Consider the following 60948-nt stretch of genomic DNA (forward strand, 5'->3'; position numbering starts at 1 on the left):
TCATTGAGTATGGTGCCTGGGATTGAGTGGACGTGTGCACGCATACGCACACACACATACACTTGTCACTAATAATTCTCTGACACTTACCCCCCCCCCGTCTTGTTCCCAGTGCTCTCCCCTCCTACCTAGATTAGTAAAGATTTAGCCACATTGGGTGCTATCAATCAACTCCTTTTCCACAAAAAAAAAAAAAAATCCACTTCTAGTGGGAGCATATCTTATTAACATGTGGATAAAGTACCCCTTATGCTCTTTTGGTTGGAACTCCCTCACCATCCACCCCTTAATCTATTGGGAACGTACCTTATTATTCTTTTTTGGTGGGAACACCCTCACCATTCACCACAATTAAGCGCATATGATTTGCTTTTGCATCCCATCAAATGTAATAAAACTTTCCCTCACACCAACATTGAAATGGTGTTGTGCCCCTCTGTGTCCGCTACATAAACTCCATATCTTACCCTAGTAAGCGTTTTTTATACTATGTATCATAAGTTTTACTCTCCTCTCTCTCCCCCTTCTATGTCGGCATGAAACCATACTCTGTGAGCATCCTACTAAAGATATTAGACTCATGACTCTTACATACTAAGCTATGGAGGGGATTTGTACCTAACTAGTTCAATTGCAATGCGAATATCGAGGGTACTATTCAAAACCTCTCACAAATGCACAGCCCATTTAAATCGGTGAGGTATCCTCCTCTCCCTCACTTAGCCTTATAGAACTGGTTTCTTTCAAAGAAAAAGTGTGTGAGTAAGGATCGATGTGCCATCTTTGTTAATGAATAACTTTGTCACCATTGACATTATAAAAAACCCTCCTGCTTCTCAGGTTTTATGTCAATTTTGATGATAATAAAATTATTTTGTTGTCATGCTTGAATAACTTTCACAGTGCTTTTGATAGTTTTCATTGTGGAATTTGTTGCATAATCGGCACGTAAATTGTCTATACTGCCACTTTATAAATTAAAAAATGTTGAGCAGCATGTAGATCATGGGTTAATGACTGGCTGTGAACTATGCTATTTTGAGGCGGTCCGAGGTGGGCAACAAGAAGAGCAACCTCTAGAAACCCTTCAAGTCTCCCGTGCTGCTCAATGGGGTTGGGGCACAACACAACACAAACCAAAACAACAAACCCACAGCCAAATCCCAACTACACAAGGGGCACCACCTAGTTTAAGAGCGAACTAGGACGCAAAAGAGGAGAATCGTTAGAGCAACCCACAAACAAGCAAGTGGAAAACTGGGGTCCACTAATAAAATCATAGCTCACAACTCGTAGCTCAAAAAAATATGAAAAAATTTGAGGCAAAAGTTCAGCCCACGAGCTACAACTTTTGTTTGTTTCACCTTTTCAAATTCGGAGAGCAAGTGAACTTTAAAAATTCAGCAAAACCGACCGTTTTTTTCCACTGCACACATTAGGGGAATTTTGAGGTCATTTTTGTGCCTTTTAGCGTGTAGAGAGAGAGTGGTCTCAACCAATGGTTGAAGAGCTTCCGTTACGGAACCTCTATTTTTGAAAACTCACAAAAAAAGCAAATATTCTATCTTTACCGCAACTTTGAGCTGGTAAATAGCAATGTAAACAAGTAAAAGTGCAAAGGCATTCAATAGCTGTCGCTTTTAGAAAGACGTACTTCTCATATTATATTGTTTTCATTTTGCACGTCGTCATCATAAAACAACGTTTGGATTCTATCTCATGATCTTTTCCAGATTTGAACCGTTTTTTGCACATTCTGCTTATTCTTCTCTTGAACTCAGGCTAAACTTCTCTGCTCATTTCTTTTTTCACCATGGAATCTTCATCACGATCAAAACGACCAAGAACTTCCATTGAAGCCATTGTCACTTACAACACGACTGATCAAAATGGAGAATGGATTCCAATAACTATACACAAAGGAACGTGGATACTGATGCAACAAAACAAGAGAATAAAGTCTTCCACCAAAAACTCTTTCTTGGCGGGATGGAAGGGTATTGTTAAAGATTTCAGCTTTGGCGACAACAAAAAATCAATCAAAGAGGTGCTGGTGCAGCATGTGTACATGCATAAAGATCTGCATATTGACTCAGAGAGTTCTGCTTTGCCATTACATAGACCAAACTGTAAGTCTCTTAACTTAAATTCTTATTTGTAATGCATGTTGTATAAGGTTATTTGTTGTATAGATTTGTATCCTTCAAACATTATGGAATGGCAGCCAATAGAATGTGTTATAAATATTTTGGATGTGTGTCATGGATCAATTGGTGAAGAAATATACAAGGGAAGAATTAAGGGTTCATTGGCAGAGAATGGAATATTCTTCTTTGACCATTATTATGTTCCACCTAGAAGGACTGGAGAACTTGGAGCCACAACCAAGCTAGACTTGCCTGATTTCAAAAGTGGAGAATGGTCACTCCCTAGCTCAAATACAAGTGAGGGCTACAGGTGCAAACTGTTTTGTGAGATTCAAAAGTGTTTGAAAGCAAACATAGCAAGCAAACAGAGTAGATTTTCTATATTCATGCCCATTACAGTTTTTGTAGACTTCTTCTCTAATGCTGAAGTCAGAAAATCTAGAACAATGTATTCAGTGAAGACTTTAGACTCAGCAAATGTACTTGAATTTGTGGATGAGGGTTGGAACACCAAAACAATGAATGGAATCACTTGTAATGTGCAAGCTGGCTCAATTGCTTGCAAATACATGATAGGGACACAAAACTTCATTATGTCATTTTATTACAGAAGATGGCACTATGTTGGTGGTCAGCTAACTCCACTTGATCAAGACATGGAGGACTTCATTGACAGCCCAATAAAAGACATTGATATATGGGTAAACAATGAGCATCTGTCAATTGTAAAGATAAGAGGCATGTGTAGCTTACATCAATTGAGATTGGACTTGCAAAATGATGAAATTGAACTGCCCACAACATTCTGCTTTCAAATAAATGGTGGAAAGGTAACTGTTATCCCTAAAAGTCTCTTGTTCTCTTATTGGTTCTTTATTTAACTTGGGCTGTTTTTGTAGGTATCAAAAAGGAATGAAAAGAGGCTACAGTGCAAGGACATCTTGGATGGCATTGTACATTTGGTGCCTTGAACATCCTTTAAGGAAATTTTGTAACACATGACCTGCAAGGATCTTATTTTGTATCACATGACCTGCAAGGATCTTGTTTTGTATCACATGACCTGCAAGGATCTTATTGAAATAAAGATCTAAAAGGATCTTTATTTTGTTATTGAAATGCAACTTTTCCAAACATCAATGATTTGATTTTGTAACAGAGTCTTAAAACAAGGTGATCAAAATGTATTTAATTTCAAATATTTGCAATTACATAGACAATTGGATACAAGTGGGCTATAGAATAGACAATTGGATACAAGTGGGCTATAGAATAGACAATTGGATACAAGTGGGAAGCTTGATACAAGTGGGCTACAATTAGATACAAGTGGGAAGCTTGATACAAGTGGGCTACAAAAAGCTTGATACAAGCTTGATACAAAAAGCTTGATACAAAGGGCTATAGAATAGACAATTGAATACAAGTGGGAAGCTTGATACAAGTGGGCTACAAAAAGCTAGAATAGTTTTCTGCCAGGAGTTTTCCTGTCCCTAGGGGTTGGTGCTTTTGCAGTGGGCTCTTTTGTCCTGGGAGATTTTCTTGTGGGCTCTTTGGCAGGAGGGCTTGAGGGCTGCTTCCTCTTTCTCTTATCATCCATCTCTTCACTTGCCTTTTCCTGCTCACCACTCTCTTCTTCCTCTTCACTTCCCTTTTCCTCTTCTAGTTTTGCTTTCCCCTTTGCCTTTTCTAGCTTTGCTTTCCCCTTCTCTTCAGCATCATCATCTTTAAATACCTCTTGCAGTCGTCCATTTGCTTCAATCATATACTTGATAATCTTTGCTCTTGTCAACCATACATGGTTCTCACTATAGCACTCTCTGTTGATCTATACAAGGCAATAGAAAGCAAGTTTTAGGAACAATAAAATGAGAAAAAATACAGCTAGCAAATATGAAATATGCTATACTTCTATATTCTGATTGTCATTGCAGTATATGAAGTCCAAGAGGAGCTTGGCATTTGTCACTACCCTCCATCCACATGAATGGCTTTCAGGCTGGATTGGAACCTGCAACTCATTACATGTATTTATGGGAAAAAAATATTTGAGGATAATCCATTGAAGTGAACAAAGCATAAAGAATTCCAACCTTCACAACTGAAAATTGGATTTCAGTCAGCATCTTTGGCATGGGTGGACAATTCTCCAGTGTCTCTATAAATCTTGTAGCAACACTGTCCAAAATTCTTTATTAAAAGTATGTGCTTGAGGTTCTGCTTTTGGTTTACAAAATGTGTCTGCTACTATACTTACAATTTTGCTTGACCATGTACTCCAGCAAGAGAATTGACAAAGTAGCATTTAGGGTTTTTTAAGAAGATATGGGAAATGTCCCGTGACTCACGCACGCCTATGTACAGTAAAATGGTAGGGATAGCCACAGTGTTTGGGTGATTTTGGTAGGGTGAGGTAACTCACTGTGGCAATTACAAAGAGCTGAAAAACGGCTATCACTATCTTGGTATATTTTAAACACTCAAGCAATTAAATCTATTATGTTTAAATACGTGGCCTTGATGTTCTAACAGTTGGCGATGCGCAACCTCAAATAATTGTAACTTATCCATACTTGTAATGATTGTAACTTAATGATAGCAAATGTGATTATATAAGTGGTTTGAGGATAAAGATAAATAATACTTAATAATTTTGGAGGATGTTGTCTTTTTGAGTGATGATCTAAAGAATAAGGAAACATTTTTTGGATTTATTGACTAGGAACACAAAATAAAAATTGCTTAATCTTGGATGATTGACTAGATTTTAAATGGTTTATAGATGTTACTTCAACGAGATACTTCTTAGCATTCTATTGGTTCATGAATTTTAATATGTGATCTTTGGTTAATACTTCTCCTTTGATATTGATTGAGATATAGAGCACTTATGGTATTTTTTAGCATAATGGTTCAAGTTGATCTTATCATGGAATTTGTGACCCCCAAGACAGTGCTTTGCTTTGCTTTACTTTCTAGAAGTACATAATTCAAAATATATTAAGACCGACTGTTCTCTTAGTGCTCGATCATAACTTCTCTTAGATTTGGATGGTTTCATGATGGGATTCTTGACCCTCTAAGATTATGGAGTTGATGGAAAAAAGATATGAGCATACTTACTTACTTGGTATGCAGCTATATACTGGTCATTAAGATTCTCGATGGGATTCTTGACCCTCTAAGGTTATGAATTTGATGCCAAAAAGATATGAGCATACTTACTTACCTACTATGCATCTATATAATGGTCATTAAGTGGTGCAGGTACTAGCAAAAGATTCTTCTTGATCCCAGGTACATACAATGCATCGACAAATGTCAAGAGATTCCATTTGTAGTAGTAAGCACAATTTTTCCAACTCCATTGATCGGATAAGACGTATTGTTGGCACAATGACTGAATTCCCATGAGGGACATCCTCAAGAGAGGTGAACAAGTCACGATGAGAGGTAATGTGCTTTGTAGCACCGCTGTCAAAGTATCACACATGAGCATCTACAACAACTGACAAACATGCATCATGGACAGAAGGATCATCAGTGCACTCTGCACTAAAATCCCATTCTGTATCAACATCGCTATCTCCTTTCACAGAAGACTCAACAATAATTGCATTTATATTAGAACCAACCTCTTTCTTTTTAGCCTCTTTGACCTTCAACTTAGGACACTGCTTGATCAAGTGATCATTAGCTTTACAATAATGGCAACACATCTTCTTCTTGTCCTTTTCACCAGAATTCCCAGAAAAATTGATGCCATCAGAAGCATTAGGAACATGTGATTTACCACTCGTAGAAGAACCATGAGAAGTGGCTACATTGTTGTTACCACCTTTTCTTTGAGTAGCAAAAAAAGCATGTTCAACCGCACGCTGTCTAGTTTTGTTTTTTTTTGGAAAGTGACTCTTGCAACAACATTGTGCATAATGCATCAAACTTGACAACTTCTGGATTTCGTTGGGTCATAAGTCTCCAAGTACTAGAAAAAGTCTGATAAGAATCTGACAAAGCATCAACAACTGTCTGCACAAGGGAACTGTCAGAAATGACTTAGCCTACAGAAATAAGTTGCTCATTGATATCCTTGACACTAGCTAGGAAAGTTTCCATTTCATCTTCCTGATGCATAATATTTGACTTCAGCTCTTTACGCAACAATGCGATTTTAGCCTCATTGCGACTTGCATAAGGACCAGCCAGAATATCCCAAGCCTGTTTTGCAAATTTTACTGAAAAAATGTGAGGAGTAATAGTGCAGTTCATAGACAATGCAATCAATGTATGAGCCTATGCATCTTTTACATCCCAACGAGCTTGGTCAACTGTAGGAAAAATAGCTCTGGCAGCAGCAACCCTGCCACCAAAACCTGCAACATCCACAACATTGCCTACATCCTCAAAAATCAGGACGTACATCAATGCCCTGCACAATATTCCATAAACCCTTTAACATAAGGACATGTTGCATCATATAAGCCCACATAGGGTAATTGTTCCGATCCAATCTATCCTCAACAGCAAACATCTTGAACACAACTCTGTTGTTGTTAGCCATGGAAAATGCTACACCTGATGTTAAAACTACTCGAAAAAAGTAGAAACAAAGTGGGAACAACACATGCTATAAAGCACAAACCATAGAAGACTATAAGGCACCTATTATGCAAAAAATGGCACTGACAAATTTTTTGCACAAAGTGACAAAATAGCTTGCATAGTACTGCCTATAGTGGAAACGGAGGCCGAAATGAGCCCGAATAAAAAATCTGAGCAGACCAAGGTCTATGAGCTTGCCCAAAGTATTTGTCGACCTGCTGATGCTTGCCAAAGCTCACAAAATCAAAGAAAGTGAGCAGGCATGTGCTGGAGCTGCTGGCGACTAAGCCTGGGAGGACGCAGCCTACTATGATACCCATTGTTGGATTAGGGTTGCAAGAAAATAGACACTTCTTGGAGAAGACAAAGGAAGCTCAAGGCACACAACACAAAGTGTAATACCTTAGTGTGCAATAGAAAGATCTTCGCATCAATGCCAAAGGTATGGCCTCAATAAAGGTATGACCTCAGCATCAATGGCAAAGGTATGGCCTTCACTTCAAGATCAACAAAGGTCTTTGATCAATGGCAAGTACTCAATTAGTGAACTCCATGCTTACAATTTCTCTAGAGGAGTACGAGATGGTGGTCACAGTATTATGTTTCTAAATCATGAAGAAAAATCTAGATTTTGATTATTTTGGCTAGTTTCTCATTGAGCAAGAAGTCGTCTTAGTCTCCAAGGGCAAGGTTTGAGGTTCAAGAAAGGACAAAATGCAAAGGCAAGCTGACTAAGGACAATAGAGATAGTGTTTCCACCAAGAATACCGGCAAGGCACATGTGGTGCCATGATGGCCTTAGCTCCAGGTCTCTAGCTAGGTCGTGGTTTTTGCATATGCTTCAGCCAGAGAGATTCCTATTAGCAATGGAGAGGGGGAAAAGCAGCTCCCAATACTTGATTTGGACCCGTGTGTTGGAGTTCAAGTTATCGGTGTTTAAACCCATGAGTCAAAGTTCAAGGCACATGCATCTAGCAAGGAACCAATGGAATGTATACAAAACACTGTGGATGTGTGTCCAAGTCATTGTTGTTGGGCGGGTTATGGATAGGATGTGCTTTAAAAGTTCATTGTCTTCGAAAGTTTGAATGCTCACAACTCACAAATGGGAATTCTTGGATGTAGTGTGGTCTACCTCTCAATTTTATATTAGGAAATTGGTGCCCTAGATGGCATTCTATTCAAGGAATGTTGGTGATTGAAAATTTGAGTTGTATCCAATAACCAGTTGCTATTGGGGTGTCCATGGTAGCTTCTTCATTGGCTTGGCCTTCCTACATATGTCCACAAGGAGCTACAGACAGGGCGTTAAATACTATCAAGTGAGCAATGTAAATGTGTTCCTAGTGAGTTAAATGTCTTTAGGTATTTATTTTACTTATTTGACATGATTCTAGGTAGAGACATTTGTTGAGGTGGGTTCTTAAGGCCCCCGTGCTAACATATAATCACCCTAAGCACCCATTGTAATCACACATTGATTCATTGACCAGTTGGATGATTTTTCAACACTCTCTCTCTCTCTCTCTCTCTCTCTCTCTCGCTCGCGTGCATTCTTCCATTGCTCTATGCTTCCACATCGTCGATTTTGACATGTACAAACACCCAATTTATTTTAGATCTTGTACAAGAGTTTTATAGAATGAAATTTCATTCAAAGTAAAAGGATTTTTTATCTTGAAAATTCTTGATTCTTTTAACATCACCGACCTTGGAAAGAGAGATCATCACCTACACCCAGAATGAAGGCTACATGGCAAATTCCCATCCATTCATGCTTACGCACAAACCAGCTATGACATTAGTCTTAGTCCATGCTTCGGCTAAACATAATCTAGTATATCATGGCATGCACTACAAGAAAAATAGAAACCATTCCAATATACCATTCAAGTTGAGTGGTGACACACAGCCTTTAGAACATGCCCGTTAATACACATTTCCATCCATAGGTGTAAAAAATGTTAAGTACATTACATCAAGTCCCCAATCAAAGTTGTCATGAAGGTTATGCATCATGTATTTGTATAGCCAAAGGTAATAAATTATTTCAAAGTTACAAAAGTAGATGAAAATATCAACACATGGGGATATAGGGGGGAAAATCCCCTTCTTCCGATGCTTATTCCAAATAGTAGGGAGTTAGTAGTTTTGGTCATGGTCTATTTTTTTGAAGCTTTTTCTATGGGGGATGAACATCCCATCCATGTACAAATGTGTGTTTGTGTGCATGTGTGTGTGTGTGTGTGTGTGTGTGTGTGTGTGTGTGTGTGTGTGTTTTTAGTTATAAACGTAATACATATACAAAAATTAACTTAACGTTCAAAAGACAATTGGCTTTAGATAATTGGACAATAATTTGTACAAAATGACTCCGTCCTAGATTCATTTTTGTACAATATAATAAGAATGGGGCATCATTCCAATGATCCTATACTGCGGAAATCATTTAGGTTGAAGTCAGTAGGGATCTTCAAAGTCAAAAGCAGCTAAGCTAAACCATTATAAGTAAAGATAGCATTTCTCACTTGCATCCATATAAACAAGACAACATATTTGTTAGCCTTGGATATGTATAACAGGTTGTTAAAGAACCTATTAGTTGCTATCCTTGTCCTACTTTAAAAAATTTAACTTAAATACTATACAAAATGGTTTAATTTGTAAATGGATTTAGGGTATATGATAATGTAGAGCATCAAAAGGCCATCACCCCTTTTGATGCAAGTGGCAATCTTAAAGTATGATTCAATCTTAAGTAATTTTCTTTATTTCAAGTGTGAAGTATCAGTTAAGCCATATTCTCCAAGAGTTATCTTCAGGATCTTTGTCAACAACCGCTGAGTATCCCCTTTTTTTCAAGAAAATTAATCTAATTAACCATCATTATGTTTTCAAAGTGATTTGAGAGGCAAAAAATTATCTTGAAGAAATTACAACTTTTACCCATATTCCAAATTGTTATTTTTGAAGCCCAATTAGTGAAGGCATTTAGTAAACCTAAACTATACCTAATTATGTAACAATTTCAAATTAAAGATATTTGACAAGTTATCAGTTTAAAACATCATTCTTGAGGTAGTATCCATAGGATCATTGCTAGTTTTTATCCAAAAGTACCTATCAATTTAAACCAAATAATCCATCCCATGTTTTTGAAAAGTGATTCATTTTGATTTTGCATCAAAGCCATGCACTAGGCCTAGATACATGGTAAAGCTATCCAATCACTCAATCATGGCCAAGAGTCCTTGCATCGAGGACCAAAATTGGCAAATGTGGAAATCATTAAACCACTAAATCAAGTATTAGTTTCAATGAATCCTAAGTCGGGAAAATCTTATCAAAGCTTAAGCCTAAGCGAAACTTGATTCTTATCTATAGATACAAAAATCATTAGTGTGACATCATGAATTTATGCTGCTAGAATTTTTTTTAATTAACTAGGGCCAATAGAGACATAATTTGAAGGAGGGCAGAAAGTGACAAAGCAGGTAAGCAAACAAGCAATCCAATATCCTGTGACCAGCAAGTTTCAATTGTTAGTATGATAAGAGGATGGGAGGGCCAAGATTCAAGGCTAAAGATTCAAGGCTAACCATTACTTAGAGTAAATTAATGCAAGAGGAACCCATTTCTTGAAACAATCAATATTCATCAAATACTAGTAAAGTTAGAGGGTTCTAAACCAAGGAGGGAATAAATGGATACCTATCAAAGAGCAATAGTAATGGATAAATGAAGAAGTAAAAATCAATAAGCTCTTATAACACCAAGATCCAAAAGTTGAAAACCAAGCGCCAATGCAGGTAGGAACCAATATAGATGTAGATGAAACACAACTAGTATTGTCAGGACAAGGGTCCTACGGGGCAAGGCCCAACCTAGGGGGTCAGGGACCTAGGCCAAGGGCCTCGACTGGACAAGGGCGGACTGGGGATCTGCTTAGGGCAAGAGCTAGGAGCTAGGCCTATATAAGGGGCAGTAGGGAGGAGGATCCTATGTTCAATTACCCTATGTCTTATATTGGTATCAGAGTTGGAGGAGGGGAGAGCTATGGAGGAGGAGGAAGCCTTGCACGGATGATCTCTCTCTCTCTCTCTCTCTCTCTCTCTCTCTCTCTCTCTCTCTCTCTCTCTCTCTCTCTCTCTCTCTCTCTCTCTCTCTCTCTCTCTCTCTCTCGGAGTTCCACAGACACAGGTCGTGGGAGCGGTCCCTTGGAGGACGGAGGAATCGGGGTCAAGGACGACCGTGTACAGCGTCTCTTAGAGCGGGACAGGAGGCGGCCTCGAACTGCATGAAACTGGGCCGAGGGTGGCTTGTTGGGTTTGCCCTGGGCTAAGGATGACAGTCCGTCACAGCGGAGTGGCATGAAGCTCACGGCAGCGCTCATCAGCGCTATGAGTTCCTTGCACAGTCGTCTGTAGTGCCACCATCGTTTTTTTCTTGCATGAGTTCATATTATTGAACATGAGTGTGCCCTAAGTTAGGCACCCTCCCCTATTAAGCAACAACTCCCGCATGATGCATGGCATACGAGAAGCCTTCCCTCGTGATGCATGGGATACGAGAAGCCTTCCCGCATGATGCATGGGATACGAGAAGCACATACAAGTAGATACGCAGGAAGCGAAGCACTAGTGGACGCCGATTGTTTTTTAAAGGAGACAAGCAGATACGGAGGAAGGGAAGCCCTAAGCGGATCCCCATTCCGCACTGGTCCCGATTATTTTTGAAAGAAGACAAGCAGATACGGAGGAAGGGAAGCACTAGCGGATGCTGATTTTTTGGAAAGGAGTCCAGCAGATTTCTAGATTCAAGTAGTACCAAGTCTGGTACCAATTGGGTGATGCCAAACGATATGGTCACGGTTTACATACATGCAACGTCGTTTGCAAGATCACCGGCAAGGCACTTGGAGCCGGCAAGTGAATTCAAAGGACATGGTTGACCTCGACTACAGACAAGCAATGATTATCAGGTTTGAGATTTCATGTTATTGCAGTTTTTAGGTGTGCAATTGTATTGCAGAAAGAAGTAATTATGCTAATCTTGGCTATGTTTCCCTGCAAGACTACCTATGGGTCAAGTATGCCCATGGTCATTATGTCCATTTTCTTGCGCATCGGGCAAGGCCCTTGATAGCAAGAGTAGATCATCTATTGCACTAAACAATAGTGTTAAAAATCATTTTTTGTTTTTATTACTGCTTCCAAATCATTCGATTTTTGGAACGGCAAGATTGGTCGGCAGGTGTGCTTAATGAGGTACGCAGTTGATTTTTGTTTATTGCCATCTGCATAGCTAGTTACACAATTCTGGCCGTATCTCTACATAAAGTAATGTATGAGACTGTCATGAGACACTTAGCATACATCTTTTGATCGTCAACCATGAATTGATGTAATAACAGCAGGGCTATCACTTTCTTATGAAGCATTTGACCTAGATGGAGCATGTCTCCAAGCACAGGCACAGCTTCTGACAGTTCACATAAGCACTCAAATTTTGTTGCATACAAGGGCCGATTTTTTTGTATCTCAAGGAGACATACATGGCATCTTACTGGACGTGTTGAAGGAAGCAAGGCTTCAATTTATGATTCTTGTATTGCAATTTTTCCCGTTTGGGGTATGCTATGAGCACACGCCTTTGGGGAATTTCTCCATATTCCTGCAGGATATTCCGGGCCAACTTTCTCTCGCGCAATAGAGATGGTTATGATCTACATTTGAGCGAGTTTTTCTTCCATCTCCAGACAACTCGTTACAGCAGGATGCCAAGGTTATTTCATTACATGACAGAAGGGAGTATATGATACAAGGGACGTATATATACATATGACAGCCTCTACTCGTCCAACAGATATGGCTATGTGCCATTTTTATGCAAATTTCCTTCCACGGAATCTCGGGCCGACGGGTTACAGCAAAGACCAAGTTAGCCAATTTTACGTTCTTCATATTTTTCCATGTTTACATCTTTGATGGGAAACTATTGCTTTTGTGCAAAGCAAAGTGTTTTCACAAAAATAGGGAATACCACCTCACAAAATCCCAACCAATTTAAAGTGTGCAAGGCACTAATGGTTTTGGCTCTCACATTTGAGGCCATCACTCTCGCCAAGGGCTTCACAATCTGTATGCACGGCATGATAACCAAGTGGCATAAATTCCATCACTTCATAGATTACGCTTCCACTATGACACCAAGCACTCTGTCACAGACATACTAAGTTCCGGATAGTTTAAATTTAGGGTTACTATCAACGCACACTACCACTAAATGGAACCTAAATCTACGACATATTTCACAGGAAAAGTGCCATTTTAAGTCATTTTTCTAAAGTCACGACCCCATACATGGTAAGAGGGTCAAGTTGTGGCTTGTGTTTTATGTCCCCTCTCGTTGAGAGCATTATACAGGCCGATTATTGCATGCTTATAGGATAAGCTGCCAGTCAGGCATAAGATGTCTAAGAGCACACATTCTGGGCACACACACACTTGAAATTTACAGACAGTTCCTCAGCCCAGCATAAGCTTTTGATACATATTCTGCCCAGGTGCTCTAACTCACAGCTAGCACGTGGCTAAGATGCTACTCAAATTAGTCTTCATCGGTTCATCGATTGAACACTATTTTGCATAAGGGCTATGAGCCAACAGGCTAAGATCCATTGTCAGGCCAGGGGCAAGGCCCAACTATTGGCATTCTTTGGGTGATTGTTTTCAAGATATACTCATAGCAGTTGATCTCTACAAGAAAGTATAGATGCAACAATTAGTTGCGACAGCATGGTTGTCCATAAGAGCTCGGCAGTTCACTTGTGTGGGTCTCCTATTCTCTCTATAGCACTACGGTGTGTCTATGGACATACTGTTTTGGGGTAAGACCCGGCGGGTGATTGGCACCCCATAGGCATTAAGGATCACAGTTTGATCTGCATTGAGGATCACAGTTGATCTCTCCCAGTTATACTTTCAAGGAAAGAATTCCGCAATCTACAATACGTGGTAGCGGACGGACACACTTTTCAAGTTGATTCCAATCATTCTGATCACGGTTGACTATGTTGGTTACCGTTATTTCCTAGTTAAGCAGTTTCTACAAAGAGTCTTACCAAGGGGTTTGACTACGTAGATTCTAATCCAAGGGCTTGGATTGCAAAGGCAACACCCAGGGTTCCCAATGCAATGCTGTTTGTTTTTCAGGTAGGGGACGTGCTCCTCTCCATTGGAATATGGGTAAGTGAACAATATGTTCAAATCTTTAGATACGCATCTATTGATTTGGTGTTATTCCATTTTTAGTATGCTTTGCTTGGATTTTAAAGACGTATAAGTACGCTTGAATGTTACAGAGCCATGCCAAGGGAATGTCGGCTCAAATTATTTTGGGCCACATATCTAATCTATCTTTCTAGCTTATGCTGTTACGAGCCTACTTGTAGGGTTCAATTTGGCACATGTTGTCACATGGGATACAACATGGTCTAGGAGCTCAAGGAGTTCGGTTTAGCCAGTGTGGAGCAATGAATGAGGGTCCCTCTCAATCTTGTCGTAGAGTGCTTAGAGTTACCTCCACACACACAAGTACATCTTGTACTTGCAGGATGTTCTTTTTTACACATCCTTACATGAGACATATTCCACATGTGGAGAATATGAGTCTCTGGACTGACACTGGCGCCATTATTTCAACTATGTGTCACGACAAAGTCCCTAGGTGCTGGTCACATCTGATTTGGAACGGCATGCATATTTCTCAGGTTGTTGCTTATGAAACATTTTGTACTCTATGTGCACTATCTCTATGAGATTAATTTTGGGTCTACTAATCACCAATAGAGGTCATGGCTCGGTTTGGGGCGTTTGTGGATTTTTTCAAGTTAAGCACGACGGTTATTTCGGACATTATTGATTACTCACTAATGTCATACACTACTGTGATTCCCCGTTTACCAGTCATCTGGGACGACTGTCTGTAAACCGTGCGGAAAACACACCTCAATATTGTCAGTTATCCAAGGGGATAGGAAGATTACAAAGAGTAATCTTGTGCTAAAGGATCTGCTAAGAGCATACGTTAGCACAACGCATTTCTGAATAGATGATTTTCTTCCTATTCTAGAATTTGCTTAAGTACGGTTTTCGACTTTGAACACCTGTTGTGGTGGGGTTGGAGATTGTGTCAATACTTTCATACGTCAAGGACTTACCAGGTGTGCTGACAAAGTATGTTGGCAAGTAACCTTCATTAGGGATGAACATGTAGTTCTTTGTGTTCCAAACTATTCAGAACAAGAGGACACTCCCTATCTATGAACTTTTCAAGATACTCATGCGAGTAGGAAATCTGGCTCACAATTGCATGGAAATTTACGCCAAGGTTTCCTTGCATTATTCCAGTACCTTCAGAAGATCTGAAAATTGGTTATGCCTTTGGACAACTCTTAGATGTGGTTACTCCTTTACAGTACTCAAGTGAGTTATAAATGGAGTTACCATTTAGACCCAAGTGACTCTTAGTTGTGGTTACTCCTTTACAGTACTCAAGTGAGTTATAAATGGAGTTACCATTTAGACCCAAGTGGTTGCAGACGGATAACAATATTGAAAATCAAGATGTTGCTCTTGGTTTCATTGAACCTCCTCACTGCACCAGTTATCGGTCATACAGACAACTGGCTCACTTATGGGACGTCAATAAAGAAAACATCAGTATTCTTAAGAAGATATTACTACTTGTGTTTTTTAGGACAAAAACTCTTCCTTAAGGGGGGAGTAATGTCAGGACAAGGGCCCTACGGGGAAAGGCCCAACCTAGGGGGTCAGGGACCTAGGCCAAGGGCCTGGACTGGACCAATGCGGACTAGGGATCCGCTTAGGGCAAGAGCTAGGAGCTATGCCTATATAAGGGGTGGTAGGGAGGAGGATCATATGTTCAGTTACCCTAGGTCTTATAAGTATGTGTTAAAAATATATTCAAGTTCCAGAAACATCGTCAAGTGCTTTCAAAGAAACCACGCAACACGGTCATAAACCACCCAGTAAAAAGAAAAAAGATCAAATGCAGTTAGTGAGGCCAAGATAAGGCCACCCAGCAAGTGTTTACACATTACAACAAACTAGTCTAACTAATCCATAATGTCTAATGCAAGCAAGTTAGGAGACAACCTAAGTCAGGAGCGGTAAGGGCTCATGCATTCTCCGATTCCCATTGTATAGTACTCTTTTCATGCCCATGACAGAAGTCTTCCAATATCTAATAGCACATTCTTATTTTTAGAAGCCAGTTCAATAATAGAATCATTAGCATGTTAATATACAGATACAAAAAAAATCCAAAATGAAAACATGATAGGCTCAACATTACATGTTTTTTCAAAGCACTTCCATACCAGCAAAAGTAACCCACCTAATGAATGGTATCCAGCTAGTCAACTTTAAGGATCCTCAGTGAAGCAGAGTCCTTTTCCACCTTCTTATTATAAGTGAAGTAGCAAAGTGTTCAATAATCAGCAATTATGCATTCCAAGAGCCTACTTACAAGCACTCTAGTTGCATTAAGAGTAGCAAATTTCCTTAAGCACAAAACGATCCATTCCAAGAGAAACATTAGACCTAAAGTATCCATTACCAAGAATCTCTACTTATTCACATTCTAAAACCTCAAGAAAAATACCATCAATTTGAACCACTACGTTGAAAAATACCAAAAGTGCTATATATCTTAGCCAATAGTGGAGAAGTATGAACCAAAGACTATGTATCAAAATATGAATTTTTCCATGAACCTCAAAGATTACTAAATTAGTGTCATCTAAAAATCATTCAAAGTTTACTCCATTATCCAAGATTCAGTAATTTATATATGTTGTTCTTTGTCAAAAAAAATCCAAAATAATATTTCCGTATTCTTCATATATTTCTCGGAAAGACACCGTGCTACAAAATATTAAGCAATATTTCTATTTACCATCGCACCAATTATACAATCACACCATCATTCTCATTCACTTAAATAGTATTATAAGGCTTAGTGAGAAAAAAAAATAGTATTATAAGGCCAGTAGAAGGTTGAAAACAAATTCTAGTTGGATACCAAATCCCAAGCAGCCTCGATATAAGCAAAAAATCCTATAAGTATGCTAGGTAATCTAAGAGCAGGGCCATCCCTTCAAGGAGAGAGCTCATTTGCAAGTGCTAGTAGTATTGCATTGTAGGAGGGTAGGTGAGAAATAATGTTGTGATGTGCCCATAGTGCCGATGAACAAGGGGAGCATATGGGTTGCAAACTATCGCAATGAGGGCGGGACACATTTACCCTAGTAGTAGAGTAAAAGAAGCAACGATCCAATTCTTGCTAAGAAGGTTGCAAAGAAAGAGCCTCTCATTTTTATTAAGGGGAACCCACTATGTTGCATGCCACCTTTATTAGGAGGTCAAAAAGTCTTAATGCTTTATCAAAGAAACAATAGGTCTTAATTAACATTAAAAGTCCCCTTCAACTAGAGATAAAAAGTGCAAGGTAATTACCCACTGTGACAATATAAGTATCAACTATAATTTTCAAGGAATCTTAGTATCATGTGTGTGTGTGTACCTATCAGCTTCATTATGCAAAGAAGAGCCAAATTCTGACAAAGAGGAGAGTGCAAGGTAAGTACTCATGCTAAAAATCCACAAGACAATATAACTGTTAACTCCATTAATTTTTAATGCTTTAAAATCAAGGATACAAAGGTCCTAACATGATCAAAGCATCAGAAAACCCTCTCAACTAGAGGTGGAAAGTGCAAGGTGACAACTCATGGTAATCTTCCACAGGACAATATAACTACCAGATCCAATAAGCAAGAGTCACTCCAAAGTCTATCCTCAAGGTATCAAGCAGAGGACAAATGTGTACATCCCCACACCACCAAGCCCCAAGTAGAGGAATGAAATATATTTAGATGAATCAGGAAGGAAATATGTTTAGATGAATCTAAGAAAAAGTCCAAATTTACCAGTTATTGGTCACTCATATTCCCAGATTACACTGTTTAAAAATGTGTTATCTCTATGTGAGATGCATTTAGTTACATTGCAAGGCCCTTGCCATGTGCCAACAACCTATAGATAAAAGAGCAAGGGTTTCCGGCTGGCACGTGGTGCTACCTCCTTCATCCGGCCAATCCCGATGGTGTGCACCATAGCCGGTGCGATCAGCGAGAAGAGAGAGAGAGAGAGAGACTCCTCGGACGTTACAGTAGAGAGAGAGAGAGAGAGAGAGAGAGAGAGAGAGAGAGAGAGAGAGAGAGACTTCTCAGATGGCATCGGAGAGAGAGAGAGAGAGAGAGACTCCTCATTCGGCCGTCCACCAAGAGAGAAGTGAGCTCCTTTATGGAAGGGAAAATTACCAAAATACCCCTCTAATTTGTGGAAATTCCCAAAATACCCCTTGAATTTCAAAAATTCCCAAAGTACCCCCATAATTTGTCATAAATTCCCAAAATGCCCTTCAAATTTTCCAAAATTCCCAAAATATGAGAGAGAGAGAGAGAGAGAGAGAGAGAGAGAGAGAGAGAGAGAGAGAGGCGGCCTTTGCGCTACGTATGGGCCCCGGGGGATACGCATGCGCATTAAAATAGTGTAAAACCTGAGAAAAGTAGCCTAATTTTCTAAAATTTCCTCTCAGCAAATTCAAGGAAAGGAATTTTGTATGTTTGGAAAAATGATTTTTCCCGAACACTGGTCGGGACTCATGAGAAGATGGACCATGGTGGCTTGTGAGGCTGCACGCCTTAATGGACTTTCGTAGGCTGCTTGGAGTAGCCAACCGTCAACGGCCCAGCTTCAATTACCACACACACCCTGAATTTATGGAAGCGAGTTGATGTCGAGTGCGTACAATCATTAACTACCCTCCTTGCCACTACCATATCGGTTTCAAAACTTTGTCAGCTCACACCTCTTTTCAATGAGGAGCATTGAGCATCCTTGAGCCAGGAATCTCTAAGAAAGCCGGAGATGCCTTGCTTGCTTGGTATGCTAGCAAGTCCCCCTTCAAACTCTATCCACCTGAGTGCAATGCAGTGTTTTGGCAGAGAGAGAGAGAGAGAGAGAGAGAGTCGCTTCTTTGCACCTGACACACGACACCCTTCCTTGCACTCACAGAGAGAGAGAGAGAGAGTCCTTCCCCCTGTGTCGTGTGGGTCCCCCACAACATCCAGCCCTGACCTCGCTCCTTGATACTCTGCCACCACAACAAACTTGCCGCTCCCCTCCAGCTTGCGTCGCGCAAATCTAGGGCGCTTCCTCGGCTGTGGCAAGGGAGGGAGAGAGAGAGAGAGAGAGAGAGAGAGAGAGAGAGAGAGAGAGAGAGAGAGAGAGAGAGAGAGAGAGAGAGAGAGAGAGAGCACCAATGTATCTATACTATAGATAAAAGAGAAGGGGTTTTCGGCTGGCACATGGCGCTACCTCCTTCATCCGGCCAATCCGGATGGTGTGCACTGCAGCCGGTGCGATCAGCGAGAAGAGAGAGAGAGAGAGAGAGAGAGAGAGAAAGAGAGAGAGTTCTCATATGGCGTCCACCACAGAGAGAGAGAGAGAGAGAGAGAGAGAGAGAGAGAGAGAGAGAGAGAGAGAGAGAGAGAGACTTCTCATATGGCATCCGCCAGAGAGAGAGAGAGAGACTTCTCAGATGGCATTCGCCAGAGAGAGAGAGAGAGAGAGAGAGAGAGAGAGAGAGAGAGAGAGAGAGAGAGAGAAACTCCTCATTCGGTCGTCCACCAGACAGTGCTACAGTAGAGAGCAGTGAGCACCTTTATGGAAGGGAAAATTACCAAAATACCCCTCTAATTTGTGGAAATTCCCAAAATACCCCTTGAATTTCAAAAATTCCCAAAGTACCCTCATAATTTGTCATAAATTCCAAAAGCGCCCTTCAAATTTCCAAAATGCCCAAAATATGAAGGAGAGAGAGAGAGAGAGAGAGAGAGAGAGAGAGAGAGAGAGAGAGAGAGAGAGAGGCGGCCTTCGCGCTACCTATGGGCCCCGGGGGATACACATGCACATTAAAATAGTGTAAAACCTAAAAAAAGTAGCCTAATTTTCTAAAATTTCCTCTTGGCAAATTCAAGGAAAGGAATTTTGTATGTTTGGAAAAATGATTTTTCCTGAACACTGGTCGGGACTCGGGAGAAGATGGACCATGGTGGCATGTGAGGCTGCGCGCCTTAAGCCGTGCGATTAGCGAGAGGACTACACGCAGAGGTGGAGAGAGAGAGAGAGAGAGAGAGAGAGAGAGAGAGAGAGAGAGAGAGAGAGAGCGGCCTTCGCGCTACGTATGGGCCTCGGGGGATACGAATGCTCATTAAAATAGTGTAAAACCTGAAAAAAGTAGACTAATTTTCTAAAATTTCCTCTTGGCAAATTCAAGGAAGGAATTTTGTATGTTTCGAAAAATGATTTTTCCCGAACACTAGTCGGGACTCGGGAGACGATGGACCATGGTGGCCTGTGAGGCTGCATATGTTTGGAAAGATGATTTTTCCCGAACACTGGTCAGGACTCGGGAGAAGATGGACCATGTTGGCCTATGAGGCTGCGCGCCTTAAGCCGTGCGATCAGCGAGAGGACTGCACGCAGAGGTGGAGAGAGAGAGAGAGAGAGAGAGAGAGAGAGAGAGAGAGAGAGAGAGAGAGAGAGAGAGAGAGAGAGAGAGAGAGGCGGCCTTCGCGCTATGTATGGGCCTCAGGGGATACGCATGCGCATTAAAATAGTGTAAAACCTGAAAACATTAGTCTAATTTTCTAAAATTTCCTCTTGGCAAATTCAAGGAAAGGAATTTTGTATGTTTGGAAAAATGATTTTTCCCGAACACTGGTCGGGACTCGGGAGAAGATGGACCATGGTGGCTTGTGAGGCTACACGCCTTAATGGACTTTCGTAGGCTGCTTGGAGTAGCCAACCGTCAACGGCCCAGCTTCAATTACCACACACACCTTGAATTTATGGAAGCGAGCTGATGTCGAGTGCGTACAATCATTAACTACCCTCCTTGCCACTACCATATCGGCTTCAAAACTTTGTCAGCTCACACCTCTTTTCAATGAGGAGCACTGAGCATCCTTGAGCCAGGAATCTCTAAGAAAGTCGGAGATGCCTTGCTTGCTTGGTATGCTAGCAAGTCCCCCTTCAAACTCTATCCACATGAGTGCAATGCAGTGCTTTGGCAAAGAGAGAGAGAGAGAGAGTCGCTTCTTTGCACCTGACACACGACATGCTTCCCTGAATTCAAAGAGAGAGAGAGAGAGAGAGAGAGAGAGTCCTTCCCCTTGTGTTGCGTGGGTCCCCCACAACATCCAGCCCTGACCTCGCTCCTTGATACTCTGCCACCACAACAAACTTACCGCTCCCCTCCAGCTTGCGTCGCGCAGATCTAGGGCGCTTCCTCGGCTGTGACAAGGGGAGAGAGAGAGAGAGAGAGAGAGAGAGACAGAGAGAGAGAGAGAGAGAGAGAGAGAGAGAGAGAGAGACAGAGAGAGAGAGAGAGAGAGCACCAATGTATCTGTCTCTGCTTAGTCATTGCAAGGACTCTTTTTCTGTCTCCCTCTCGAGAGCTTTTCAATAACACTTCTTAACTCCAGTGCATTTCCTGAAGAGTTTACTCTTTTGCTACGTCACAGGGACTGCCTGCACCTAAGTGCTCGGAAAGAGAGAGAGAGAGAGAGAGAGAGAGAGAGAGAGAGAGAGAGAGAGAGAGAGAGAGAGAGAGAGAAGAGGCGGCCGGCTGTTGACAGCTGAGCTTCCGGTCAGTGCTCTCTAAGCGCAAAGAGAGAGAGAGAGAGAGAGAGAGAGAGAGAGAGAGAGAGAGAGAGAGAGAGAGAGAGAGAGAGCTGACTCGGTGTAGCCTGCACCTATGCGCTCGGAGAGAGAGAGAGAGAGAGAGAGAGAGAGAGAGAGAGAGAGAGAGAGAGAGAGAGAGAGAGAGAGAGAGAGAGAGAGAGAGAGAGAGAGAGAGGCGGCCGACTGTTGACAGTTGAGCTTCCGGACAGTGCTCTGAGAGAGAGAGAGAGAGAGAGAGAGAGAGAGAGAGAGAGAGAGAGAGAGAGAGCACCAATGTATTTGTCCCTGCTTAGTCATTGCAAGGACTCTTTTTTCTGTCTCCCTCTCGAGAGTTTTTCAACACACACTTCTTAACTCCATTGCATTTCTCGAAGAGTTTTCTCTTTTGCTACGTCACAAAGCGCTCAGAGAGAGAGAGAGAGAGAGAGAGAGAGAGAGAGAGAGGAGAGAGAGAGAGAGAGAGAGAGAGAGAGAGAGAGAGAGAGGTGTGTTGTGTGTAGTGGGTTGTGTGTGAGAGGAGGAGAGAGGAGAGAGAGAGAGAGAGAGAGAGGCGGCCGACAGTTGACAGTTGAGCTTTCGGACAGTGCTCTCTGAGCGCAGAGAGAGAGAGAAGAGAGAGAGGAGAGGAGAGAGAGAGAAGAGAGAGAGAGAGAGAGAGAGAACACCAATGTATCTGTCCCTGCTTAGTCATTGCAAGGACTCTTTTTCTGTCTCCCTCTCGAGAGTTTTTCAACAACACTTCTTAACTCCAGTGCAATTCCCGTAGAGTTTACTCTTTTGCTACATCACAAGGACTGCCTGCACCACCTGAGCGCTCGGAGAGAGAGAGAGAGAGAGAGAAGGAGAGAGAGAGAGGGAGAGAGAGGAGAGAGAGAGAGAGAGGCGGCGGCTGTCGACAGCTGAGCTTCCGGTCAGTGCTCTCTGAGCGCACACAGAGGAGAGAGAGAGAGAGAGAGAGAGAGGAGAGAGAGGAGAGAGAGAGAGAGAGAGAGAGAGAGAGAGAGGAGAGAGAGAGGAGAGCAGACTTAGTGTAGCATGCACTTGCGCGCTCGAAGAGAGAGGAGAGAGAGAGAGAGAGAGATGAGAGAGAGAGAGAGAGAGAGAGAGAGAGGCGGCCGGCTGTTGACAGTGAGCTTCCGGACAGTGCTCTCTGAGCGCACAGAGAGAGAGAGAGAGAGAGGCGGCCGGCTGTTGACAGCTGAGCTTCTGGACAGTGCTCTCTGAGCGCACAGAGAGAGAGAGAGAGAGAGAGAGAGAGAGAGAGCGAGGACTCCGACAGCCGGGGGGGGTTGCCGTTGCTGGAGATGGCCTTCTGCTTTTATGTCGCACGACAACCAAGGTGCACGATGGCCAGTGCACAAAATCTTTCTCTGTGTGGGGAGATTAATTATAGGGGAAGGGTTTCCGGGAGCTGTAAATCCCTACAGAGTAGCAAAATCCAATTTGGGAGGCTTTTGGGAGTAAGTTGGTGGCGAGTGCGACGGGGGTAAAGAGGGGCCATGCCGGCGGTGCCGTTTTACTAGTTATCACAAGATGTGGCATTCTTCATCCAAAAAGCATTTTAAAAAAAGAAAATGGAATCCTTGTTCTGCGTGCCTTACATAGTTGGCGAAGTACTAGAAACCAAATCTTGACTTTTAAGACGCTACTCTAAACAATCCTTAGCTCAAGTGCAATGGCAACAAAAAACTTTAAGTGAGGCTAAATATGGCTTTTCTATGCCCAGTTTGCTTTGACAAACTATTTATATATTGCCCTCTGTGTTTGCTTTACTAGCACCACAACACTTTAATGCTCACATGTCCATCTAGATAGTGTCTAATAGTGGATTATAACCTAAAAACCACTTTAATGCTCACATGTCCATCTAGATAGTGTCTAATAGTGGATTATAACCTGCAAAATAATGTTAGTAGCGGATGAAATGAAGATGTCAAATCTACGGTGGTAACCACCATACAAAACGAAGTAAAAGCACACCATAATGTCAAAGGCATCAACTGCTCGATTTCCATTTATGGACATTGCCCATGAATTTACATTGAACAGCAACGTTCATCGCACGGGACCAATAGGGGTAACACAATATGTATACAGTTTGTATGGAGGTATCCTCACATGAGGAACCTTATTGGTCAACAATGCCAATGTTTTTGTTACTACACATTAAAAAAAGTATGGTGATGATACGATGAGTCATCCAAGGCATCCTAATCAAAAATAAAAAGTACATAGATACCTCACTAAGAGATTTATTTATATAGCATGACAAAGAAGAAGAAAATGAAAAAAGGTCCTCTTGTGTGCACCTCTAAAGCCAAGGCCCTTCAAAACCAAATTACTAAAACACAATCTGCCTTTGGCTATAGTGGCTAACACCACTACAAACCCAAAACATTTTCTTAGTGATTCCATTTTTAACATGGAATAGATAATCAAGGGCAATGCTTGCTCAAAACTAGATACTAAGTATAGAAAACCGTCCTCTTGTCCAGATCGAGAGGATCTTAAGTAACATGTTGGTTTGTATGCATGCCGCATATAGTGATTCAAAAAAACAAAATAGTAAGGACGAGCCACCAAGCATGCAGGAACGTACCTCTCAATCACGTCATTGTGTGATCCCAACCAAGATCATCATTTCAAGCAATACTTAATGGCTCTACTTTTGGTTTTCATTACATAGAATCTCTTCAAGATGCTTTAGCATCTCTAATTAGCATGTCCATGCAAGTCACCATTTAAAATCAATCTTAATGAGTAGGATTTGAACACATCACATATATAGTATGAAACTCAACCTTAACCACTAGGCTATATGCCTACGCTGGTCCTTGAGCCCCTTTGAGCCATTAAAAAAAAAAGAATACACCCCCCCCCCCCCCCCCCCCCCCTACCCCCCCCTTCCCCTTTTTCTCCTTTCTCTTTTTTTCCCCCCCCCCCCCCCCCCCCCCCCCCCCCCCCCCCCCCCCCCCCCCCCCCCCCCCCCCAAAACTAATTAATTAATGGCTTTTGAAAAAGTCATTTCGGGCACCTACTTACTGGCGACACAATAATGCATTATCTACACAATTTCTTAAAGGTATTAGTCCAAAAAATACAGCCAGTTACTATATGTACAAAAGCAATTGTATAAACAAGCCCCTGTTATGGGGCGGTATGTGTTTTGAGACAATTATCTATGCCGACTTTCAAACAAGATTGATGCCAAAACAAACACAACCAACTTATATGATACACAAAGCCATAGAGGAGGTTGATTACCTAAGATGTAGTTGCCTCCTCTTTCATCTTTTTCTTTGACCCCTTTGTCATGGCAATAATACCTTTTGTTTCTTATACCAAAAACACGATAGCGCAACACACAACACACAGAGCATGTGTATGCAATAAGGACTAAGTGAGCTCTAGAGGGGCTCACCTTACAAGATTTATAATGGTAGGGGTTGTTGCTTATGCAACCTCGTCCATTTTCTCCATCATCACAAAATCTACAGGTGGCATGTTGCCATGCCCTCTGTGAGAGAGAGAGAGAGAGAGAGAGAGAAGAATAAGAAGAAGAAGAGGAAGAAGCATGATACTCATTTCATGATCCTAATACAATTGTCAAGTTAAATTCAATACCAAGTGCCAACCCCAATGAGGCACCTTTTTCCATGGGGAAGGGTCTACACCCAATAGTTATATGAGAGGTGAAAGGACATTACCCCATGGACAAGGATTCAGAACAAGCCAAAAACCCATGTGTTGCAAGGGCCTTACCCTATGGACAAGGATTCAGAACAAGCCTAAAACCCAAGTGTTGGGGTTAGGGGTTTCTTGAAAAAATTACATAATGCACACAAAAATGTGTGTGTGCGCGTGCTTGCCTGTTGGTTTCCTTACTTTCCATAAGGTGAGGTGGTGCCCCAGTTTTAGTATGTGTTTGTTGATGCACTGACTTTTTAGTGAGTGTTGGTGTCTTTGCTTGGGTTTACAGGCTCGCTTCAAAATTTTCCTCATTATTGGGTACCACTAGAATTGAGAGAATCATTGAGTTCAAGAAATATCAAGATGAAAAGTGGCTAGCAAATGTACAACATGTGTATATAGCATCTCAATTGAATCTTGACACATCTATACCTCAACCAATGTTGCCTACACACAGTAGGTTCTCCACTTTTTGGATATTTTAGAATTTCCAATCTTTGTTTTCGAGGCTTCTAAGCTACCTATGCTCTATTTTCTTTGTTGATCCCTTGCACATATCTTTCCATCTTATTTTATGGTGTGTGAGTTAGTACGATCCTATGCAAGCTATTGTGTCAATCCTTACAGATTCTAGCAAAGGTAACACCAAGGTGTAATGCATGGGGCAAGTGACCCATTCACATACCAACCTTGGAAAGCACGGAATGGCCTAGAGCAGCCAATGCTTCGATTGTAGCTATGAAAAGATTAATGAAGGTGGATATGCACTCCACAATGTAATGGAAATAGCTACTTGATTTTATCGCTCCATGTTCTTGTGTTTATTTTTAGAATGAAAATTATCCATAAGACACCAACAATCTGGATTTGCAAAGGTGTTTGTGCAATCAATGGCTTTCTTGTAGATGGAGTCATCAATCATCTAAGGGATACCACCAAATGCATAATTGAGAAGCTAATAATTAGATACCATATTGCAAGGCAGAGCATGTCAATGGTCTTTCACTATGGAAGGTGGAAGCAGACAATGGGAGTATGAGAGGCATTGAACTCTAATGTTACTACTCAAAAGACCAAATATCTTCATATGTCTCCATGATGATACACTACACGACATCCCTATCACAATGATGACTGGCACCTTGGCCGCCTTTTGTGAGTATCTCTATTTAAGATTCAAATCGCCGAAACATCACCCGTTTGTTGTCAATGACCAGGCTATTTGTTGTCAATGACAAGGCTATATGTTCTATAAAGGAAAGTATGTTTTTGGGGGAACATTGCATTCTTGCAAATCATTATTGTACAAATTTTTGATCGAGGAAAATCCTACTCTAATAGATAAAGATAGTGTTTTGTATCATTTCTTAGTGAAAATTTGTTTTTATTTCAAGTGTTTTGTGAAGTATTACGTTTATAATTAAATTTCTAGTGAAGTTTTTTTTTTTTATTTGTTTTGTGAAGTAGTATATTTATAATTAAATTTCTAGAAGTTTTATTTTTTATTAGGTTTTAATTCTTTTTTTGGATGCTTCTAAGATTTTGATTATGCTTTTAGACTAATCTTCTCAAGGATACCTTGTTCTTGCATTTCACTATTGTACAAGTTTCTAACTCGAACAACTACCACTGTTTATTGATAAAAATGGTGTTTTGTCTAGTTTTTTTGGAAAATAGTGTTTCAATTTTTAGATTTTAAATTAAGGTTTAAAAAGTTACTTTGGGTATAAACGTCTTTGCTATGGTGTCATAGCACCTACATAATGTAAAATGACATTCTTACCCACTCTTCACGTCGATTGGTACATGAGAATACGTACATAGTGTCATATATCTGAAAGCGGCTTGCTTATTCAAGAATATGCATGTTTTTCTTTTAGAATGTACATACGTAAAGTGCATCACGGTGGCACACTTGTCTTAAACTTGGCATGCATGGTGATGCATATAGAGTTGATGACAAGTGGAAAAATGATGTTCATTGTTGTGATTTTTTAGTTTAAATAAATTTCTCAAAAATTTACAAGAAAAATTCCTGCGCGCTTGGCCTTTTAAGCGCAAAATGGGTTAAAATAAAGCAAAAAGAAAAGACAAAAAATTACCCATCTTAGGATTTAAAAAATTTGAACTTCCACAAGAGCCATTGTTCTATGTTGACAAGCAAGGGGGTTACTTGGTTATGGTTGGATTGCAAAACAGTCCTCCCTCCCTCTCTCTCTCTCTCTCTCTCTCTCTCTCTCACAATGGGTACAATGGGTTACTTAATGATATAGCAATGCAATTTCACTTTGCTTCTTCTCTATAGGCAAAACCATACCATGTCGTATCCCTAAAAAAAAAACAATGGCATATTTATCACGTTTGTTCCATGTATGCCAAAAACTCTTTGAAGGTATTGGCATGCAAGTTTGTTGTTGCCTGCACGTCAATAGGCCTTTAAGATGGACACTAGCCCATCTACACAATCTATAAGGTCCATCTTAGCAAGCTGGCATGAGAAAAGCATCATGCCTTGGGAGATGAACCTTAAAATATCCATAGCATTGTGTGAGATCAAACGATAATAAAAAACCCCTCTACAACTTTTTTGATTTTGAATAAAAACACCCAATTTTTTCATGAACTTACAATTTTTCTAAAAGTAGGAATAAAAAATGCCCTCCAATAAGTGAAAATTTATAACTATTACAAAGTATAATGTACCCTCTTGTCAAGTGCACAGGATACACCTACATATCCATAAGATTCACCCTTGGGCATCACCTAGGGTCAAGAAACTTGCGATATGGTCTGTAAGGTGCCACGTCTCTTATTATGAGAGTTTGTGACTTTGAAGACAAAGCAAGCCACTTATTCAAGAGAGGAATGTGAAGGTTCCGAATGTGAAGGCAACCTTCAGGTTAGGTTAGCTATGAAAGATTAGCTCATGTATAAGTTCAAAAAAAAAACCTCAAGGCTAATGTTTGTACCTTGATGATGTGTGGCCTTGTTCCCAATTTAGTACATACGATGCTAGTTTCGACCATAGAAAACCATAGCTTCCTCCTTCAAAACTTCAATGACACACATTCATGGAAGCTTCAACACTTCCATAGTGAAGCTTACACACTTCCTTTTAGGAAGAAAACCATGATTGGCATCCTCACACACTCGAATATAGAGAAGAAGTGCAGCGGGACTACATTGGTGCAACATTAAGAGACCCATTGTATCCATTCATTCATACATACATATATATATATATATATATATATATATATATATATATATATATATATATATAGAGAGAGAGAGAGAGAGAGAGAGATTTTCTTATTCATCCATAAGCAAGAAACCCCCCTCCCCCCACTTGTCAATGTGGCACATTCTCGTAGCCAAATTTTAAACAAACGAGATAATTATTGTTCATGTTAATGGCTTTTTGCCCGTTATTTTCCCTTGAGTATAAAAAGGCCAAACGAGATAGGAAACTATTCTTAACTTGTGGAAAATTTTCCTTGAGCTGCAAAATCATGTTGAACATCATTTTCAAGTTGTCGTGAGCTTTGGACACATGGTCACACACACCAGCTTCTATTTTTGGATAGTGATTACTTATGTCAAACTTTTCTAGGCAAGACGAGTGTACCTCCATGATGCACTTTACATATGTACACCCTAGAAGAAAAGTATGTACACCCTTCTACTTTTGGATAGTGATTACTTATGTCAAACTTTTCTAGGCAAGACGAGTGTACCTCCACAATGCACTTTACATATGTACACCCTAGAAGAAAAGTATGCATGTTCTAACATATGTAATGCCTCCATGATGCACTTTACATATGCACACCCTAAAAGAAAATTATGCATGGTCTAACATATGTACACCCTTTACATATGTACATCCTAAAACAAAAGTATGCATGGTCTAATATGTAGTTGAGCATCATTTAGAGCCATGACTCCCTTGATGGGGCATGTACATGAGAGCAAAATCTAGCAAACTACTTTCACATATGTCACACTATCTATAGTCTAATATCCAATTCCATATACCAAGCCACGTAAGAGTGAGTGAGAACTTTCATTCTACATTGTGTAAATGTCACAATACAACATCTACCACTCTAAACTTGCACATCCTTCAACATGTACCACAATAGTGGTTGTGAAGCATAAAATTGATAGTCGGACACTACATCTTCACTTCCATCGTCGCTTTGAAAACTAAAAAATTTATCCCCTTCTTTAATTTCTTGTGAATCAAATGGATCAGTATCCCCTTTTATTTTAGACAAATTGATCCTTTTTCCTACAATGGAAATCTTCACAAAATCTTCAATGCATTTTTCCAAAAAACCTTCATTTAGTGTGACCAAACTATGCATGCCAACACTTTGCATCTAAAATTGTCTAAAATCAAAACATGCATATGTGCAATCTTCTACACATTTCTTCTTAGCATTCAGCTTATATTGTCAATGCTTTGCATCTCAAATTGTCTAAAATCAAAACATGCATATGTTGAATCTTTCACACATTTCTTGTTCGCATTGAGCTTATATTGTCCACATTTCTTGTTAGCATTGAGCTTATATTGTCCACAAAACAAACTATCAAATGCCACAATTATATCACAAAAATTGAGATAATGCACAATATATCTATCTTTCATTAACTTGACTATTAGACGGATTTTGTCAAGTGCAAATATAAACAAAAGCTTATTTTTTGTTTTAGGTACATATTACACATGAACAAATGTGAAAGAACTACCACAAACAAGGATTTATTAACTCTCTTAACTTGATAAGAAGCAATCGTGGTACTTGTGACTGTATTTCCACTAGGGATAATCTCAAGATGTGAACAAATCACAATGACAAGTCTACTCGGTGCACTACTATCAAAGTACTATATATGATTATGTTATCACTATTATTATTTTTTGTATTTTATCAATTTTGTTTATGTTTAATTCTAGAAAATTGTTCAAAAGAAGCAATGTAAATAGAACTCTCCTTTTACCTACTATTCGTAGAGTCTAAGTAACTTTTATCTTTTGGTGAGCAGAAAGAAAATCTCAAAATCATGTCTTCATGCGTACCACACTTTTTCAGGAGGAATTGGCTTCTTGACTCTTCACGAGGAAGGCAAGCAATCCGAGAGCATCGTGACCAAGTGATCTAGAGTTTTACCTCCCTTTCAAAGCCAACGAAGTCATCAGAGTCTCCATCAGAGCAAAGCTCTAGAAGATACATTTTTGTTTCCTTTTATGCTAATTTTTTCTCTTAATCATGGTATACATTCTCTTTATTGTGTAGCTCATTTTATCTTATTTTTCATATATTTATCTTCTTATTGTAATTTATGCTTCTTATTTTTCATAACTTTATCTTGTTATTGTAATTTATGCTCTATAAGATGAATAAAGAGACAAGAGGCAAATACTCAATCATATTGATTGAGAGGGATGGTTGGTACCGAGTACAGTGTCTTGTGTTTTGATTCTTGTTTATATTTTTCTCTTTGTGTGTTGTGATTATTCAATCAATCATTTTGCTGAATTTATTTTTGTTCAATAAATCAAAGTTGTATTGAAAGTGTTGGGAAGATTTCAGGAATTCAACAATGGTATCAAAGCTTTGAAAACGCTCCATATAGAGCGTAGAACCAAAGAAGAGTTCTTCTTTTGAGAAAATCAATTAAATTTTGACATGAAGACTCTCAAGTAGGTCACTTTTGGAAGGCTATCTCTTTGCCAAAGATACAAGAACAATAAGCTTTCTAATCTCAATAGTTTCAATCACAACTACGAACAACGTATTATGAAGAAAATGGTGCAAACAATTGAAGAAAATTAACAAATCATGTATCACATACACTCTCAAAGAACAATCACAAAGTGTTGAAAATCAAAGTGCCTACAATCATCCATCAAACAAGAAGACTCTTTCTCAACTACTTCTATCCACCATTTTGGATTAGACAAGACTTTGCATATTCATTAGAGGTCTATTTTTTGGCTTATTTAGCATACATGGATATCATCTTATTTATTTTCTTATGATCTTTTTCTTTTTTTCAATTTAGCTCTTGTATATATTTTGATTTACATCTATATTTTTACTTTTTTTAGTTTAACTAACTATGACCACCAACGATTCTCTTATTATGGATCAAAAGATTGGTGTTCTTGCTTGAAAGAAGTGCATTGTATGTACTCTCCTTTAACAAAATCTTGAGAAGTTACAAAAGCAGAGTTTCCACAAGTGTAATCATGACAATGACAACAAAGACAAGTGGCTTATCGAAGTGATTAAACCAAGACAAAACAAAACAAGATCTCTGAAAAGGTATTTACTTTATAAAAGGATGATGGATGCATGCTTCTGTCTTGGTTATCCTCCTTGGATGACTACTTTCAAGGAGAAAAATTTAACGAACGAGACAAAATCAAGTGAGCAACAAACCAAATGACAGATCATGCTCCTCTTTGGTGGCATGCGACCGCAAATGACAAAACGACCACGAACTTGAAAGAAATTTCAAATAATGATAATGCAATACTTTCTCCCTTCTCAATACAAAAAAAAAGCTAAATATGCATGGAATTTTCTTTTAATTTTGGACATGGAAAATTGTTACAAAATACACAAACAAGTTTTGGTAGTTTAATTTGCTCTTCAAAATGTAGGAAAAAACAATTGCTCTACTTTTGAATGCAAATAAACTACTGGTTTGGATTATACTTTGTGTGCTATGGATAATAAATTTTATCCTCATACATTGGAACGAGTTACTTCTTTAGCACATGATGTTGAAGCTGCAAAAGGTAAAGATCCAACTCCAAAAGGTGTTAACTGAGCCAATGTCAGTTAACAGAAGCTGCTAAAGATCAAGACGTACGGATGCACATCGAAGATCAAAGTAAAGAAGCAATAAAGATTGGAGTTACACATTCATCACACGTTTTCTCAAAATGGTCACGTATTGTAAATTCCCAATTTATTTCAAGCCATTGTAATATTTTAATGTGTTACGGGCTCAATAAGAGTTCCAAGATGTAAGCATAGATCACTTAGTGTACCTGGGTTGCAGATACAATAAGTGTGGAGCCTCAAAGGTCTTGGGCACTGGACATTACACATCTTAGACCTTGGCTAAGGTATAAAAGCCAACTTTGTAAAGTTTTGATTAAGTTTTTGGATAAGAAATACACAGTGTGAGCTAACGGCGCTCACTCCTCTCCTTCTCGCGCTTCCTACTCTCTCCCCGATTGTCACATTGCAGTTGCGTTTGTTGCATTGCAACCGCAAGTAAGAGCTCTACACATTGACGTAAGCCATTCACAGTATTTCGTAGCTTTTGGCGTCGACAATCCGCGGCCTAATTTCATCATAACTAGGAATTTACATGTTCAAATCAAAAACTAAGCATAGGCGGGATATTGGGGCATCATTGCTAAGCATTTAGATGCATTCTGGGTCGAAAACGACTAGGTCAAAAATCCACTGCTGTTAATAATCGTGATTTTGGAACTTGACCTAAAGTGGGGTTTGAGACCACAGGCATGTGTGCTTAAGTCTTATAAACTTTTTCTAGAAGTTTCGTTACGTTTGGATATCATTTGATGCTGTAACGGATGTGATTTGCTTGCCGATGAGCGATTGGCTTTTGGTGATTTCAGTCGTTTGAGTGTAGCTTGAGTTAGATGCGAGTTGTTAGTTGTTTTCCAAGAGATTGGCAACCTCTTGTAGCCTCTATGCACTAGTCGAGTTAGCTTCATCCCATGGTTTGACAAATTTATTGTGGTTTTCGCTAATACTGCAATAAGATAGGATGGTGAGGTTAGACATACGTCCCACATTTGGCGCAGTTTTCGGGGATCGAAGAGACCTAAACTAGGAAAAACACGAGCGTCTTGTGTAGTTGTCCATTAACTTCCTCTAGGTTCACCTAGAGTAAAACTTTCTTTTTAGAAACCGCATAGCTTAAGATTGTCATCTTTTGCTGTGTAGAGGTAGCTTGGAGGTAAGTTATACTTGTCGAGTGCCTTCAGGATTGTAGGATTGTAGGATTGTAGATTTAGATTAGAATTTGGAGAATGATTAAAAGGCGAAACAAGTCTTAAGATCAAGGCTCTGAAAACCGTAAAAAACAAGAAAACTAGTGTTTGTGGACACGTTCCACAATCCCTTTGCATGAGAATCTAGGAGTAGGGTAAGTAGAATCCGAGGTGGGATCTCAGAACATTGCTCACTCCAAACGAATCATCTGTGAGTTTTTTATGTGAAGTTGCTGAGTTTCACGTCTACGCCTAGAAATAGCACGAAAAGAGTCCAAACCACTCAATCCGACTGGAGAGTAAGCCTAAAACTTGTATGAACCAGTGGGTAAGCTCAAGGACACTTTGAGGTAAAATTTTAAAGAGTTGGCCAAAACTCAGATTATTTACTTTTTCTTGACATTTTAGGCCAAATTAAGGTTTGACTTGATTTATAGGCTCAAAATAGATCATAAAAAGACTGTCCAGTGAAAAAGTTCAAAAAAGTGTCAGTTTTGGGCCTAAGTTAATAATCACGATTATTAACTTTCAGCTCAGATTTGACCAAGATTCATACCAGTGATTCATTACATGTGTAGAAACAACTTTTGTAAAGGCACAAAAGATTTGGATCGCCAAACTGACAAAAAACTGGGTAAAAACTAAAGTTTGTACTGACTTTTTGAGTCTTGAGTGTAAATTGGGGGAAAATTTGTCCAAAATTGATGAAACTTGATTCATAGGCTTATATTGATGTGATAAACATGTGTACATGCTCAGTTGATCAAAACGATGAAAAAAGTTACCAATTGTAAATAATCGTAATTATTTATATCTGCTCCATTTTTCAACTTTTTTGACCAAGTCAGCATACCACTAGTTTTACCATGTTGTAATAAGACCACAAACCAAATTTGGTAAGATTTGGATCACTGGATTGAAAATTGTGACCAAATTTGCAAAGTCAATCTACGGGCAGAAAATTGATGACCATTTGACCAAAAATAGTCCAAACTTGATGAAACTTGGCTAGAGACCTTAACTTGAGGTGCTTGATCTGTGTCAAGATTGGAACAAAAACTTGTAAAAATTTAGCAGAAGTAAATAATCGCGATTATTTACATCTGCTCCAAACATTGACAATCTTGCATATTTGGGCATACCACGAGGTCAAGCATAGCAAGTAGACCTCACAAATCAATTTTTGTGAAATTTGGATCATAAAAGTGAGACTTAAGCCAGATTCTTGAAATCAGAGTCTGCGGACACGAAACAGTTGATAAACTTGATGAATCTTTGTCCAAATTAAGTTTTGACTCAGAGACTCAAAAGAGATCATAAAAAGACTGTTAAGGGGAAAAAGTTGAAAAAATTGTTCATTTTAGGTCAAAAGTTAATAATCACGATTATGAACTTTTAGCTCAAAACTGATCAAGATTGATACATAGACTCTAAGCATGATTGCAAACATCTTTTGTGAAGGCTCATAGAGTTTGGATCACAAAACACACCAAAACCTTGATAAAAATTAAAATCTATACTGATTGTCGAGAAATTGAGTCTGACTTGATGAATCTTGTTCAAATTAAGTTTTAACTTGATTCATAGGCTCAAAATAGATCATAAAAAGACTCTCCTCTAAAAAAGTTGAAAAAATTGCTCATTTTAGGTCAAAAGTTAATAATCGCGATTATTAACTTTTGGTTCAAAACTAATCAAGATTGATACCATAAACTCTAAGCATGATTACAAACATCTTTTGTGAAGGCTCATGAAGTTTGGATCACAAAATAGACCAAAACCTTGATAAAAATTGAAATATGTACTGAATGTCGAGAACTTGAGTGTGACTTGGTAAATCTTGTTCAAATTCGGTGAAACTTGACTCATAGGCTTATCTTGATGTGTTAAACAAGTGTACGTGCTCAGATGACCAAAAATTACCAAAAGTAAATAATTGTGATTATTTACTTTTGAAAAAAAAACCAAAAAAAGTTCCAAAAAAAAAACTCATGTAAATAATCGTGATTATTTACATTTGCTCCAGAATTGAGAAATTTTGCACAACTGCGTATATCACAGGGTCAAGCACATCAAGTAGACTCCACAAATCAAATTTGGTGAAATTTGGATTACAAAATTGAGACTTAAGCCAGATTCTTAGAATCAGAGTCTACGGACACTAAACAGTTAATAACTTGGACAAATCTTGATCAAACTCAACCAAACTTGTCCAGAGACCACAACAAGGTAATTACTTGGCAAAACAAGCCTAAAAAGTGTAGAAACTGAGGAAAGTAAATAATCGGGATTATTTACTATTTACTTTTGAGCCCTAGAAACAAGATTTTGGACTTTTGAGCTTGTACAGTGCTAGAACAACATAATACAAGGCCACTAGTCAATTTTGGGTTCCATCGGATCCAAATTGGTACCTGTTAACTTAGTTTCAAGTTGCAGATTAGTCTTTTAGCTCCTTGCAAGGATAGAATTTGGAAATCTCATTTGTTGACTCACTTAGCTCGGATTGAAGAACCAGGTTGCAGGCAAAGGATTGGGAGCTTGACAAGAGCTGAATTTAAGTCAAGTGGAAAAAATGGATAACAATCTAATCTGCAGGTTAGGTTATTCAAGGCCTAGATTTTCATCATTTCAAAGGCTACAATCAATTCTGACACTTTCAAGCTAGAGTTAATCAACTCTTGTGAGTCTAAGAGAAATCAACTACCAAAAGTACTTTGGCAAAAGCAATCTTATCAAACCCGAGCAGAAAATATTTTGCTAATCAATACCAAAATCTTCTAAGAGACAGTTTTTACAGAACCAGTCGACATGGACTCATCTCAAGCTGAGAGTTCAAGCACAATAGAGCAAGCCAGTAGTATTGGTAACACAGGTACAAGTGCAACAGAGCAAGTTTTACAGCTTTATGGCTACAATGGAGATAATCAGATTCAAAAGGCCATAGATAATTGATGAACAACAAAAGCAGCACAGGAGCCAAGATCTTATTGATCAGAGTAAAGCCAGATTTAGAGAACTCCCAGACATTCACACACTTCAGTGGAGCCAGGTATTGCAAGCTCAAAGATGAAGTGCAGATAGAAGTTCAAATAGTCAACCCAAGCGTTTACCCAAAAATCTGCACAAGCCAACAAAACATACAGTTGGTGCATATGCAATCAGGGTCATTGTACATGGATTACAGTGGTCAGATCTATAATCAAGAACAAGAAATGGAAGATCCAACAGATCAACCAATTCTAGCCAGTCTAATTGGAGAACCGAGCCAAAGACGGTACAAAGGTCAAGATGGAGCATTCTACAAATTGATGCTTAGTGTTTTAAAAGAAGATGCTGACAACTTGGCCAGCATAGAAGCGAAAACTTCTCAATTAGAGTCTGACATGACAGAACCAAATGAAATACCACCAGTCATGGCGTATTGCTCAGATTGTGGACGAAAAGGTGGACATTTTTCTGAAGATTGTCCAAGAAATCATGACAACAGGGACATATCAACCGCCAAGCAAGGTACAGAGAAAATTGGAAATGTGAATTTCAATGTAAGTGCATTTAACTCATCACTTTTAATGCAATCAGATGATTCTGCATTACCATTAGAAGCACCAGCAAAAACACTGCAAGTACAAAATCAGCATAACGATGCACATGCACCTGAAAAGCTTAAAATTGATTCTTTGAACAACAAATTCCTGCATGAATTTAGTCAAGGTGTCAAGATATCACCAAAGGTTGAAAAGACTGTAAGGTTTGCAAATGATTTTGCATCCACTGCCACAAGTGTGCAATCATTCACGAGTCTAAGGGACACATCAGACATAATGATGTTAGCTTTGTATAGTACACATAATTCATATGCACACTATGTAGACCAAAAAGGACAACTGTACAAAAAGGATCAACCAGTGTTTGAATGGTCCACATACCAGCTCATAGAAGTGCGTCCAGTGATAGATCAGAAAGGATGGTTCATTTCAGAGGAAATAATATATTATAGCCCATCATCTCTAGAGCTGAAGGATATTACCCGAGTGAACCCAGAAATCTGTTCAGAGCCAAATTCTCCTCCATTAGAAATCAAGCTTCGATGTTGTGACCAAACGAGCATATACTTCGACTAAAACAGTTGTAGATATAGACGAGATTCTAGCATCTTTGATGCCTTGGGTCCTGAAACCACAGAAGCTCATAGCATAGGAGACCCATGGGATAGACAATATCAGGGCAAAGATAATGTTATCTACAGCTTGACTTGGGAAATAATTTGTCATGTTTCACGGAGATACATAGGAAACTATGTAGAAGGTTTACAGATGCCAAACATCAACAGTGCTACCCAAAGTGTACCTTCACAATCCCAAAAGGTGAGACTCAACCAGAGCCAAACAGTTTTGAGCTCTCACAATGAAGCAGGCTATAGTGATCACCCTAGGAAGGGGGGAGCTGCAAAGTCATCAAGCTCAACTCTAGTACCAGAAAATGCTACACCAGTTAGAAGCCCAAGAACTTCTAGCCAACAGAAACCATTGGAAGACCATATGGTTGTTGGAAGTTTTCCATTGACCCAGAAACCATCAAAATCTGCCAAAAAAATCTTCTATGAAGATCATCGGGGACAAAAGTTTCAGTTGATCTCCACAAGTCAAAGTCAAAAGCCGAGAAATCCCATAGTGTTCGAGCAATTGGGTGAGACCATGCTCGTATATGCATATCGAGATGCAAATGGCAATGATTCTCAGCAGGTTCATGACCTTGTACAAGCCCCTACGGATGCTAAACTTGAAGTCAAGGACTACCTGAAGATGATGCAAAGCCTCAAGCTGCCAGAACAAGTGACAGAAAGATCAAAATCAATGAGAGCTAAAGTCCAAAAAGCTACACAAAGGTGACCACCAAAATCTCCTCCGAAGAGACAGATTGTGCCAGAAAGTACAGTGGATCTTCTAAGATCAAAAGTTACTCAAACGCAGGCACACAATGCTCAAGAATTGCAAGAAAAAGATGCGATATTACAACAAAATGAGCCAACATCACCGAAAGCAGGTGATCAAGACAAAGCCAATGTAGAAAAATTTCAACCCACGGACACCGCCACCACAAAAGCACTCAATACAGAAAGAGATCCTGAGAAGATCAAGTGCAACATCACCAATGAGAATGAAGAAACACTGTCAAGAGAAGTAAATCTAGATTTTCAGCTAGACAAGAACCTCATGTCCTTTGGCACTTGGAAAAAATCTGGCCAACCACAGCTGGAAGATGCTCCTGAATTTGTGAGCATATTAGAAATCAAACGAGCGGAATGCTAGGGAATCATCTCCACCACCATTGAAGTAAGTTCACAGATCACCACCACTCAATTCCACGTGATCACAGCAAAGGATATGACAGATGACATCATAATAGGAATGCCAATGGCCAAGAAGATGTTAGAGATACAGAATTCAAACATGACGGAGTCATCACAGACATCAAAAAATGAAGACCAAGACTGGTCACCCGCGGACGACAACACAAGGTCCTCAAGCACAGTTAAAATGGAGACTTATATCAAAGCAGATCTTATTGAAGATGATTCATCTCCATCAATCATAACTTCAAAAGAGCTTAAAGAAAATCAGTCAATATCAAGTGCAGATCAAACAGAGCAAAGAGTAACCACGGAAGCTATTGAGCAGAGAATGCCATCAAAGCCAGAAGTTAAGAAGAACGAGGTTCCAGACAACCAAGAAGCAATAGGAATTCCAAAGATCAATCACTCATTGCCACCTAAATCAGCTGATGTAAGTTAGATTGGAAAACAAAGTCTCAAACCACCTTCCATAAAGACACAATTTGATCAAGATGAGACCATGGCAAGAGCAGGACGAAGATCTTCAATGGAACGTCCAATGAGAATAGCTATATTTCTCAGTGGTACAAAAGAAGAAAGTGTCAGATGCAATGCTCTACTAGATAAAGAAGCAAAATACAATATGATTATAGAGAACATCCAAAGGATCCTCCAGATCACTCCATACAAGCATGATAGCAAAACAATGCTAGGTTTGAATACATTTCAAAGAGAAATGGTTGCTACCCTTAGCATCCAAAATCATGAAGAGAACGTAAAATTTCAGGTGAAGCCTTCAAAGGAAGTTCTTGCAGATGTCATCCTTGGACATCAGTGGTTAGATCAACATAAAACCTACAATGAAGATACAATGCTAATACTCTCTTTTCCAAGAGGTAGCCAGTAACAGATCAGGTATCGTTAATGCTAGATTCAAAGCTACAAAAGTCACAGGAATCAAAGACAAATCTTGCAGACAAAGGTAAAGGTAAAGTGGACCTTCTACCAATTAGAAAAGAAGGTGTGACAGTGTATGCCTCTACATCAAAGAACCCTCATGGATCAACTTCTTCAAGCAAGTCAGGCTTTCAAAACTTCAAGTCAAGTGCTAACCCAACGGAAACCTCCAAGGAGACACCCAGAAAAGCAAAGATATTTCAAGCCAAGTACTCAAGAAAGCAAAGGAAAGTCAAGCAAGTGTTTGTTCAAAACAATTTAATCAAAGTCAATGATCCAGTTTGGATTAAAGACAGGAATTCAACACAGAAAGACAAACACATGGGATGGATAGCATCACATTGGAGCTTAAAGGAACAAGAGTACTATAGAGGTAACATACAAATATGGATACCAAAAACGCAGGTTAGAGCATATGAAGTAACTTTAAGTCCCTCCCAAGAAAGAAGGCCCACAAGGTATCAAACTCGACAATATCCTAGAATACCTAAGAAGCAGGTATACAACAGAATAACATCGAAAGATGCTGAAGTCTACCACAACTTTCAAGAGGATACAGAGTAGAGACGGATCTCAAAGAATCTTCCTCTTTGACAAGGATTCTACACAGGTTATACAAAGATTTGTCTACCAGTCAATCGCAAGCCAACTACAACTACACTAGACCTGCATGAAGATCTCAAGAGCTCAACAAGACCTAGAACGAAGCAAAGTCATCAATGGAGTTACAAAGGTCCTCAAGAGATTTCGATTTCTAAGTCTTCCAATGCTCCTAGTCAAAATTAAAATGTCAACGATCAACAAAGGCCTACAACAACATCAAAGACTTCTTACAACATGCCTAATTGGAGAATCAAACAGATAATGGAGTCTTCACAGTCAAAGAAGGACAACCCAACCAACGCGAATGCAATTTCAAAGATGATAAAACAGGTATGGCAAAAGAAACCTTCAATGCCAACTTGGTCCTTCACTAATCCTCTTTTTGAGGATTCAAGCTTACTTTTACCTAAAGAAATGTTTGTAGTAAGCTCAAGAATGTAAAAGTCAAGTCGCCAGGGTGCAAAAAACACTCTTTGGCATAGTCAGAGTCGGGCTGCTGAGCCATAAAATGAGCAAAGCATTAGACCCAAAGCTTCAAGTCATATTAAACTCTGTGCTAAGAGTCCTAGTTATTAGGCTTACGCTCAAGCTAGAAGAGTTGAGCGTATCTAAAGTCATGTTGCTCATGCTGGATGAGATGAACATAAGAGTCAAAGTCTATTAACTTACAATTGCTGGAGTGTCGTAGAGTCCAACACTCACACACAATGCACAGTAAGATGAGAGCACATATCCTCATCAACGAAAACCGTTCTTAAAGGGGTGCTAGCTTGCAAAGCTATGTCATATGCTTTTATAGCTACACCATCTTTTTGAAGAACCCCTCAAAATCTTTCTTGCACAGCATATTGTTTCCCATGCATTTTTGTGTATGCATAAATAGGATGTCCCATCATTGGACATATGCATTAGACACTCTTTTTTGCTTCCACCTATGCATCTTGAGTGGACTACAACAGGCAAAACCAATGTTCCATCATTCTACCCTCTCATATTTGCTACCTTTTAATTCCATATCTATCAACAAATAATCTGTTCAGTACTTTTTAATATTTCCCATGCTAATAAGTACTCCAATAATGCGCGTATCCCAAAGGTACTTTTTTCCCACCGAATTTTTTCCCTTTGGTCATCCAGGTATTAGACCCTAATTTAGAACCTCATCATTCTACTTCTATAAATAAACAAAAGCCTCCTCATTATACTATAACAACGGACAAATGCAACATCATCTCTCACATCAAACATATTCGGACCAATGAAGATGCTGCAGCAAATTGAACTTCATCAACAAATCCAACGATCAATGAAGAAATCAGCCCGTCAACAACCAATCAGAAAAACCTTCCCTAGCCTCCACAGACACTTTTCAACAGTGCCCGAGGACGGGCACTAAAATAGGAAGGGGGTAATGTTAACTGAGCCAATGTCACTTAACAGAAGCTGTTAAAGACCAAGACCTATGGATGTACATCGAAGATCAAAGTGAAAAAGCAGTAAAGATTGGAGTTCTACATTTATCACACGTTTTCTCAAAATGGTCACGTATTGTAAATTCCCAATTTATTTCAAGCCATTGTAATATTTTAATGTGTTACGAGCTCAATAAGAGTTCCAAAATGTAAAGCATAGGTCACTTAGTGTACCTGGGTTGGAGATACAATAAGTGTGGAGCCTCAAAGGTCTTGGGTGCTGGACATTACACATTTTAGACCTTGGCTAAGGTATAAAAGCCAACTTTGTAAAGTTTTGATTAAGTTTTTGGATAAGAAATACATAGCGTGAGCTAACAGCGCTCATTCCTCTCCTTCTCGCGCTTCCTACTCCCTCCCCGGTTGTCACATTGCAGTCGCATTTGTTGCATTGCAACCGCAGGTAAGAGCTCTACGCATTGACGTAAGCCATTCACAGTATTTCGTAGCTTTTGGCGTCACTGACCCATGGCCTAATTTCATCATAACTAGAAATTTACATGTTCAAATCAAAAACTAAGCATAGGCGGGGTATTGGGACATCATTGCTAAGCATTTAGATGCATTCTGGGTCAAAAACGACTAGGTCAAAAATCCACTGCTGTTAATAATCGCAATTGTGGAACTTGACCTAAAGTGGGGTATGAGACCATAGGCATGTGTACTTAGGTCTTATAAATTTGTCCTAGAAGTTTCGTTACGTTTGGATGTCATTTGATGCTGTAACGGATGTGATTTGCTTGCCGATAGCGATTGGCTTTTGGTGATTTCAGCCACTTGAGTGTAGCTTGAGTTAGATGCGAGTTGTTAGTTGTTTTCCAAGATATTGACAACCTCTTGTATCCTCTATGCACTAGTCGAGTCAGCTTCGTCCCATGGTTTGACAAATTAATCGTGGTTCTCGCTAATACTGCAATAAAATAGGATGGTGAGGTTAGACATTCGTCCCACAAAGGACAACTAATTAGAAAGAGTTATTCTTCTCTTTCACCATCACAATGGAAAAATCTGATTATGCCGCAACCAAGGACCAATGGCACGAACAATGGACAATGGTGAACACAACATTACAATCAAGATCGACCACAATGAAGCAATTTCAATCAAAATGGTTGTGGACAAAGGAAGGTATTTAAATTAAATGGTTCAAGTAATGCTTTTAAACCTTCATGTTTTCCTTTTTTAAAGTCACAAAAAAAGGCTCCACATAATCACAACAACAACAATAATGACAATAAGAATAATGAAAAACTCGATCCGAAGGCTTTTATTTGCTACACTTATCGCAAAATGGGACATATAGCTAACAAGTGTCTTGAAAGCAAATCAATACCTTTTTCACACTTTATTGAGGGAATTGAAGAAGATAGAGATCATCAAGTGTTCAACATGGAGATAGATAATATTGCAAATACTTTTGAAGATAGCAATCAAAAACCTCAAGGTAACTCAAATTACCAAGATCACATAGGTACTGCTACTTGTCAGTTATATAGTCTCTTATGTATGCCAGTTAAATTGGTCATGATACTTTTAAGTTATTACATGATGATGGGAGTACGCATGATTTTCTTTCTACACGTGTTGCACAAAAGTTCAAATTATATACGACTCCCATGAATTATAATGCAAAAGCAGCTTTTGAAGTACCCAAAATAAATTGTGTGTATATAGTAAAAGATTTGCAATACAAAGTAAGAGATTTTGTTGAATCACAACATTTCTTAGTAGCACCATTCCAAAACACAAATTTCCTTCTCGATATTACCTTGGAGACATTATTTTAATCCAAAGATTGACTATGATAAGCATACACTCATAGTCACACATAATGAAAAATCTTTCACATTACAAGCTAACCGAAAGCTACACTAAAACCTTTTCTTAGTCACGTTCAAGCTAAAAGACTAGCTCGAAAAAAATAACAAACAATTTTTTGTTCTAATCAATGAAATTGAAACACACAAAGACAAATTGTCTCCTTCTCAAGAAATTTTTTAATAAAATATAAAGAAATTTTTGCTCAAGATTTACCTTCAGGATTACCTCATTCTAGAGTGGAATATCACACAATAGAGTTGATTTCAAGGAGGACTGTACCACCTTGTCGAGATCCATATCGTCAAAATCAAATTGAACAAAGAGAAATTTAACATCAAATTGAAGAATGATTAAATTGTGGTCTAATTAAGCCAAGTAATTCATCTTTTGGTGTACCAATGCTCTTAGTTTAAAAAAAATACTTATCGCTTCTGCATTGACTATTAAAATCACAATAAAGATTCAATTTCTTATTCCCTAAGTTGAAAACGTACTTGATAAAATAGTGATGAATCCATTTTTAGTAAGATAGATCTTAAATTTGGATATCATCGAGTGCGTATGATAAAAATTAATGTTCATAAAATTGCATTTGAAACACAATTTGGTCATTATGGATTCTTTATAATCATGCCTTTTGGTTGGACAAATGCACCTGCTACATAATCACGCATCTTTTTGAAGCATCAAGATTGCTTTGTGGTTTTCTTTGATGACATTATAGTTTTCAGTAAGGACAAAAAGGACCATTCTGTATATTTGGGATTGGTTTTTACATTGTTGGTGGATGAAAATCAACTTTATTTGAAGAAACGCTTATTTTTCAAAACTAAGATTGAATATTTAGGTGACATTGTATCTGGAAAAGGAATACCGGTGGATCCTAAGAAGCTGCTTTTGCAATAAAACCAATATATAGTTGTGAAGGAGGATTTGTGAACCTGGCCCACCGTGGGTTCTGTGGTAATAGTCGTTGGAGGCAACCCTCCTGTTGTTGAGACCATTTGCACATGGTTGAAGTCCCCAAACATGCTCCTGCAATGCCACAATATATGGTTCTAAGCCCCAAAACGATACATGAGTCATGAGCACCCCCTTGTGCAAATACTTTCCTTTTTGTGAATCACGGTGTAAAGGTACAATAATGTTCATAAATGTACCTACCATACAGAGTACCGTGTTGTATGGATCAGAACGTATGTACGGATGCAACCTTATTGTGAATGCCATCGAAAAATCACTACAATGCAAAACCAAACACATGCACATGTTGATCTCCCAACCGGTACAAAAGCACACATGCTCTCTTACTGATTTTTCCAAATGCTCCAACTATAGAAAGCCTTTTTCAATATCAAGCTTACCAATTGGATGCACAAAGCTAGACACATGCACATGTAATTGACAGCAAAGGAAGAAGCAACATACGATTTTTTACTGCTTGTAGTAATCTCGTTCAAAGACCAGGGTAGGCCGCCTAGTGTGACCGTATTAGGACCATCAAAGTGCCAACAAGAGAAGCCCCCATTGTAGTCGATCGTCTGTTTAATGAAATATGAGCCCACTATTTTGCACCCAGGCACATTATAGAGCTCTGCATTTACACTCTTTTCCATCCAAGTTAACCCATGAACGTGTATGTGACGATATTGTGTCCGAAGACACCTTGGATGGCCCTATCAGATACCATAGTGAGAGACGGTGGTGTATTAGGTGGACCAAATCTTGCTAAAGGAGTACAAGCGGAAGTGCGACGCAAGAGAGAGTGCGAGAAGAAGAGCACGACGATATGTGAACTCGCTCTACTGTAATGTGTAGAGCATAGTGAGTTCTTATTAGGTTTTTACAAAAGAATATGTGTACATACCTGGCGGCCCGCCCACTTACCTGGGCGACCACATTGGGCTTTATACCCCAACAACCTCCCACTTAAAGTCCAATGTGGTACTTTAAGTGTGAGAGAAGATACTATACAAGCTAATATACAAGAGATGTAGAGAAGTGATGTACTACCCTACACCTAACTGCTTGCGAAAATGCGCAAAGCTCTCTGAGGGAAGTCCTTTTGTAAGTAGATCAACAGGATTTTTTGTGGTGTGAACTTTGACAAGCTGAAGTTGCTTATCCTCGAGCATTTCCCTGATGAAATGATACTTCACATCCACATGCTTTGTCTTTGAGTGATAAACTGGATTGCGAGCCAATTGTATAGCACTTTGACTATCACAATATAACACAGGCATCTCTTCTTTGATTCCCAAATCTGTTACTAGTCGATTAAGCCAAATTGATTCTTTGCATGCCTCTGATGCTGCAACATATTCAGCCTCTGTAGTAGACTGAGTAACACAATCTTGTAATCTAGAACGCCATGATACTGCTCCACCAGCCAATGTAAAGACATACCCTGACGTAGACCTTCGGTTGTCTAAGTCACCTGCATAATCTGAGTCTGTAAAACCCTTTACACTTAGCTCCTGACTCCCATAGCATATACGCATACTCTTTGTAGCTTTCAGGTATCTCAATATTCCTTTCACTGCCTCCCAATGTTTCTTGCCTGGGTTTGACATGTATCGACTTACTACTCCCACTGCAAATTCAATGTCTGGGCGAGTAGCAATCATTGCATACATCAAACTACCTACTGCAGACGCATATGGAATCTTATCCATTTCAGCCTGTTCTTCCTCAGACACAGGACAATCTTGTTTGCTAAGTTTCACATATGGTGGCAATGGAACACTCAATGCCTTTCCCTTCTCCATATTGAAACGTTGCAAAACCTTGTCAATATACTCTGTTTGAGATAACCAAATCAACTTCTTTGATCTGTCTCTCTCAATGCGCATACCGAGTATATGACTTGCCTCACCCATGTCTTTCATGTCAAACGATTTTGCCATCTTTGACTTCAAAGCTGAAATTTCTTCCAAGTGCTTGCCAGCAATCAACATGTCATCCACATACAAAATAAGGATCAGCCAACTGCCATCCTTAGCCTTCTTTGTATATAGACACTGATCGAACTCACTACGTTTGTAGCCTTGAGAAAGCATAAACTTGTGGAATTTATGGTACCATGCCCTCGGTGATTGTTTTAAGCCATAAAGACTCTTTAACAACTGGCATACCCAATCTTCCTTGCCTTTCTCAACAAACCCTTCTGGCTGCTGCATGTAAATTTCCACATCTAAATCACCATGCAAGAACGTTGTCTTGACATCCATTTGGTGCAACACCAATTCTAATATGGCAACCAATGCAAGAAAGCATCTCAATGTAGTCATCTTGACCACCGGAGAGAAGACTTCATCAAAGTCAATGCCTTGTTCTTGCTTAAAGCCCTTGGCAACAAGCCTTGCTTTGTACTTTGGCTGACTATCATGAGCGGTGATCTTATACATGTAAACCCATTTACAGGGTAGAGCCTTTTTGCCCCGTGGTAATTTAACTAGCTTCCATGTCTGGTTTTTATGCAGAGCTGTCATCTCTGACTGCATGGCCAATTGCCAATTCCCGGAGTCCTTCATTTGCACTGCTTCCTTGTAACATGAAGGCTCATTGCAATCAGTCAACATGACATAGTTCATAGATGGAACAAACCTATCAGGAGGTCGCGTGACACGTCCAGATCTACCGACAATAGGTGGCTCAGGCTCAGCCACAACCTGTGGTTCCACTCTATCATGTCCTTGCTCCTCTTGAGCCCTGACATTTTGTCTTGCACGTGCAGGTCCATCTTCTTGGAAGACAACTCTTCTAATCTCCTCAACCCTCTCTGGTTTAGAATGATATTTGGATTCATTAAAGTGAACATCATTGCTGCGGACAACCTTTCTGGATTCGGGATCCCAAAGTTTGTACCCCATCTCACCAGAATTACCATAGCCTAGAAAGATGCACTTTCTACTCTTTGGCTCAAGTTTGTTCCTAAATTCCTTTGGAACGTGAGTATATGCCTCACAGCCAAAGACTCTGAGATGCTTGTATGAGGGCATTTTGCCTGACCATACCATCTCTGGCACTGAATCCTTCTGCAAAACCTTGCTAGGAGATCTATTTACAAGATGAACAGCTGTTGATACAGCTTCAGCCCAAAACCCATTTGGCAGCTGTGCATTAGACAACATACTTCTGACCTTCTCTTGTATGGTCCTATTCATCCTCTCAGCAACACCATTTTTGAGGAGGATTGTAAGGAGCAGTAAGTTCACGTTTTATACCTTTTGACTCACAAAAGTCCTGAAAGGCCTTTGAAACATACTCTCCACCATTGTCAGTGCGTAAGCATTTAAGCTTCTTGCCACTCTGATTCTCCACAAGTGTCACAAACGTTTTGAAAACACTAAACGCTTCATCCTTGTGCTTGAGAAAGTAAACCCATACTTTCCTCGAGTAATCATCTATAAATGTCATAAAGTAAGAAGCTCCCCCTAGAGATAGGTTAGGCATAGGTCCACAAAAATCACTATGAACAAGTGCCAACTGTGTATCTCTTCTACTGCTTCTATGCTTATGTGGCTGCTGTGTTTGCTACCATACAGACAATGTTCACAGAATTCAAAATCATTAAATGAAAAGCCAGGCAAATAACCAAAACGAGACAAGATTTCCATTCCCTTCTTGGACATATGTCCTAACCGGCTATGCCACAAAGAAACGTTCGGCTGCTCGGTTACATTGATTACATTTTTAGAGACATTTGATACATAAATCATGTAAAGTCCTCCAGACTTTACTCCATGTGCTACTGTCATAGAACCTTTGGATATCTTCCACATGTTTTGTCCAAAAGTGGTGACGTAGCCAGCATCATCAAGTAAACCTGTGCTGATCAAGCTCTTTGTAATTGCGGGAACATGTCTCACATTCTTCAGCGTGAAAGAAGAGCCATTCTGAAACTTCAATTGAACATCTCCAACACCTAAGATCTCACATGTCTGCCCATTGCCTAGTCGAACATGATCTTTAGTGGTCACATAAGAGGTAAACCACTCCTTGTTTGGAGACACATGAAGTGATGCCCCTGAGTCTATAATCCAGTCACTCAGTGCATTTCCATCAGATGCTATAAGAAGAGCCGAGTCCATTGTATTCTTCAAGAAGTAGATGTCTCCTGACACTAGACTGTCATTCTCTGCAACAGTGTTTGTCACATTTATTTCTTGAATCTTCACTGAGGACTTGTTCTTCTCACCATGGTCTTCAGCTTTCTCTTTGCCTTTTTCTGCTTTCCATTCTCTGCAGTCTCTTTTCATGTGACCCTTCTTGCCACAATGGTAGCATTCTATGTCACTCTTGCCTTTAGCACTGCGGGACTTGCTACGAGATTTATTCCTCTTTCCACCTTTGTACTTTTCTTTGGTCCTTCCCCTGACAACTAAGGTTGTTCCTTTGCCTTTGTCCATTGTCTTTCTATTGGTTTCTTCAGTAAGCAGACTTCCTTCTACACCTGCTATGTTCAAACCATCTGGAGGTGCAGAATTACTCAAAGCTGTGCGAAAAGTGTCCCAACTTTCCGGCAATGTGATCAACAGGAACATAGCTCTAACAGGTTCATCAAACTTGACACCTTGAGCTGACAACTGACTATAGATTGTGTTGAATTCATTCAGATGATTGGACATAGGTGTCCCTTCTTTCATCTTCAAGTCAACAAGCTTCTTAAGCCAGTATACCTGTGAAGCTGCACTCTGCTTCTCATAAAGATCACTCAGCTTTAACCATGCTTGATAAGCTGACATCACGTCTGCTACATTGAAGTAAACGCTTTCTGCCAAAGTTAGCATAATGGTAGAAAGTGCCAATTCATCCATTTCGCTCCATTCATCTTCGTCCATATCTTCTGGTTTTATCCCCTTGAGCTTTATAGGTTTTATCTGCTTCTTTTGTACCAACACATGCCAAATCTACTTCTTCCACAATGGGAAATTGGTTCCATCCAGCTTCTTGATATTGTAAAGAGCAGTGTCCTGTGATCCAGCCATAGCTACGCTTCACAGTAGTTTACTTTCCTGGGAAAAATTCGGCAGAGTTTCCCCTGTAAACTGACCTCTGAACCAATATCAACCTGTCAAATGAACCAAGAAAGCTTCAGATTCTGCATAAATTTCGGCAGAGTCTCCTTTGTAAAATGGCTCTGGTGTACTCAAAAAACAGACCAAAAAACAGCTCAAAAAACACTGTGTCTTTGACACTATAAGCTGCGGGTAAACCTGTCCTGCACCTGTACTGTCTCTCACTGTTTTGTCATTGTCCTGTAAGCATAGACTGTGACAATGCCTCAACGGCAGTAAATCAAAGATGCAATCCCAACTGTCTAACTCACAGTCAATACATCCTAGCTGCCTATCTAAGGGTGCTCGAGGGATCGCTCCAAGACCTGTATCACCGAAAGGATCTCAACATTCGAGAATCCCCTAGCTCAATAAAACCTCACTCGACCCTCAACAAAGGCTGCAGTAAATCTAACAGTACATAGACTTCCCACAAAGTCATACATCCACAAATTTCCCACTGTATGCTATAACCGCTGCGGCGGTTGTTTGCTGCGTGACTCACAGCCAGCAAACCCTCAACATACATACATCATCTCTGACAATACATCCCATGTGGAAGAACCTGCAATGTCAGGATGAAATCTGGAATATCAAGCAGCAAACACAAGCTACTTGATGAATTAGTGGATGTCGCCTACAGTCTGTGTGTAGATGTGTCCGTGTCGTATGTGACACGCCTCCAAGAACTGTGAGCCGTCCTTCGATGTGTAGACAGCCACAAATCAACACTCTGGGAGTGTCGATATCCTCAGCACCTGCAGTCGTAGGCCGAAAACCCCAAATTTGCAGAGTCGGATATGCACCCGCCGAGACCACGTAGTCGAAAATGGCCTGCGCAAACCTTTGTCGAAGCCGAGGTGGCCGAGATGACCCACAAGATTTGGGGCCGTGTCTTCGCCTGTCGAATTTCACTCCAATCTGAGTTGGTGACTCTAGCCTCCTACAGTGCTGCCCCGAGCCTCGATCTGAGCTCTGATACCAGTTGAAGGAGTACGAGCGAAAGTGCGACGCGAGAGAGAGTGCGAGAAGAAGAGCACGACGATATGGTGAACTCGCTCTACTGTAATGTGTAGAGCATAGTGAGTTCTTATTAGGTTTTTACAAAAGAATATGTGTACATACCTGGCGGCCCGCCCACTTACCTGGGCGACCACATTGGGCTTTATACCCCAACACTTGCTTCAAAAAATGAAACTCAGCTTGAAATGGGAGCTTGATGAGCTTGTCTTTGTTTTGGCATGCTCCGTCATTGAGAGGCATGTCTGAATCTATCATATCTTATCAATATATATAGATGTTTTTGCAATGATTTTTGGATGATCCTTTTCACAAATTTAAGCATTCAAATAGACTTCAATTCTGCATTTCATTCTAAATCTAAGGAACAAGCCAAAGTTACCAATAGTATCATTCTAAACCTTTTACGAACATACACTCATAAAAGACCAGGAACTTAGGACACATATATCCACTTGCTTCAATTTGCATACAATAACACTCCTCATTCATCCACAAAAAGATCATCTTTCAACTTTTTGTTTCACATTTCTCATGAAGTAACATATGCTAACAAAATCGCTCGACAACCACACGTAAATCTTGAAGCAAGCAAAACAAGAAATTCACAAAATACAACATACATATATCAAACAAGAAAATAAAAAGAGAACACATAGAATTCAAAGAGACAAAATTTGAGATACTTTGCATTAAAAAGAGATGTCTTAAGAGCGTAGAGACCACTCCCGTTGTCAAGTTAGCACCACAGTATTATGGTCCATTTAAAATTACTAATCGTATTAATGCTAATTTTTTTCAATTAGCTCTCCCTGATGCTTGAAAAATTCACAATACATTTCACATAAGTTTTCTTTATCCTTTCAAAGGTTCTCTATCATCACTCTCTATAACTGATGAACCACCTTTTTTTAAATAAAATTATACTTGAAATCATCATAGACCATCAAGACACTTTGACACGCAGTGATATGTTGCATCTCAAGTATTTGCTTAAGTATAAGTGTCATGGCCTTGAAAGCAGCACGTGGATGCCAAAGAGGTTTTTCAGTTCTCATACTAGTATCTTAGAAGCATATCAAACTTCTAATTAAAGTCGAAAGGTTTCATTCTTTACCTGAGGTAGCCTTTTGGCTGATGATCATGGTATTTCATAACTAAGGTTCGCCCTTTGACAGTTCATTCAATGGTAATTTAATGTTGAAGTTCTCCCTTCGACTGTTAGACTGTGGTATTTGATACATGAGGTTCGTCCTTTGTTGTCATACTCCTCTTGTCTTTGTTATTAGAGGGTCCGCTAACAAAAAGATATCTTTCAGTTTTGTAGAGATTTGGACATGTGGATTATACTTACTTTTCTGGTTTTCTCTTTTCAGGATATTATGATGAACATTGGGAAGTTTTTTTTGAGTAATTTACTTGATTCAACATATAAAGCGTGTAGATCACCCTCATCTCCACATAAATTTTGAAGATTCCCAATTTTTTATATTTTTCGCAATTGCGCTCGTTGCTTCCCTATCGGAGAGGATTGTTATCACTATTACTCCTTTTGGTTATTTTGTCAATTTTTCTTATGTTTTATTCTCAAAAACTGTTCAAAAGAAGCAATGTAAATATAACTTTCTTTTACCTACTATTCTTAAAGTTTAAGTAAAAAGTGTACCCACTTTTATTTTTAGGTGCATGCATGAAGAGCACGAGGGAATCCCAAAATTGCTTCTTTGTGCGCACTGCACTTTTTCAGTAGGAATCAGCTTCTTAATTCTTCACAAGGAAGAAGAGCACTTCGAGAGAATCTTGACCAATTGACCTGGTGTTTTATCTCCCCCTTTTGAAGTCAACAGAGCCATTAGAATCTCTATCATAGCAAAGCTACAAAAAATACACATTTGTCCTCTTTTACGTCAATTTTTTCACTTAATCATGAGATACAGACTTAATTATGTAGCTCATGCTCTCTTATCTTTCATATATTATTATCTTATTGTAATGCATGCTCCATGAGATAAATAAAGAGGCAAAAGACAAATACTCAATTATATTAATTAAGGAGGATAATTGGCACCCAATATGGTGTTTTAATTTGTGTTTTGCTTTTTGTTTATGTTTCTCTCTTTGTGAGTTGTGATTATTCAATCAATCATTTGACTAAATTTATTTGTATTAATGAATCAAAGTTGTGTCAAAAGTGTTGGGAAGATTTTAAGAATACAACAAATCCACCTACATGCATCATATGCAGAGTCATAATAACATAATAACATTGCGAACTAAAGGTCCATTCTACATCCTACATCAATTTCCTAAATGTGTATTTTAGGCTATTGAATGAAATTTAGGAAAATGAAGAATGAAACAGCCAAAATTGGCCAATAATTGGTTGGGTAAGTGACTATGAGCCATGAGGTGAGGAGTTGAATTGCAACGTAATCACTGTGCTTTAACTTGCAATATAGAACAAAGGATGAAGCATGGATAAAGGAACATGCTTGATGTAGAGTTATGACGAAGAGATGGGGCGAAAACAGTCGGAAAATTTGATAATGTCTGGCAGAATTCCTTTGTCCTCCTCAGGTTAGGTACTTCAGAAGCTGCTTTTGCAATAAAACCAATATATAGCTGTGAAGGAGGATTTGTGAACCTGCCCCACTGTGGGTTCTGTGGCGATAGTCGTTGGAGGCAACCCTCCTGTTGTTGAGACCATTTGCACATGGCTGTAGTCCCCAAACATGCTCCTGCAATGCCACAATTTATGGTTCTAAGCCCCACAATGATACATGAGTCATGAGCACCCCCTTGTGCAAATACTTTCCTTTTTGTGAATCATGGTGGAAAGGTACAGTAGTGTTCACAAATGTCGTACCATACAAAGTACCGTATTGTATGGATCAGTATGTAGGTACGGATGCAACCTTGTTGTGAATGCCATTGAAAAATCACTACAATGCACAAAACCAGACATGCACATGTGGACCTCCCAACCGTTACAAAAGCGCACATGCTCTCTTAATGATTTTTCCAAAAGCTCCAACTGTAGAAAGCCTTTTTCAATATCAAGCTTACCAATTGTATGCACAATGCCAGACACATGCACATGTAATTCACAGTAAAGAAGAAGCAACATACGATTTTTGACTGCTTGTAGTAATCTCGTTCAAAGACCAGGGTAGGCAGCCTGGTGTGACCGTGACAGGATTGCGCGCATGCTTCCCAACCACCTCAAACCCATTAGGACCATCAAAGTGCCAGCAAGAGGAGCCCCCTTTGTAGTCGACCGTCGGTTTAATGAAATATGAGCCCACTATTTTTCCCCCAGGCACATCATAGAGCTCTGCACTTACACCCTGTTGCATCCAAGTTAACCCATTGAACATGTATGTGATGATACCTTGTCCGAAGACACCTTGGATGGCCCTATCCGATACCACCGTCAGTGCCGGCGGTGTATTAGGTGGGACCAGATCTTGCTTCCAGAAATGAAACTCGGCTTGAAATGGCAGCTTGATGAGCTTGTCTTCATATTGGCATGCTCCATCATTGAGGGGCACGCCACCCTTTGTCTTCACCCTGGATATGTACGACACCAAGCTTGCCTCACCTCCATTCTCGTGCTTGCTTGCAAGAGCAAGAAAGTCTGGCAAGTCCCGGGGATTTGGTGATGTTGCAGTCATAAATTCCTTGCCTGAACCCAAATGAGCACATGGGTTGTTTATGAAACCGAAATTTTACTCATGAAACACACCAAAAACATCAATACTACACACATGGGGACATTAACACACATGCAGCAAACACTTTGCATTTGGCGTGTAAGCACTTGCTGTCCTCACACCAGCTTCTGCGGCCACAACACGGGGGTAAAAACATGGGAATGTCAAGAAGCTGCAATTGTACTCCCCTTGTGGTCGGTCTCATCGACATTGACACCATCATCAATCCACCGATTGTAAAGAAGAGAGACCATTAAATGCTATTGATGTTAGCATACTCCCCTAGAGAAATTTGCAACAAACAATCGGATAGAAACTGTACTAAAAATTTAGACATTACCAGCAACCAAGCTCGCAAGGTCTCCTGATTCTGCATGGTCTCCTGCATTGTTCAGAAGGTACCAAGTTCCTGAGAAATGTGGGTCATCCGCGTTCTTGGCCCATGAGTAGTTTCCAACTACTTGATTCGGATCGTAGAAATCGACGAGGGTGGCATAAGCTGAATCTAGAAGCCAGTCTCCATCCTCACACCTGTAAAACTGCTGCCCATCCCTAGTCTTGGTTTTAATAGCGAGGCTGCATTAACACACAGACCTTAGCTTGCATGCAATCTTCAAATAAAGATTAAGGTTCGCCTGCACAGGTATTTTCATGAAAATAGGAGAAAACGAGCGCATTTCATCATGAAGAGCCACAGGTAAATGGGGTTCAAGAGGTACCTGTTTCCAGCGGGAGGAGTGAGGGACTTCCATGCATGCAGAGAGGGGAGGGTACTTATAAGCACGAAACACAAAAGTAAATGTATGCCCATCATTTAGCTAGAGTGACATGGAATAGAAATCTGCATATAATGCAGGTGTGCTGTGCGCGCGCGCTTGTGTGTGTGTGGAGAGAGAGAGAGAGAGAGAACGAGGGAGGGGGGGGGGGGGGGGGGGGAGTTGCCTGTGTGTGAAGAAGGGATAGCGTAACACTATGGAAAAGAATCTGTAATCTTTACGTCTTCTTCCTTACATGTGTACGTGGGTATTCTCGTCCTGTGTGTGTGTGTGTGTGTGTGTGTGTGTGTGTGTGTGTGTGGCAGTATTGCCTGTTGGTTCAATGCGGAAGTCCAGTGCGTGTTTGGTTTGAAGGAACGTGGGAAACACAGACGTCAGCTCCGGAAGTTATCTACACCCAAAATGGAGTAGGCACGACGTGATCTCCCGCCCCACTCGACTGCGTGCTTCGCACCATTGCCGACCATTTCCCATTTTTAACAATTTCCACCAATATCTAGTTGTGTGTGTGTGACGTGTGTGTGTGTGTGTGTGAGAGAGAGAGAGAGAGAGAGAGAGAGAGAGAGGGGGGAGGGATCTACGGTGGAAATTTAATCCACCGTCGATCCCATCTCCAAGGGACAAAAAGATAAGGCTCCCCATTGTCTCGGTCGCGACTCGAGCCACAGACCTCCCCCCTCTTCAAGTTCCTTTCCATTGGCATGTTGGGCAAATGAAGTTAGTGGTGTTTACCTTGTTAGTTCTCTAATGTGTGCTCATTGTACAAAAGAAGAGACCTTACATACACAAGGTACTATCTTGAACTTAGAAACCATCTAAGGCAAAATTGCTCCGTCTTCCTCTGTATGCTTTAGTACTCTCCTTGCATACACACATAAAACTATATGTCAATAATCAAATTTTAGGACCTATGTCAGCATATACTTTAGAGTAGTCACATGTGTGCATGTTTTACATGACAAGTAAGCACATATGCTGCATACCCAATCGTTAGATGAGTATAGGAGGGAGGTGGCGCTATTCTCTCCTATTAAAACTATCGCAAAAAGACACACCCTCCTTTTGATAGAGTGTGGAACTCTTAGTGTTAAGAGCCGAGTTTGGGCATTTGGGCTTCCAATGTTGGAAGCAAGTTTATTAAAAGAGATTTACCAGTTAGAAGACTTAGAGAGTTTGATATCAAAGATTTTGATTTTCGGACAATGCCATAGTTGTATTTGTAAATGCATTCTCCTTATATAGAGTAAAAAATCAAGAGTAGGTGCTCCCAATTTTGCAAGGTGGTTAATTAGAAGGAATCTGGGGAGATCCTTTCCATAGATTTGAAGTGGAAAGGCAAGGAGCAGACACGTTGAGGGGAAATGTGGAGAAAGAGAGAGAGATATAGAGACCTTGTATCAGCAAGAGCGTGGCGAGGCGGACAGATCTTTGTGTGCACAATCGCTTTGGGGATTCGAGGCTTCGTCTCTCTCTCTCTGTGTGTGTTGGAGGAAGGCCTCAAGTGAGGGCGGAGGGGGGTAATCGGCACAGAGGCAGAGTCTCTCTCTCTCTCTCTCTCTCTCTCTCTCTCTCTCTCTCTCTCTCTCTGAGTGCCAGTGATGCATCGCAAGGCCACAGATGCTGTGTTTGCAAATGGGACGATGCCAAGATCGCAGGAGGAAGCGAGGAGGAGCGTGGGGGTGTGCCCTCTGCCATCGCGAATCCAGAGGAGTCCATGGCACTATCGAGACTGTCTTGCTTTGTTTTTTTTTGCAAGGAGAAGCGTGCGTGGACGTAGCAGCATCTGTCTAGATTCGGGTTATTAGGGAGTGTAGATCCAGTAGGCCTCCATGTTGGAAATCGCTCTATTAGATCACATCTTTTCAGATGCTCTCTTTTCCCCCTCGATTTGTTCTTAGGTATGGCATCTCTCTCTCTCTCTCTCTCTCTCTCTCTCTCTCTCTCTCTCTCTCTCTCTCTCTCTCTCTCTCTCTCTCTCTCTCTCTCTCTCTCTTCTCCACCCAAAAGCTGGACGCGTCTGCTCTCTCCATCCATTTTGGAAATTGCTCTATTAGATCACATCTTTTCAGATGCTCTCTTTTCCCCCTCAATTTGTTCTTAGGTATGGCATCTCTCTCTCTCTCTCTCTCTCTCTCTCTCTCTCTCTCTCTCTCTCTCTCTCTCTCTCTCTCTCTCTCTCTCTCTCTCTCTCTCTCTCTCTCTCTCTCTCTCTCTCCACCCAAAAGCTGGGCGCATCTCCTCTCTCCATCCAAAAGTCAGACCTACAAACCCAAGCAGATGAAGAGGCCCTAGGTGTGTGTGTGTGTGTGTGTGTGTGTGTGTGTGTGTGTGTGTGTGTGTGTGTGTGTGTGTGTGTGTGTGTTGGGGGGGGGGGGGGGGGGGGGGGGGGGGGGGGGGGGGGGGCAACAGTTCCATGTGAGGGAATGAAGACACAAGTGTCGTCTTTTTTGACTAAATGGGTTGCATAAGGTTGCAGCATCATCTCACTATTCCAATGGTTAGGCAAGTTCTACACAGACTAATGTAGATTGATTGATGGGAGTTCGAACCTGCTTACTTTTTGAGGAGAGAGAGTCCAGGAGGTATTGATGGGAATCTAAAAACAATGGAATAAAATAACAAAGCCGCCAGTAGGTGACCAAAACGTTTTTTTCTTGGGTTCATTACATTGAATCTAACGCAGTTCCATCTTTGAGCTTCAAAAGGAAAAGGGAGGGTGTTTAAAGCAAAACTGCGTGCAAGAAAAAAGTGCATAGGCCACATGGTAGAGAGAGGGGTAGATTTTTTTCGTGCATTTTGAGGGCAGGTAAGGAGTAGTGAAGGACGGATTGCATCGAAGAGCAAGCCAAGCCATTATCACAAATGTTACATAATCCTATACAAGCAGAGGTGCTTACATCACCTTAGACCCACCCTTTCAAAAGAGAGATAACCATATTATCAAGAGCAATAGTCAGTTACCGACCTGTGTGGGATGCACTGCAAGCTCCATATCACCACAGTAGCAAATAGTAATACACACAGTCCTCTCTTTCAGTTACACAAAATCAAACACACACAAGGCTAAGTGAGAGGCGGAATGCACCCTCACCTCTTTAAATAGAGGAAGGTTGATCACGAGTAATCATGGCATGTAGTGAGCGGTATACTCCATCGTTCCAAGCTTTGAGTAGGCAAGGTGCCATTTTTACTAGGGGAACAAAAGCAGCCACCTCTCATGGGGCTCGGATATGGAAAAGAGAGTTACCTATGTGCCATTAACATGGCAGGGAAGAGAGAATGAGTGTGGCATAGAGGCACAGCGTGAGGCTGGCCTCGTTAAACGCTACCTGTTTTAATGCCCACATTTTAGGTTTTATTAGTATTCCTCCTTAGGGGTACCATTCCACGGTGGGTTTTATCCAAGGGTAGCCTAAAAAATAGGCACCAATTTTATGATGCTAGCTGTTCACGTGCTATCAACCTCAGTTATGGCATGGGTGGATATCTATAGAGAAAATGAGAGCAATATGGGGGTGTTTTTTATATAAAGCAAAGTGATATGTGAGTAAAACCTAGGGTGTGATTTAAAAGATAGAACATAGTTGTTAGGTAATAGACAGAGAAATAAGTACGTGTGTGTGTGTGTGTGTGTGTACACGCCATGTCCCAAGCACCATACACAATGGGTCGATAGTAGGCCCATTGTGAATGGGCCTACTACCTTATTAAAGAGATTAGATAATTGCGGTTAAAGTGTAAGCCAGGCCAGTCATTTTGAGAAAGGGACTGTGCAATTTTATTAATTATGTGACATCTTTTGAATCCATTAAGGCAAAATTTGTGTATAAGTACCTTGATATCTTCCCATGCTAGAAGGTAGTTAGAAGAGGAGTATACTATTAGGTAAAGAAGAATGATGCAAATGCTAATAGCAGCTTTGTGGGGTCTATTTTACTGTTCTTTTTTATGAATTCAATAGGTGGGAAATTCAGAAGGTCTCTCTTCGAAGAAAACTTGCTATAACTTTCTTCAAATACACTACAACCCTTTTTGTTTAGTAAAAAACTCTACAAAGGTCTCTCTCTCTCTCTCTCTCTCTCTCTCTCTCTCTCTCTCTCTCTCTCTCTCTCTCTCTCTCTCTCCCTCTCTCTCTCGCTCGGAGTGTGTAGGGCCCCAAATTTTGTATAATGCTATGCAAGCAACGTCGGCTGCCCCTTTCCCTAGCTTGGCATGCACATATATGGTTGTGCGAGGAAATTATCGGCTTTTGGATTTGTGATTTATTTGCATTCACACACACACACACACACGTGATAGGTACTTCAACTTCCCTACACTTGCTTTGATAGACTTTTGGCTTCAAGTTTTAACACCTCCCATCGTACACATGGCTGCCACCGTTAGCTTTGTTTGGCCTCTTCTTGTCATCACGGCATGGCAAGAGAGAGGTATTCTCTCCAACGTGTGTGGAGCAGATAGAAAGAGGAGACATTCTCTCTGGCTTTGGCATGGAGGGAGAGAGCGGTTTAGGGCTCTCCTCCGACACACAATGGCGATTACCGATTTAGCGAGAATGAGAGAGAGTGTTTTGGCTTTCTTTAGGTGCTTTGGCGTCCTCTTTTGGCTTTGGTATTAGTGCTTTCGTATTTGGATCTCAACTCGCTGAATTCACTTTGGCTATAGGTTCCTCAAGGCTTATAGGCACACACAGATCGGCATCAGCTTTAGATCAACATTAACTATAGTTTTTGGCATCGAGCAGTTCTCGGGCACATACTTTCTTGGAGGTGTAGATCTTGGCATCAACATTACAAGTGGAGACCTTTGGAATACCAGAAGACATTGCCAAAGGCATAGCAATTGCCAACGACATCTAAGGTGCTCTTGCTTCTCTTTCTGGTTTAGGGTTTTACTTGACAACCATTGCGTTTGTAACCTATGCATGCTTATTGTAAATAGACTTTTCACTTGTTTGTTGGATACAGGTAGAGGGATGCGTGCTCATGTAGTTGACTATGTGGATCTTTTCAAAGAGTGTTTTTGGCACATGGTTTTGTAGAGATATGGATTGAGCTTCCCATAGCACACAGGTGACAAGTTTATAGTTGTACAAAGATTTTGGATAGGTACAATTTTCCATATAGCCACTCGTTGAGGAGTGAGACATGTTGCCATGGGTTTGGTGATTTTTGTATGCCATATGTGGATTTTTTGTTGGTGCTTTTGGATTTCCAAGAGATTTTCTTACTCCTCTTCATGGTTTTGGAGAGATTTTGGGTCATGGTTTTGGCCTAATGTATGACATCTATGGTTGAGAGATTGAGCCTTTGTTTATGCACATAGCCTAGTTGGCGTTATTCATAGGTTTTGTGTATGCCAGTTTTGGTGGGTTTTACTTGAGATTTTTCTCAATTTGCAAGGGAAACTCTATTCGATTTTTCCCAAATTCTTGCTATCAATTAGGTATCTACATATTTACTCTCTGATGGTATACTGATCAAGCATTGCTCCCACTTTGATAGTGATAGAGTTTTTACTCTCATTTGGCTAGTTTTGCTAGTTTTGGACACGGTTTTTTGTTCTTGTATCCACTTTTGCAAGAGCGTTATTGTATGGTCGTTATGGCTAAAGGTACACAGGTAGTCACGATTTTTGGTTGGGGAGATCCACATTCCGAGCGAAAAAAAACGAGCAACACATTTTTCCGAGCGAAGCGTGTCAAAAACTTGATACAAAATGCATACTTGCTTAAGTTAACCATGATAACAGAATGCAATAGGTACTATAGGCAACTTGGAAGAATTCTCCACCATATTGTAAACACCAGTAAAACTATCTTTGGCCACACTGACAAGAGAACGACCGATGATAAAGTTCCACCATG

At 40.1% G+C, this 60948-nt stretch overlaps 1 protein-coding gene across 1 annotated transcript; it reads right to left on the reverse strand.

Moving 5' to 3' along the window:
* Window positions 1-52833: 52833 nt before the first annotated feature.
* LOC147444946 (uncharacterized) lies at window positions 52834-55235 on the reverse strand. The gene is made up of 4 exons (XM_086527453.1): window positions 55026-55235; window positions 54647-54882; window positions 53723-54278; window positions 52834-53331 (listed from the first exon to the last, which is right to left on the reverse strand). Exons 1-4 carry the CDS (start codon window positions 55118-55120, stop codon window positions 53181-53183), a joined length of 1038 nt encoding a protein of 345 aa, XP_086383579.1. The 5' UTR covers window positions 55121-55235; the 3' UTR covers window positions 52834-53180.
* Window positions 55236-60948: the final 5713 nt, after the last annotated feature.

The sequence above is a fragment of the Adiantum capillus-veneris genome, chromosome 13, assembly GCF_014529385.1.
Source record: "Adiantum capillus-veneris isolate H3 chromosome 13, ASM1452938v2, whole genome shotgun sequence".
Classification (NCBI taxonomy): Eukaryota; Viridiplantae; Streptophyta; class Polypodiopsida; order Polypodiales; family Pteridaceae; genus Adiantum; species Adiantum capillus-veneris.

What these genes read in the sequence shown, in the direction of transcription:
- LOC147444946 (XM_086527453.1), bottom strand. Translation starts at nt 55,120, where the DNA reads ATGATGGGCATACATTTACTTTTGTGTTTCGTGCTTATAAGTACCCTC. An exon ending in CCTTGCGAGCTTGGTTGCTG is followed by an intron (nt 54,279 to 54,646) that starts GTAATGTCTAAA and finishes ATTTGGGTTCAG; the next exon opens with GCAAGGAATTTATGACTGCA. An exon ending in ACTACAAGCAGTCAAAAATC is followed by an intron (nt 53,332 to 53,722) that starts GTATGTTGCTTC and finishes GTGGCATTGCAG; the next exon opens with GAGCATGTTTGGGGACTACA.